General features: G+C 40.8%; 1 long non-coding RNA gene across 1 annotated transcript; it reads left to right on the plus strand.

Moving 5' to 3' along the window:
• Positions 1 to 22,703: 22,703 nt before the first annotated feature.
• Positions 22,704 to 57,402, plus strand: LOC119733197. Its single transcript, XR_005271692.1, has 4 exons — positions 22,704 to 22,756; positions 35,284 to 35,449; positions 44,934 to 45,099; positions 57,345 to 57,402. It is a non-coding gene; the product is annotated as an uncharacterized LOC119733197 (long non-coding RNA).
• The last annotated feature ends 6,738 nt before the right edge of the window (positions 57,403 to 64,140 follow it).

A 64,140-nucleotide genomic window follows, 5' to 3' on the forward strand; every position in this document is an offset into this window, starting at 1 on the left:
TTTTTTAAAGTTTTTTAAATTTTACTTATACATGCAGTTTTTATTGTTGTTTTTTTGGAATATAGGGAGTTTGAGTGTGATTGGCCATTTCCACTCCCCTTAAAGTTTAGGCGCTCCATTATAATATTATAGCCTAGAAGCCATCCTTTGCAAATGTAAGTTCTGTGCAAAATTCAATTTCTTTATACAAGTTCCCTAGCTTGACTGGAAGTTGAGCATCAAATAAGGCCTTTGAATGTGCAATCTTTTTCTCTTGTTTTTTTCTATCTCCAGACAGTAGGGTTTATGTGTTTATTGCAAGTATTCTGTGCATGTTGAATCTCTCCCCCTTTTTTTTTTTATATATACATGTCCCTCCAAATTGCCTTTTTTTATAGCTTTGTCCCCCTCCAGATGGTGGAATTTTCCCCTTTTTACCTTGCCAGGCCCTTTCAGGGTTCCCCCCCCCTGTTCCTACGCCTGAGTCCTAGGTTCCCCCCTTCTTCCATTTTTTTTTTTTTACTGCTACATTGGTGAATGTACATTTGTGAATTTGTCCATGTCTGACGTTTTCTGTGTGATAATGAACAAAATGTAGATGTTTTTATTTATAAATAAATGTAATTTCTTAATGTTCTTATTGTATCACTGATGTGAATAACAATAAAGGTATTTCAATATAAATTTGTGCAAAGTCAAGATGGCAGACAACGGCCGCGGAAGTTAAAGGTCATTTTTTCGCGTGAAAATACTATATTTTTAACAACTACAATGTACATGTAAATGGAAACTCAATCCAATGGAAATTCTCTTTTATTCTATGCTTTGCCATTCTATACCTTTTTTGGTCAATTCAGAATGTGTTTTGGATGTGTTGACAGTGTGTTGACGCTTCTGTCATGTGTTGACACTGTGTTGACGCTGTGTTGACGCTGTGTTGGCGCTTTTTAGTGCGACCTGTCTGTGAGATCTAAACCCTCATAAACTCAAGCTAGACACTACCTTCTGCATGATTAATGCCCGGTCAATTCGGAACAAGACAACAGAACTTCTTGATTTTGTTTCTGAAAATCATCTTGATATCATTGGTATCTGTGAGACATGGTTATCCATCGCAATCTCCACAGCATTGATTTGAATCTCTTGTGCGCTGAGATTGAAGGCAACCATCTGTCAGCCCGATGCAGTGTTGCCAGTGTTGTAGTCGAGTACTTTTTTCTAAGTACCGAGTACTGCCGAGTACTCAGGGATGTGATTTCTCCATTTTTTTTCCAGAAATCCGGTTTTTGGGGGTTCAAAAGTCCACCAACGTGAATCATGTGAACCCGTTGAGAAAATAGGGGGGTAGAATGTGCTAATTAATTATTCATAATGAGTTTTGCTTGCCGAAATATCCAAATTTACTAACGGACATTACTTCGTTAATCAATACGCACGCACATATTGAATAACCAATGCGAGAACGAGGTTGAAGACCATGCGTTGCTGTTAGCGCAATCATGTGATTTTTCGCTCGGGTCCGAGCTTGTGATTATTTAGGTCTAGTTCCTGTGTCGGTACCCAAGATGCACGTGTTGCGCTGGTCAGGTGTACAGACTAATATTGCTCAGCGTGCACAACGGCATACAGTACAGTGCAATCGTGTGGATTATGCACGTTGTTTCATGTGCATCGAGTGTTTGTGTACGCGGCGTGTACGGATGCTTCCAACATGGCTGCACCCAACAAGTCGATATTGTCGCACGGAGATAAATCAGTGCGAGAGCTTGATAAAAAAGTGAAAAATAAGTTCCGGTGGGAATGGTTTCGGGACTCCGTTATTATTGACGGGCATCAGCATGAATTTCAAGAGTGTTTCGATAAAATAGCAACCGCTGGCAAGGTTTTTTGCAATGTTTGCAACGACACTATCAACTACGCGTCGAGTGGAAAGAAATTGCTCGTATCCCATGTGAAACACCCGAAGCACATCATCATAGAGACTGATTAGTCTGGTGCTTCCAAAGATGGTATGTTCCATTCAGTTGTGGATGAAGCAAAACAAATATTTGTGTAGAATAATCTTGTTTTATTTATTTCTTCATGCTTTTACAATGGTTATTATTAATCACCATGGAGTACTTATAATTACAAATAAGTGACAAATCAATGATGATGGTGATGAACTGAAACAAAATGCAACAAAAGTGAAAAAAGAAATAACAAAATTGGCAAAATATTTTGGCTCAAATGATGGCCCAGAAAAGTTTAGGTTGCACCACAGAGCATCTAAAATCCCAAATTTTTAAGCGGGCCCCGGACCCCACGCCGTAATGGCTTCGCGCTTGCCAGAGTTTGTACTCGTGCATAACATTTTCAGGGATTTTTGTCACATCCCAATCACATCTCTGAGTACTTAAGTAACCGAGTACGAGTACTTGTACCTCCGAGTACAAGAACAGGTCTCCGAGTATGAATACTTATACTTCCGAGTACGAGTACTTTACTTCCGAGTACGAGTACAAGTAGTTGTATTCCGAATACAGCCATATTGCAAATGGTTGATTGTGCGTGATAATTGGCCCAGACCCAGTCAGACCGATATGCAGACCCAATCACGGCTAGCTGTTGTGTTTGTCTGGACGTGCACAGAGGAAAATCAGGAAACTTCCATTTCTGCACAAGCCAGTCAACCATTTCAACTGAAAGTATTGATAAAATAAGGCCATGGTGTATAAAGTCAAGCTATACCATTTCCCCCGAGTACTGCTATTTGAGTACGAGTACTTTGCTGCCTGAGTACGAGTTCATTTATTTTCGGCCCGACACCGGTTGGTTCACTGATGAGGTGTTCCAAGCTAAGCACAGATGAAGACAGCTTGAGCACAGGTGGCATGCATCCTCACTCGAGATTGACCGCCAACTACATCACCAACAATGCCAGCATGTGATCTCGCTGATCCGTAAGGCCAAAAGAACCCATTACTCAGAAATAGTCTCCAAGTGTTCCTGTGATCAAAAACAACTGTTTCGTGTCGCCAACAAGCTTCTCCATAGGAATAAGGAATCTTCTTTACCACAAGTACGATTCCAACAAGTCACTGGCTGACCATTTCAGCATTTTTTTTTCACGTCCAAGATTTCTTCGATTCGTGATGCACTACCTCTCCTTGTACCAGATACAGATACTTCTACCCCCACCCCGCCAACACAAACTACACTGACCAGTCTCCGTTCTGCCTCTCAAGATGAGACACTGCATGACCAGTCTCTGTTCCGCCTCTCAGGATGAGGTTTGCACTGTCATCTTCAAATCCCCAGCCAAATCATGTGACTTGAACCCTATACCAACCTGGCTCCTTAAGCAATGTTCTGAATCCATCGTTCCTGCCATCACCACGATTATCAACCGCAGCCTGCAATGCAGTGTTGTTCCTTCTGTTTTCAAAGTTGCCCACGTGTGTCCAGCATTGTTAAAGAACTCCAAAACTACCGCCCACTTTCCAACTTGCCGTACATCTCAAAGTTACTTGAGCGTGTTGCTATCTCCAGGCTGTCGATGCATTTACGGAATAATGATCTATTGGATAGTTGCCAATCTGCAAATAGTCAGAACCATAATGTAGAAACATTACTTGTTCATCTGTCCGCGACCACATCCTACGACAGATGGATGTTGGCAAAGTAATGGCGCTTGTGCTTCTCGATCTGTCATCAGCATTTGACACCATAGATCACGCCATCCTGATCAGTCGCTTGCACTCTTTGGGAGTGCACGATGCAGCCTTGCAGTGGTTTGACTCATACCTTGCAGACCGGCAACAGTCTGTTAACTTCAATGGAGTATTATCTGCCCCTACCTCCCTTGACTGTGGTGTTCCTCAGGGATCTGTTGGCCGGTCCCATGTTATTCACCATCTACATTTTACCACTCGGCCAGATCATCCAGAAACACAACCTTCAATATCACTGCTATGCTGATGACATACAGCTGTATCAATCCTTCAATCCATCTCAAACCAATGCTGTGTCTGCCCCGGAGAATCTTGAGGCTTGCATTGATGAGATCAAGACATGGATGATGACAAACAGTCTCAAATTGAATGACAACAAGTCTGAATTTATCCTGTGTGGCTCAAAATAATAACTCGCCAAGTTCAATATCACCAGCATAAGGACTGGAGATTGCCACATCCATCCTTCCACCAAGTGTCGCAACCTAGGTGTCACTTTTGACCCCCACATCGCTTTCAAGTCACTACAAGGAACTTCACCGGACTATATAACGGACATTATCTCGAAATATCAGCCGTCACGTAGTCTTCGTTCGGCTGGAGCGCTAAAGCTTACTGTTTCCCGCACCAATCACTCTTGGGGAGACCGGTCTTTCTCAAGCGCCGCTCCCAAACTCTGGAACAATCTACCCCTTGAAATTCGCCAGTCATCATCATTATCTGTATTTAAATCTTCTGTGAAAACTCATATGTTTACCTCACGTTTTTGTGTTTAATGAGTTGATGTTTATTACTCCTGTCACTAATTTCTGTTATTCAAATTTAACTTAATTTATACTGTAATTGTTTTGTATGTATTGTGGGCCATGAGAGTCTTGCTTGGTGGATGTCGGCGCTTTATAAATGTTCATTATTATTATTATTATTACTAATTCCAAACATGTGTCAAGTGACACATTTTTGGAAATGTCTGTGAATTGGTCCCCCCCCCCCATGCATTGCTATTTGTACTTGGTTTGCAATAGGGCTTGCTCAATGACGTCCAAATCTGTAGGAGAGCTGCCACTTCGTATTTTACGCAATATATCATGCATTGCGCAGTGTTGAAAATGTTCCAAACATGTGCGCTTATTGCTTGAAATGTTTTTCGAATGTCGACGCGGCCGATGCCCGTTATGCAATTGGATGCTCAGTATGTTGATGCACGCGGCTGGTCTGTAGGAAATGACGTCATTTTACAAGACCTATTGGGGAATGCACAAATGGGTGACAACCTTCTCGCATGCTGCCAATTTCCAAACGTTTGTCAAGTGACACATTTTTGGAAATTTCTGTAAATCCGCCCCTCCCCCATGCATTCTAATTTGTAATTGGTTTGCAATTGGGGGATCCATGATTGAGTGACAACCTTGCATGATGTCAATTTCCAAACATGTGTCAAGAGGCACATTTGTGGAAAGTTCTGTTTATCTGCCCCCCCCCCCCATGTGTTCTAATCCCCCCCCCCCATGTGTTCTAATTCCCCCCCCCCCAAATGTGTCGAGCGACACATTTTTGGAAATTTCTTTAAATCCTCCCATGTGCTCTAATTTGTACTCGGTTTGCATTCGGGGGATTTACAAATGAGTGACAACCTTGTCGCATGCTATCAGTTTCCAAACGTGTGTCAAGTGACACATTTTTGGAAATTTCTGTGAATCCTCCTACTCCCCTATGTGTTCTAATTTGTACTTAATTCACGAATGGTTGACAACCTTCTGGCATGCTGTCAATTTTCAGAAAACAAAATAAGATCATTTCCAAAGATTTGTCATGTCACACAGTTTTGGAAATTTTTGTAAATCCCCCAATGCGTTGTTACAATTTGGGAAGCCACAAATGAACCTTCTCGCATACCTTCTTGTGTGACAAATGACACATTTTTGAAAATTTCTGTGAATTGGCTCCTCCCCCTTGCTTCTAGTTTGTACTTGGTTTGCAATTTGGGAATCCATGAATGGGTCCAAACCTTGCATGCTGTTAATTTCCATAGATGTTCATAGGAGTTATTAAGGAAAATTCTGTGAATCTGGCCCCCACGGCAGTTCCACATGCATAGCGCGCACACACACAAAGGTTCTGTAATGCGTTAGTTCTGTATTTGTGAACTCCAATGATGCCGGTGACGTCACACAACATGGCGCTGTCCACATACAGAAAAAAAACATCGATGTTTCGTCCCAAATAATGTCAAAATTAGACACTTTAGAAATACGTTTTATTATCATAAATGACAGGCAATGACGGGATATGATGTTTTCTTTGGGAAATAAATGAGAAAGGGGTATAATTTATATGCCAAGGTGTGTTTTGGGGGAATTTTCGCCAACATTTTTGCAATGTGGGATGAATTTATTCGCATATCGAAGACTTTTAAAAGCCCTCCAAGAAAAGCGAAATGCAGTTTTTCAGAAGAAATCTTTATGTTGATACCATTATTCAGTTATGAAAATAGCCAAATCATACTTTTTCTTGGTCGGGTCGACATTTTAAAATAAAATATAGACGTTGAAAGTCAGCCTACAATTCCAAAGCTTCGCTGAGAATTCGGGCTGCTGCATCGCTGGTTCATGATCTAGTATCCCACTAATACATGCAAACTGGCGCGCGGGTACCAACTGGCCTAGCGCCGCGTGTGTTGTGTACACAAAAGCGCCGTACAACGTGTACACATGTACATATGTGTACGTAAAACCATCGCATTTTACGGACAATCGCAAGACATTGAATACAATTTAAAAATACATAAAATGCAAAACAGATTACATAGAAATAAAGAACCATCTGTCTTTAGATGAAAACACTCACTGTGGACAAAATAAACACACAATCGGAAATTCACAAATGTTTAGTGTTGTACAGTGAGTGAGTGAGTGAGTGTTGTACAGCATATGAAAGCAGCACAATCCAAAACCAAGCATGAATTTGCCATCAGTATGAGACACTCTATCCTCTTAATATTCTGGGGGAAGTTGCTGACAATTAATTGGATCTATAGCTTAAACAAAACAATAACAAATAGGTTTTTGTTTGGCAATAAACGCATTCTTTATTTCACAACCAATCCATATTATTTAAAAAAAAAAGTTTCATTTACAGAAGTGAAACTTCACAACAGCCATATTTTACAAGTAAATAAAGTGCACATGTAATGCAGGCATGAACTGAACCAGTGAAATCAGGTTTGGCAAGTGATAAAACTATGAAAAGTCTGAAAAATTAAATAGGGTAGTTGCAGTTGATTCAAGAAAGTGATTCAAAAATTCAACTTTATGAAAGGGCAAACGGATTTAAGCATACCCTCACACCTGAAGACAGTAAAGGCTTTTTTTTATATTTATTTATTATTAATATTTTGTTGGAGAATGGAGCTTGCAGTTCAACTGCACTATTTCATGAGTGGTGGTGATGGCAATTTCAGGTTTCAAATTTTCGCTTCATTAAAATTTCACATACGTACGTGTACACGTACCTGGATGACCTGCACCAGATTTACAAAGCACATCACTTCACAATTTGATGCAAACACAGTCCACTGTGAAGTTCTTTTCCAGTGTGAATGCATCATACATCGTCAATTTTGTTCAATATTTTAGAAAAGTTTTCACAAGTACAATCGACGACTCTTTGTTGACTTTTCGACGACTATTTACTGTTCTTTGAATAAATACATAACATGAAAATACATGTACATGTACATGTAGTCACCTTTTGTCCTTTGAATACACTACGACGTGTCGCACTTACAGCATATTTTGTGACATGAATCACAGGATGCGTCATCCTAGGGATACAACGATGCATCGTAGGTTACAATAAGTGTCGTGAAATCAGGTACAGATTGTCACCGTCACTACGAACGACACTCTCGCATCCGTGTGTGCACTGTACGCGCGCGTGTTTACAGAACCGGGATATTTTGGGTTTTACGAACTGACATCCGCCACAGTGCGGCACTTTTAGAGCGCACCCCGTACATTTTTGTTTTCACGAACTGACACCCAAGCATGATGCGGCAATACATCTATCCGTGTACTTGTGCGATTATACATGTACAAATTTTTCATTAAAAAGCGATTTAATTGGTAAAATTAAGATCAGTGTCAGTTCGTGAAACCGAAAATGCATGGGTGCGCTCTAAAAGTGTCGCACTGTGGGGGATGTTTCACCACAATATCTTTATTTACTGGTGTTATTGGTTTGTCCTGGGATAAATGAGGTCTGTCCCCTTCCTGTTCTGCTTTTAGGCTGTGTATAGGCCTCCTCTTAACAGGAACAATCAAGTCACAGAACAAATTTAAATGGGCGATCTGACTCTGCTATTATGTTCGTGCACAAATGAGTTCTGGTAGCAGGGCTTTGCTTTGTGGAGTTAATTCAATGCTTTCTTTCCCCTTTTGAGCCCTGGCACGAATACAGCTCAATAATTCAAATTTTTCGTTTCTTTATTTGAATCCTTTCAGCAAAGTGAGGACCAATGACTGATGAGGGAATTGCTCTACTGAGATGAGGATGAGCCTGCCTCAAGACATCGTCAGGGCTCCGACAGCCTCATCAAACAGAAACCCGAGGAACCGGAAGCAGGGAGGAGGACCGACAGATAAACGGATGACCTGCTTGCTGGGCTACCCATTACTGATTCTTGAGGTTAGTTTTTAGTTACATGTACCTAAAGAATAAGCAGAAACAAGTAATCAAACTGGGTGATCTGGCGCTCTTCTATGTTCTGCCACAAATAAAGAGTGCTGGTAGTGGGGCACTGCTTTGTGGGGTTAATTCGAACATTTCTTCCCCCCCCCCCCCACCTCTTGCTCTACCTTTCAGATATTTCTTAATAATGATAACCCAGTCAAAACCTAGAAAACTCAGAGTCATTGTGAAGATGTAATTGGAAGAATGCTATCAGTCAAAACCTAGAAAACTCAGAGTCATTGTGAAGAATTATTTGATATTTTATGATGAGGATTTAAACGTACATACAGACTGGACATTTGTCACAAAATGTCTCTCCCTGTTTATACATTACCCTAATCACATCATAAATTTGAAGCCATTTTGAAATCTGATTTTCTCGTTTGACAACAATGTAAAATGGCTTAATAATGTAACTGGAAGTGCCTATTAGAAACTGAATTTGTCCTAAGCACCCTTTTCCTAGCAGTGAAAAAAAGAGAAAAAAATACTAGCTCATCTTTTACCTTTATATGCAACATCCATAAACTTATGTAATTGGCCCATAAGAACCCTCTGATGCAAACATGCATACTCAGCCATGCTGTTACTCGGGTCAAAATCAGTCAGGTGACCGTTTTTTGACCCGATGGAATTCTATGCATAGAACTACATTTTTGACCCGTTTTGACTGCTTAAGTAACTGGCCATGAGAATGACTTGACCAACTGTGACCCGTAGAACACTTGTTGATAGTGAATATTTGCTGACTGTTATTGACTCGTTAAAGTACTGTCATAGTCAGTAAGTTGCTGGTATTGACTGTTTGAAACATGATCCCTGTCAAAACAGCTGTGGGTGCTAAATTGCTGTTGACTGTTTTTGACTTGACAGTCCTTCTGATTTGAAAATCACAGGCTTGTGTAAAAAGGCACACCTGGACTTTTCTAGGTGTGTATTTTTTCTAGGTGTGTGATTTTCTAGGTGTGTGATCTGTGGTCCAGGGAAATTCAGGCATGCAATTGTTCACACTTCACGGGAAGCTTTTAGGTGTGCAATGGTGTGGGGGTGTGATCGCATGCCCCAAATCAGAAGGACTGACTGGACAAAGTGCTGTCCACAGTTGGTGTTTGGTATTGACTGAAACATGATCCCTGTCAAAAAATCCCCCCCCCCTCCAAAAAAAAAAAACCCTACCTATTACCCTGTTTTCAAATGCCATGTAATTGAAAGCAGAACTTTTTGGGAGGGGGCCTATTGGTATTGTCAGCAATTGGTAAGTGGCTGGTATTATCAAACAGCTGTGGCTACTGTGTGGCTGTTGATTGTTGTATTGACCTAATAAAGTCTTGTATGCAAGTGGCTGGTATTGTCAAACAGCTGTGGCTACTGTGTGGCTGTTAATTGTTGTTTTGAACTGATAAAGTATTGTCTGCAAGTGGCTGGTATTGTCAAACAGCTGTGGCTACTGTGTGGCTGTTGATTGTTGTATTGAACTTATAAAGTATTGTCTGCAAGTGGCAGGCATTGTCAAACAACTGTGGCTACTGTGTGGCTGTTGATTGTTGTATTGACCTGATAAAGTATTGTCTGCAAGTGGCTGGCATTGTCAAACAGCTGTGGCTACTGTGTGGCTGTTGATTGTTGTATTGACCTGATAAAGTATTGTCTGCAAGTGGCTGGTATTGTAAAACAGCTGTGGCTACTGTGTGGCTGTTGATTGTTGTATTGACCTGGTAAAGTATTGTATGCAAGTGGCTGGTATTGTCAAACAGCTGTGGCTACTGTGTGGCTGTTGATTGTTGTTTTGAACTGATAAAGTATTGTCTGCAAGTGGCTGGTATTGTCAAACAGCTGTGGCTACTGTGTGGCTGTTGATTGTTGTATTGACCTGATAAAGTATTGTCTGCAAGTGGCTGGCATTGTCAAACAGCTACTGTGTGGCTGTTGATTGTTGTATTGACCTGATAAAGTATTGTCTGCAAGTGGCTGGTATTGTAAAACAGCTGTGGCTACTGTGTGGCTGTTGATTGTTGTATTGACCTGATAAAGTATTGTCTGCAAGTGGCAGGCATTGTCAAACAACTGTGGCTACTGTGTGGCTGTTGATTGTTGTATTGACCTGATAAAGTATTGTCTGCAAGTGGCTGGCATTGTCAAACAGCTACTGTGTGGTTGTTGATTGTTGTATTGACCTGATAAAGTATTGTATGCAAGTGGCTGGTATTGTCAAACAGCTGTGGCTACTGTGTGGCTGTTGATTGTTGTATTGATCTGATAAAGTATTGTCTGCAAGTGGCTGGTATTGTCAAACACCTGTGGCTACTGTGTGGCTGTTGATTGTTGTATTGATCTGATAAAGTATTGTCTGCAAGTGGCTGGTATTGTCAAACAGCTGTGGCTACTGTGTGGCTGTTGATTGTTGTATTGACCTGATAAAGTATTGTCTGCAAGTGGCAGGCATTGTCAAACAGCTGTGGCTACTGTGTGGTTGTTGATTGTTGTATTGACCTGAGTAATGTTATAGAGTGCAGCTCTACTAACTGGCGGCTCCTCGTCATGTACCAATGTACTGATTTCCTCTTTCTTAGCGGTGTTTCCAGTCATGTCTTCATGTCAAGTTGAACTTTAGCGCAAACTGATCAACATGGTGAGCCTGAATATATGTAACATCATCTGTTTTGGGAGCATATTAAGGGAGTTTCTCCTTCCTTTCCTGTGCATTTGGGGCTTTAGCAGTTTTTCTGCGCACCAAGACGTCATGTATCTTTTGTGACTAGTAGATCACACCTTCTGCTGGTAACAATTGGATATGCACTTGATATGCTAATGAACCAATGTTGTCTCCCATTTTATTCAACAATGCCACTGCATCTGCCAATGGACTCCTCAATGGCTCCTGCTTCATCCCAGCGAGGCAGATATTCGCCAATACACCTGCACTCCTTCAATAATGGACCCGATCTTTGCCGTCCATGTCCTCTTGCTGCTGAAATCTGCAGTGATATTGGACCCAGAACATGTCCAATCCATCCACCATCCAAATCTTCTGGACCGATCACTGGCACCTGTTGTTTTTGGCGCACTCTTTGTGGATGCAAGGCTGGGATACGTAGGCTCCGATCGACTTACTTCAACTTTGACATGCCCATTGTAATTGGAAATCGCACATCAAGTCAAGACGGACCCCATCACCCTGATTACTTCAATCAAAATTCACCAGCCCGGTATGTAAATGCACACAAAACTTGGTTTATCCACATCAGTCCGTGACGGTCATACTAAAGCGTCAACATAACGTCAACACAGCGTCAACACATCCAAAATGCATTAAAAGTGACAAAAGCAGTATGTAACCCATACAGTATGGACAGAAACAAGATTTTGGCATAAAATCAATAGGTTAAACGTCTGAAAATTGCAATTTTCAGTTCAAGAAAATTACCTCTCCGTGCCGCTCCGAGATCGGCTGCAATGTTGCCTCAGTGGCAGCACGAACCATTCCATTATGCTAAAGGGTGAGAGCGTCGTTCAATAAACCTCAGTCCCTCAGTCTCTCACAGATCAGAGTGCATCCTTCTGCATCAAGGCGCCCTCTGTTGTAATGTCATAACCTACACACCACTACTTGAAATGGTATAATCAAAGCTTTGTGCAAAGTCAAGCTGGCGGACAACGGCCGTGCAAGTTAAAGGTCATTTTTTTGCGTGAAAATACTATATTTTTAACAACTAAATGGAAACTTAATCCAATGGAAATGCTGTTTTATTCTATGCTTTGCCATTCTGTACCTTTCTTGGTCAATTCAGAATGTGTTTTGGATGTGTTGACAGTGTGTTGACGCTTCTGTCATGTGTTGACACTGTGTTGACGCTGTGTTGACGCTTTTTAGTGCGACCTGTCTGTGAGAACCCTCATAAACTCAAGCTAGACACTACCGTCTGCATGATTAATGCCCGGTCAATTCGGAACAAGACAACAGAACTTCTTGATTTTGTTTCTGAAAATCATCTTGATATCATTGATATCTGTGAGACATGGTTATTCATCGCATCCTCCACAGCATTGATTTGAATCTCTTGTGTGCTGAGATTGAAGGCAACCATCTGTCGGCCCGATGCAGTGTTGCCATGTCAACGAGGCAGCCGACAGTTACAACTTCATACTGTCTCAACTCTTGGATACATTTGCACCAGTCAAGTCCCGGTGTGTCACTATTCGGCCCGACACCGGTTGGTACACTGATGAGGTGTTGCAAGCTAAGCACAGACGAAGACAGCTTGAGCACAGGTGGCATGCATCTTCACTCAAGATTGACCGCCAACTACATCACCAACAATGCCAGCATGTGATCTCGCTGATCCGTAAGGCCAAAAGAACCCATTACTCAGAAATAGTCTCCTAGTGTTCCGGTGATCAAAAACAACTGTTTCCTGCCACCAACAAGCTTCTCCATAGGAATAAGGAAACTTTTTTACCGACAAGTCACTGGCTGACCATTTCAGCCGTTTTTTTCACGTCCAAGATTTCTTCGATTCGTGATGCACTACCTCCCCTTGTGCCAGATACAGATACTTCTACCCCCACGTACCCGCCAACACAAACTACACTGACCTGTCTCCGTTTCGCCTCTCAAGATGAGATTCGCACTGTCATCTTCAAATCCCCAGCCAAATCGTGTGACTTGGACCCTATACCATATCGTCAGAACCATAGTGTAGAAACATTACTTGTTCATCTGTCCGCGATCACATCCTACGACAGATGGATGTTGGCAAAGTAAGGGCGCTTGTCCTTATTGATCTGTCATCAGCATTTGACACCATAGATCACGCCATCCTGATCAGTCGCTTGCACTCTTTGGGAGTGCACGATGCAGCCTTGCAGTGGTTTGACTCATACCTTGCAGACCGGCAACAGTCTGTTAACTTCAATGGAGTATTATCTGCCCTTACCTCCCTTGACTGTGGTGTTCCTCAGGGATCTGTTGGCGGTCCCATGTTATTCACCATCTACATTTTACCACTCGGCCAGATCATCCAGAAACACAACCTTCAATATCACTGCTATGCTGATGACATACAGCTGTATCAATCCTTCAATCCATCTCAACCCAATGCTGTGTCTGCCCTGGAGAATCTTGAGGCTTGCATTGATGAGATCAAGACATGGATGATGACAAACAGTCTCAAATTGAATGACAACAAGTCTGAATTTATCCTGTGTGGCTCAAAATAACAACTCGCCAAATTCAATATCACCAGCATTAGGACTGGAGATTGCCACATCCATCCTTCCACCAAGTGTCGCAACCTAGGTGTCACTTTTGACCCCCACATCGCTTTCAAGTCACTACAAGGAACTTCACCGGACTATATAACGGACATTATCTCGAAATATCAGCCGTCACTTAGTCTTCGTTCGGCCGGAGCGCTAAAGCTTACTGTTCCCCGCACCAATCACTCTTGGGGAGACCGGTCTTTCTCAAGCGCCGCTCCCAAACTCTGGAACAATCTACCCCTTGAAATTCGCCAGTCATCATCATTGTCTGTATTTAAATCTTCTGTGAAAACTCATATGTTTACCTCACGTTTTTGTGTTTAATGAGTTGATGTTTATTACTCCTGTCACTAATTTCTGTTATTCAAATTTAACTTAATTTATACTGTAATTGTTTTGTATGTATTGTGGGCCATGAGCGTCTTGCTTGGCGGATATTGGCGCCTTATAAATGTTCATTATTATTATTATTATTACTATTTTTAAACATGTGTCAAGTGACACATTTTTGGAAATGTCTGTGAATTGGTTCCCCCATGCATTGCTATTTGTACTTGGTTTGCAATAGGGCTTGCTCAATGACGTCCAAATCTGTAGGAGAGCTGCAACTGCGTATTTTACGCAATATATCATGCATTGCGCAGTGTTGAAAATGTTCCAAACATGTGACAACCTTCTCGCATGCTGCCAATTTCCAAACGTTTGTCAAGTGACACATTTTTGGAAATTTCTGTAAATCCGCCCTTCCCCCATACATTCTAATTTGTAATTGGTTTGCAATTGGGGGATCCACGAATGAGTGACAACCTTGCATGATGTCAATTTCCAAACATGTGTCAAGAGGCACATTTGTGGAAATTTCTGTTTATCTGCCCCCCCCCCCCATGTGTTCTAATTCCCCCCCTCCTTTTTCTTCTAATTCCCCCCCCCCCCAAATGTGTCGAGCGACACATTTTTGGAAATTTCTTTAAATCCCCCCATGTGCTCTAATTTGTACTCGGTTTGCATTCAGGGGATGTACAAATGAGTGACAACCATGTCGCATGCTATCAGTTTCCAAACGTGTGTCAAGTGACACATTTTTGGAAATTTCTGTGAATCCTCCTACTCCCCTATGTGTTCTAATTTGTACTTAATTCACGAATGGTTGACAACCTTCTGGCATGCTGTCAATTTGCAGAAAACAAAATAAGATCCTTTCCAAAGATGTGTCAAGTGACACATTTTTGGAAATTTCTGTGAATCTGCCACCTCCCGAATGCGTTCCAATTGGTACCGGTACTTAGTGTGCAATTGGGGAATCCTCGGAATTTTTGACAACTTTCTGCCATGCTCTCAATTTGAAGAAAACAAAGAAGATCATTTCCAAAGATTTGTCATGTGACACAGTTTTGGAAATTTTTGTAAATCCCCCAATGCGTTGTTACAATTTGGGAAGCCACAAATGAATGACAACCTTCTTGCATACCTTCTTGCGTGTCAAGTGACACACTTTTGAAAATTTCTGTGAATTGGCTCCTCTCCCATGCTTCTAATTTGTACTTGGTTTGCAATTTGGGAATCCATGAATGGGTCCAAACCTTGCATGCTGTTAATTTCCATAGATGTTCATAGGAGTTATTAAGGAAAATTCTGTGAATCTGGCCCCCACGGCAGTTCCACATGCATAGCGCGCGCACACACACAAAGGTTCTGTAATGCGTTAGTTCTGTATTTGTGAACTCCAATGATGCCGGTGACGTCACACAACATGGCGCTGTCCACATTACAGAAAAAACACATCGATGTTTCGTCCCAAATAATGTCAAAAGTAGACACTTCACAAATACATTTTATTATCATAAATGACAGGCAATGAATGGATATGATGTTTTCTTTAGGAAATAAATGAGAAAGGGGTATAATTTATATGCCAAGTTGTGTTTTAGGGGAATTTTCACCAACATTTTTGCAATGCAGGATGAATTTATTTGCGTATCGAAGACTTTTAAAAGCCCTTCAAGAAAAGCGAAACGAGTTTTTCAAAAGAAATCTTTATGTTGATACCATTATTCAGTTATGAAAATAGCCAAATCATACTTTTTGTTGGTCGGGTCGACATTTTAAAATAAAATATAGACGTTGAAAGTCAGCCTACCATTCCAAAGCTTCGCTGAGAATTCGGGCTGCTGCATCGCTGGTTCATGATCTAGTATCCCACTAATACATGCAAACTGGCGCGCGGGTACCAACTGGCCTAGCGCCGCGTGTGTTGTGTACACAAAAGCGCCGTACAACGTGTACACATGTACATATGTGTACGTAAAACCATCGCATTGTACGGACAATTGCAAGACATTGAATAAAATTTAAAAGGGGAAGTTGCTGACAATTAATTGGATCTATAGCTTAAACAAAACAATAACAAATAGGTTTTTGTTTGGCAATAAACGCATTCTTTATTTCACAACCAATCAATATCATTTAAAAAAAAGGTTTCATTTACAGAAGTGAAACTTCACAACAGCCATATTTTACAAGTAAATAAAGTGCACATGTAATGCAGGCATGAACTCAACCAGTGAAATCAGGTTTGGCAAGTGATAAAACTATAAAAAGTCTGAAAAATTAAATAGGGTAGTTGCAGTTGATTCAAGAAAGTGATTCAAAAATTCAACTTTATGAAAGGGCAAATGTATTTAAGCATACCCTCACACCTGAAGACGGTAAAGGCTTTGTTTTATATTTATTTATTATTAATATTTTGTTGGAGAATGGAGCTTGCAGTTCAACTGCACTATTTCATGAGTGGTGGTGATGGCAATTTCAGGTTTCATATTTTCGCTTCATTAAAATTTCACATACGTACGTGTACACGTACCTGGATCGGACCTGCACCAGATTTACAAAGCACATCACTTCACAATTTGATGCAAACACAGTCCACTGTGAAGTTCTTTTCCAGTGTGAATGCATCATACATCGTCAACTTTGTTCAATATTTTAGAAAAGTTTTCACAAGTACAATCGACGACTCTTTGTTAACTTTTCGACGACTATTTACTGTTCTTTGAATAAATACATAACATGAAAATACATGTACATGTACATGTAGTCACCTTTTGTCCTTTGAATACACTACGACGTGTCGCACTTACAGCATATTTTGTGAAATGAATCACAGGATGCGTCATCCTAGGGATACAACGATGCATTGTAGGTTACAATAAGTGTCGTGAAATCAGGTACAGATTGTCACCGTCACTACGAACGACACTCTCCCATCCGTGTGTGCACTGTACGCGCGCGTGTTTACAGAACCGGGATATTTTGGGTTTTTACCCCTCAGCCGAGAGGCTAGAGGGGTATTGTCAACGCCTAGGGCGTCTGTCCGTCCGTCCGTATGTCAGTCCTGACCATACCACCCTTGTGGGGTGATGTTCCTTTCAGGACACATCACCCCACTTTTTACACAATAGAAAAACATCACCCCAGAAGGGAATCTTTAGAAAAAGGGATAATGGGAACACAATGCTATCACCCCACAATTCCGTCTGGCTGGAACGGACGGGCGCCCGTCCGTCCGTCCGTCCGGGTAGCTTAGTTTCCGGATGATAACTTGAGTTAGAAATGTTATTTGGGGTTGTAACTTCAGTAGGGGGTTGCCCTTAGGAGTAGGCAAGTTGGGATTGGTTTTGAGGTCAAAAGGTCAAAGGTCAAGGTCACCGTGGTGAGTTAAAGGTAAATGGTTTCCGGATGATAACTTGAGTTGAAAATGAGATTTTGGTGTCTAACTTTGGTAGAGGGTTGCCCTTGGGAGTAGGCAAGTTGGGATTGGTTTTGGGGTCAAAGGTCAAGGTCACCATGGTGAGTTAAAGGTAAATGGTTTCCGGATGATAACTTCAGTTAGAAATGAGATTTTGGTGTCTAACTTTGGTAGAGTGTTGCCCTTGGGTACAGGCAAGTTGGGATTGGTTTTGGGGTCAAAAGGTCAAAGGTCAAGGTCACCGTGGTGAGTTAAATGTAAATGGTTCCGAATGATAACTTGAGTTAGAAATGAAATTTTCGTGTTTATCTTCAGTAGGGGGTTTCCCATTGGTACAGGCATGTTGGGACTGGTTCTGGGGTCAAAGGCCAAAGGTCAAGGTCACCATGTTGAGTTAATGGTTTCCGGATGATAACTTGACTCTGGCTGAGGGGTTTCAACAGCAACGCTGTTATTTTACGAACTGACATTCGCCACACTGCAGCACTTTTAGAGCGCACCCCGTACATTTTTGTTTTCACGAACTGACACCCAAGCATGATGCGGCATTACATCTATCCGTGTACTTGTGCGATTATACATGTACAAATTTTTTTTTAAAAAGCGATTTAATTGGTAAAATTAAGATCAGTGTCAGTTCGTGAAACCGAAAATGCATGGGTGCGCTCTAAAAGTGTCGCACTGTGGGGGATGTCAGTTATCTCCTAAATTCCCAAACTATCTCAAATAGGAAGAAACTCTCCAAAACCTGAAAGCACAACAAGAATATAACAAATGGAACAAAGTTAATGGGATACTTTGAGATGCATGGTGGCAGCAAATACACCAGTCCTTTTCTGGTGTTGACGTCAATTTGAACATGTGCACATTAGGTTAAATGTGACGTAAAAAAAATGAAAAGGACAGGTAAAAGGAAGCGTCTCAAAAGTCTCTGTTGAAAATTATTGCCAGGTTATTTTCAAGATTTTTGTCTGTGCCTTATCTTAAACAACTTTGCTGGAATTTTTCTTGCATTGAATTTGAGTGTTAAAAACTATAGAAGATAAGAAAGTTTCATATTTTATCTTTTTCTATAGGCACAGACATACATGTAAACATGTACTTGTACATGTACATGATGTATGTACATGCATGTACATACATGCATGTACATACATGCCATGATCAATTTCTAAGTAAAATAATATCAAGATGCTCACCGATGAAAGTTGTCAAATTTTCTGAAGGTATCCTTCGTCAGGGCAGGGTACGTCATCTGCGTGTCATGGTGGAATGCCGTACACTCCGCATAAGAAGAAATGTAGGCCAACCTCCTCCACAGCGTCCGAGAGACAACCAATAGGTCTAGATGGCAAATTAAAGTACACATTTAAGTTCTTGTACAGTTACGTGACTTTTGTGTTTGTACACAACAAGAACAAGAGCATGCATTACATGGGTTTGGAGTAAACTCGGTACCCAACAACCACAAGACTGTTAACGACTTGGTCCCTAACTGACGGGGTCTGACCGTCTGAGACAGCATGGCCAACTCAGTTCCAGGTCAACTTGGTCCCAGGTACAAATGTATAAAGTCGGTCCAATGTCAACTAAGTCTCAAGTCATTTTAGTCCCAGGTCAAAATTGAAATTAATGGACAAAATACTCTACAATTATATGACTGAGGGCGAAAAAGAAAAGCCTAATGACGGCCCTGGCAATGTAACCTACATGTAGGGCCTACATGTCAAATCCTTTGTTTACGCATTTAGAACATACAGTACACAGTTTCCTTGAGAAGTTTTCAAGAACATTAATTAAATGAGCAATGTCAGGCTCCTGCCTGCAAAGAATGACCTCCATTCCTCCATCATCATGTTTCTGCATGATGCATGCCAGCAAATCCTGACCACACTGACTATACATGAAATGTAAAAATCATATTGAAATTGGAGGATTCAGGACTGTTAGGATTAAGGAATGCATTGTGATTATTTGTTACGAATACGATTTTCTGAGTAATTGCAACTAGCAAGGCACACTGGGCAGAAATATTTCTGAGATGAAAGTCTTCTGCATACACGAGTCGTTGCGTCGTCCAAAAGTGCGTGCTGTGGGATAGCTCAAGGCGCCTACGCTACGACTGTTTCATGTACGACATTACTGTAATGACTTCCTGTCATGGCGCGGCGTACGTACACAAAATCCTTGTGTCGCAGGCTAAAAACAAGGAGAAACTACAAAAACTACATCTTCTGAGCAGAGTAAATACATAATCTGTAGGCTTACCTTTGAGATTTCCATCTGAATCTCTGAAATCATGCCAAAACATGGCCTCGAAGGTCCCCACTCGTCACGCCATGACACTGCATGTACACTTCGTACATCGCGACTTGACAAATTCCTGTTTTATTCACCCTCAGTATTGGCTAAAATCTCACGAAAGCATGTCGACCCAAACCTTTCGTCCATATCAATGTGAACCTAGATAACCCATTTATTGATAGATTGACCAAGTATGCGTCACAAAACTGTATTTTACTTTAAAAATGATGTTTTCTCGAAGTGGAAATGACGGCACGAAAACGCTAAATCGTACCAGGTCACAAGTCACACGCTGCATAAAAAACACACATTATCAGAATTTGTGCACGCTATATGGCAACTGTCGACCGTACATAGCTTCATTGATGGTTTGTAGAGCCTTATTTGGTAATCTGTTGCATATTCATTTTAATAAACCAATCAATCTTTATATCTTTCGCGGGGTATTTAAATCCACCAACGAAACGAAGGGATTGCTGCGCGTAATGTTTATTTACATCGCGCTAGATTGTCACGTGGTATTACCACTAACTCCATCTCGCCAACAGAGGGCGTACTTTTTTATGCGTGAAACTGCCGTGTTCTTGATGCATCCTGTTCATATGCATTGCAACCGTTAACTGACTTAAATTGTGTTCCAGATGAATTTTGTTCGTTCCGTTCTTCTTTTAACTCAAACATATTCTGAATCCACACCGCCCCCCATTAATGGATCTTTTTCTCACTCTTCAACAGTGAACAACTTTATTTACCGTGTGGAACGTCATCCCACCTCATGAATGGACTCCACCGTGACTACGCTTCTTGAGAGGTTGATATTAGCAGTGTTTTCAGCAGACTCTAAGGCCTGGATCTCGATTGGATTGAGCGCTTGAACACTTGACCCGAGTTGACGACCCCAAGGCCTTGACCCAATGGTGCGGACCCACGGAATTGGCCTGAGTCTTTGGCCCACGGCCATGCTCCGAGTATGTGGCGGTTGACGGTTGTCGTCACACGGACTGGCCCGAGTCATTGACCATGCCTTGACCCGAGGTGCCAAGCTGAGGACTTGACCAGAGCCGTCAACCCACGGCCTTGTGCAACGGCCATGCTCCGAGTAAGTGGCGGCCCACGGCCTTGTGCCGGGGTGTCGTCCTACGGACTGGACCGAGTCATCGACGATGCCTTGACCCGAGGTGCCAAGCTACGGACTTGACCAGAGCCGTCAACCCGCGGCCTTGTGCAACTTGAACACTTGAACACTTGACCCGAGTTGATGACCCCAAGGCCTTGACCCAATGGTGCGGACCGACGGAATTGGCCTGAGTCTTCAGCCAACGGCCATGCTCCGAGTAAGTGGCGGCCCACGGAATTGGCCCAAGTCGGCGGCCCACGGCAAACTCCCGAGGTGCCGGCCCTCGGAACGGGCCCGAGTCGTCCATCGGCTCTCGGCCTTTCGCCGGGGTGTCGTCCCACGGACTTGCTCGAGTCGTCGGCCCACGGCCTTGCGCCGGGGTGTCGTCCTACGGACTGGCCCGAGTCATCGACCATGCCTTGACCCGAGGTGCCGAGCTACGGACTTGACCAGAGCCGTCAACCCGCGGCCTTGTGACCACTACCGTGAATGCTCTTTGGAATTCTTGTGGTGAGTTTTATTTTAGAAACAAAAAGAGACCTGTATATGAAGAAATATGATTCCTCGGGTGGTATTTTAACACCCCCCGCATGCAAAATATACAGTGCTTGATTTCCTATCAAAATATGTATTCAAAGTTTGCATTAAACTCGTTCTCAAATGCTATACTTTTCATTTCGAAAAATTTCAGTAAAAACTGATTGTGTATGTCTTTGAAATGTCAGTATGAAATGGTGTACATAATAGATTTTGATAATTTTAACGATGGCTTTTTGTAATTTGTCCGGCGGTAACCGCGCGGCCATTGCCACTGTATTGTATCTTGTTCGATCCTGGCAAATGTTAGCCAGGTTGTAGGCCCTTCAGTTTTCTCTGGTGAAAGGGGAATACCCAGCTTATTACTCAGTGTTTGAAATCCGACCAAATCATGCACACCCTGTTGATGAGATGTTGAAATGATTAGAAAATCATCCAGAATATGGACTATTCCAGAATAAATGGTTAACACTTTATATCTAGTTTAGATGGCACACATCCTGGGCCCACTTTCTTCAACATTTGTATTGCGTCCTCCGTTGACGCATACTTGACTGTTGTGTTGCAATCTGGTATTCCATCGTTTACGGAACCATGTTTAGGATGAGACAAATGATGAATTATTCAAAATGAACCAGGCTGTTTTTTAGGAACTAAACCAATCGAGCTAACGCAAAAATTATCAAGTGGCAAGTCTTGAAACGGCCCTGCGAGCCTACCTTGTCTAAGTTCTAACCCTAGTTTTTCAGAAACCACTTTTGGATTTTGAAGAGCAGATTTTAAATTTGTTGATGTCCTAAATTTTTGATTGCCTGTAAAACCTAAAAACCAATTGTAAAACCGTGAATTAAGAATTTGTACTTAATGCCATCATAGCCTTGTAACATAGTTTGAAGCACATCTTTATTAACTGGTGTTATTGGTTTGTCCTGGGATAAATGAGGTCTGTCCCCTTCCTGTTCTGCTTTTAGGCTGTGTATAGGCCTCCTCTTAACAGGAACAATCAAGTCACAGAACAAATTTAAATGGGCGATCTGACTCTGTTATTATGTTCGTGCACAAATGAGTTCTGGTAGCAGGGCTTTGCTTTGTGGAGTTAATTCAATGCTTTCTTTCCCCTTTTGAGCCCTGGCACGAATACAGCTCAATAATTCAAATTTTTCCTTTCGTTATTTGAATCCTTTCAGCAAAGTGAGGACCACTGACTGATGAGGGAATTGCTCTACTGAGATGAGGTTGAGCCTGCCTCAAGACATCGTCAGGGCTCCGACAGCCTCATCAAACAGAAACCCGAGGAACCGGAAGCAGGGAGGAGGACCGACAGATGAACGGATGACCTGCTTGCTGGGCTACCCATTACTGATTCTTGAGGTTAGTTTTTAGTTACATGTACCTAAAGAATAAGCAGAAACAAGTAATCAAAATGGGTGATCTGGCGCTCTTCTATGTTCTCCCACAAATAAAGAGTGCTGGTAGTGGGGCACTGCTTTGTGGGGTTAATTCGAACATTTCTCCCCCCCCCCCCCCCCACCTCTTGCTCTACCTTTCAGATATTTCTTAATAATGATAACCCAGTCAAAACCTAGAAAACTCAGAGTCATTTTGAAGATGTACCCTGGAGGAATGCTATCAGTCAAAACCTAGAAAACTCAGAGTCATTGTGAAGAATTATTTGATATTTTATAATGAGGATTTAAACGTACATACAGGCTGGACATTTGTCACAAAATGTCTCTCCCTGTTTATACATTACCCTAATCACATCATAAATTTGAAGCCATTTTGAAAACTGATATTCTCGTTTGACAACAATGTAAAATGGCTTAATAATGTAACTGGAAGTGCCTATTAGAAACTGAATTTGTCCTTAGCACCCTTTTCCTTGCAGTGAAAAAAAGAGAAAAAATACTAGCTCATCTTTTACCTTTATATGCAACATCCATAAACTTATGTACTTGGCCCATTAGAACCCTCCGATGCAAACATGCATACTCAAAATCAGTCAGGTGACCGTTTTTTGACCCGATGGAATTCTATGCATAGAACTAAATTATTGACCCGTTTTGACTGCTTAAGTAACTGGCCATGAGAATGACTTGACCAACTGTGACCCGTTGAACAGTTGTTGATAATGAATATTTGCTGACTGTTATTGTCTCGTTAAAGTACTGTCATAGTCAGTAAGTTGCTGGTATTGACTGTTTGAAACATGATCCCTGTCAAAACAGCTGTGGGTGCTAAATTGCTGTTGACTGTTTTTGACTTGACAGTCCTTCTGATTTGAAAATCACAGGCGTGTGGAAAAAAGCTCATCTGGACTTTTCGAGGTGTGTATTTTTTCTAGGTGTGTGATTTTCTAGGTGTGTGATCTGTGGTCCAGGGAAATTCAGACATGCAATTGTTCACACTTCGCGGGAAGCTTTTAGGTGTGCGATGGTGTGGGGGTGTGATCGCACACCTCAAATCAGAAGGACTGACTTGACAAAGTGCTGTCCACAGTTGGTGTTTGGTATTGACTGAAACATGATCCCTGTCAAAAAATACCCCCTCCAAAAAAAAAAACCTTACCTATTACCCTGTTTTCAAATGCCATGTAATTGGAAGCAGAACTTTTTGGATGGGGGCCTATTGGTATTGTCAGCAATTAGTAAGTGGCTGGTATTATCAAACAGCTGTGGCTACTGTGTGGCTGTTGATTGTTGTATTGACCTGATAAAGAATTGTATGCAAGTGGCAGGTATTATCAAACAGCTGTGGCTACTGTGTGGCTGTTGATTGTTGTATTGACCTGATAAAGTATTGTCTGCAAGTGGCAGGCATTGTCAAACAGCTGTGGCTACTGTGTGGCTGTTGATTGTTGTATTGACCTGATAAAGTATTGTCTGTAAGTGGCAGGCATTGTCAAACAGCTGTGGCTACTGTGTGGCTGTTGATTGTTGTATTGACCTGATAAATTGTCTGTAAGTGGCAGGCATTGTCAAACAGCTGTGGCTACTGTGTGGCTGTTGATTGTTGCATTGACCTTATAAAGTATTGTATGCAAGTGGCAGGCATTGTCAAACAGCTGTGGCTACTGTGTGGCTGTTGATTGTTGTATTGACCAGATAAAGTATTGTATGCAAGTGGCAGGCATTGTCAAACAGCTGTGGCTACTGTGTGGCTGTTGATTGTTGTATTGACCAGATAAAGTATTGTATGCAAGTGGCAGGCATTGTCAAACAGCTGTGGCTACTGTGTGGCTGTTGATTGTTGTATTGACATGAGTGATGTTATAGAGTGCAGTGCTACTAACTGGTGGCTCCTCATCATGCTCTCCACCAATGTACTGATTTCCTCTTTCTTAGCGGTGTTTCCAGTCATGTCTTCATGTCAAGTTGAACTTTAGCGCAAACTGATTAATATGGTGAGCCAGAATATATGTAACATCTGGTTTGGGAGCATTTTAAGGGAGTTTTTCCTTCCTTTCCTGTGCATTTGGGGCTTTAGCAGTTTTTCTGCGCACCAAGACGTCAGGTATCTTTTGTGACTAGTAGATCACACCTTCTGCTGGTAACAATTGGATGTTCCTCCAGCACCAGTGCAGCACTTGATATGCTAATGAACCAATGTTGTCTCCCATTGAATTCAACAATGCCACTGCATCTGCCAATGGACTCCTCAATGGCTCCTGCTTCATCCCAGTGAGGCAGATATTCGCCAATACACCTGCACTCCTTCAATAATGGACCCGATCTTTGCCGTCCATGTCCTCTTCCTGCTGAAATCTGCAGTGATATTGGACCCAGAACATGTCCAATCCATCCACCATCCAAATCTTCTGGACTGATCACTGGCACCTGTTGTTTTTGGCGCACTCGTTGTGGATGCAAGGCTGGGATACGTAGGCGCCGATCCACTTACTTCAACTTCGACATACCCATTGTAATTGGAAATCGCACATCAAGTCAAGACGGACCCCATCACCCTGATTACTTCAATCAAAATTCACCAGCCCGCTATGTAAATGCACACAAAACTTGGTTTATCCACATCAGTCTGTGACTGTCATACTAAAGCGTCAACACAGCCTCAACACAGCGTCAACACATCCAAAATGCATTAAAAGTGACAAAAGCAGTATGTAACCCATACGGTATGGACAGAAGCAAGATTTTGGCTTAAAATCAATAGGTTAAACGTCTGAAAATTGCAATTTTCAGTTCAAGAAAATTAGCTCTCCGTGCCGCTCCGAGATCGGCTGCAATGTTGCCTCAGTGGCAGCACGAACCATTCCATTATGCTAAAGGGTGAGAGCGTCTTTCAATAAACCTCAGTCCCTCAGTCTCTCACAGATCAGAGTGCATCCTTCTGCATTGTAATGTCATAACCTACACACCCCTACTCAAAAGACGCAGAGGGCGCTTCATCATGAATTGACGTGTTAAAAAAGTGCTCCGGAAAAATCAACTATTATTTTGCAATAAAGCTCCTCCATCTCAGTCACCATCCACCTTGTGAGTATACACTATTTAGTCATCATATTCCCGACCCACCCAAGTTCAACGCAAGCAATATGCCTCCCAAAAAGGACAAAAAAGGATCAGTATCAACAGAGCCAGCTCTCGCGCCAATCCCGTCAGGTGACCAACCCCGATCGCCTGATGCGTCATCATCGGACAATGCAATAGCCAGCCTGCGGCGGGAAATTCAATCACTGGCATCTGATCTTCATGGCAAACTGGACAAGGTGATCTCAAACCAGGAATCTCTCTTAACGAGGATCCATGGACTGGAAACCGAACAACACGAGATGGAGGAGGCAATCAAGTTCTCGTCTAAGACCATCGACGAAATTCAAGACAAAAATAAGATCAAGTCGGATGGCGTCTCCAATCTGAAAGCACAGCTAAACGCATCCATTAACAGAATAAATCAACTGGAGGAAGCTACCCTGAACTTGGAACGACACTCCCGCAGCTTCAACCTGAGATTTGGGGGAATTCCTAAAAACCCAACAGAGCCCACCACCTACCCGTACGACACGGTCAAGAAAATCCTGACCGAGAGGTTCGGCATGCTGGACGTAGAAATCGAGGCAGCACATCGCACCGGTCGAGCACCGACATCACCATCGGACAAGTCCCGGCACATCATTGCCAGATTTCTGTACCGCTATGAGCGCCAGACTGTCCTGATGGGGTCCAAGTCCAAGCTTGCCAGCACGGGAATCTTCATCCTCCCAGACCTACCAGCTGCTGATGTCGCCAAGAAAAGGTCCCTCCAAGATGTCATGAAACGAGCCTATGACGCCGGTCAACGTGTCATATTCCGAAGTGGCCAGCTCTACATCCAGGGTAGAAAGTATACCGGCACAGCCTCCTAATCACAATCTAATAAAACCTGAATACCCTGTGCCATCCAATTAATTTATACATGTATTAGTCTTCAGTATAATTTGTTGGTTTTTCCCGGTCCACGTCAATTCCTCAATCTAAATCTTACATTAGTTCATCCACTTGTTGGTTTTTTCCCCCCCCTGTTTGTGTATATTTTGTTGTGTTTTGATGTTTGTATGTTTCTAAGCTTCATGCATACCTACCTCTTGGCTTGTTTACAATCACCCTGGCTACACAATTCGAATTCCACACCTCGCCTAAACGACCTGTTAGTAAAGACGGCTGGACGCATTTACATACTTATTGTACCCTTTACTGCCCGGCTGGCTCTAGAAATGCATTACTTAACCTATTGCATAATATGTAATGGCGAACGTAACTGATAAATGCAGCATATGTTGTAAATCAATTGATAAGCATGACTGGTACGATTTTTGTGGAACTTGTAAAAACTGCTTTCCTCAAATATTACCGTTTAATCATCTTTTATCTCAGGACTTTGATTTGGTAATTGTTGAATTTAAAACTAATACTAAAATCGATGCCGACCGACTAAAAAACCTAAAATTTAATCCATTTATTTGTAATGAGAAACTTGCTGGCAATAGTGATATCGATCCAGACATGAATTACTATGCTACAAATTATACCACATCAGAGTACCTCTTGTCGGACCAGTTTGTTGAAAAATACAAACTGACTAATTGTCGAAATACTTTTTCATGTCTTCACCAGAATGTTCGAAGCCTCGCTAAAAATTTTGACCAAATGATTGATTTCATAAATATTCTTAACTTCCAATTCCATGTGCTTGGTTTTAGTGAAACATGGTTAAATGATCAGAGTCCTGATATGCACATAAAAGATTACTCATGCGTTAAGAAAAATAGACAAAATAGGACAGGTGGCGGTGTTGCACTGTACGTGCACAATTCCCTTGACTTTTTTCTACGTAATGACCTATACTGAATTGTTCAGAATGTGACTCATTATTTATTGAAATTCCTTGCACTGAGGGTAAACATATTATTGTTGGAATAGTTTACAAACCGCCTTGTTTTAATACAAATGAATTTGTTAATTTTTTTGACACTATCCTGGCAAACATAAACAAGGAAAATAAAATTTCCTTCATCATGGGCGACTTTAACATTGATTTGTTGAACTACAATAGCCATAATCCAACTCAGAATTTTGTTAATTCTCTTTTTAGCAATTCATATTTACCGCTGATAGACAGACCAGCTCGCATAACGTCAACAACTGCTACCTTAATAGATAATATTATATCAAACAGTACTGGACGTACAGAAAGCGGCATCCTGTTCAATGACGTTTCTGACCACTTACCAATTTATCAGATATCTTCCTTTAATATTAGAGGAACTGATAAACAAAATGCAGCTCGATTATGCAGACACATTACAGCAGATAGATTGGAAAGGTTCAAAATCGATTTAAACAACGCAAATTGGAATACGGATAATTGTACGGATAATCCTAATCATATAATCCTAATGATAATTTTCATTCGGACTTTTTAAAGATATTTCAAGATAACTTTTCCCTAAAGAAAACCAAGCCCTCTAAGAAACTCAAATTATGGATGACGGATGGAATCTTGAATTCAATTAATCATAAAAATAAACTATACAAAAAATATTTAAAAAACCAACTAGTAACTATTTTGACAAATACAAGATTTTCCGTAACAAGTTAAATGCCATCATCAAGATTACCAAAGCAAAATTTTATAAAGATAAGTTTGAAAAAGTAAAAAGTAATGCTAAAAAAACATGGTGTATAATTAACTCATTATTAAACAAAAATAATCATAAAAAGTACCCTTCTGAATTCAATATACGTGGAAACCATACAAATAACACCAAAGATATTTCAAATGCTTTTAATGACTACTTTACTCAAATAGGCCCTTCTCTCAATCGAAATCTTCCTCAAGCAAATGCTGGTTATGAGAATTACTTGACTGATCCTAACGAAAATTCCATTTTCTTTAATCCAATAACAAAAACAGAAATTCATGAAATTGTTTCCAAATTTAAAAACAATAAGTCTCCTGGCTTGGATGGTGTCAAACCAGGGTTAATCAAATCTGTCATAACCAATATAAGTGATCCCCTGTGTCACATTTTTAATTTATCTCTATCTAAAGGGGTTTTCCCAGATAAATTGAAAATTGCCAAAGTCACTCCTATATTTAAAAAAGAAAACCCCGCTGAGCTTGGTAACTATAGACCAATTTCGGTACTATCATGTTTTTCCAAGATTCTTGAAAGACTTGTGTACAATAGGACAGTAGCATTTCTAGACAAATATAACATCATTTCTGATAACCAATATGGTTTTCGATCTAATTTCTCCACTTCAATGGCACTTATTGACCTAGCAGATAAAGTAGTCCAAAAGTTTGAGGAGAATGCTTTTTCAATCGGTATATTCTTAGATTTATCAAAAGCATTTGATACTATAAACCATGATATTCTTCTTCATAAATTAAATTTCTATGGTATCCGTGGGGTTGCCCATGATTGGTTTGCGAGTTATTTGAATAATCGTAAACAGTGTACAACTTTTAATAGCTGCCTCTCTGATTTTACAGGCATCTCATGCGGAGTACCCCAGGGCTCTCTGTTGGGACCTTTGTTATTTCTACTCTATATTAATGACATTTCAAAGACATCTAACTTATTATCCTTTATATTATATGCTGATGACACTAGTTTATTCTATTGTAACAAAGATCTTATTACCCTGTATAATATTGTCAATAATGAACTGGTCAGTATCTGTGATTGGTTAAAAGCTAACCGCTTAACTCTTAATTCATCTAAATGTAATTATATGATCTTCAGTAACAGGAAAAAACAGAATAACTCATCAAACTTAAATATTTTAATGGATAGCAAAACTATCAAGAAAGTAGACAAGTTTAGATTTTTAGGTGTAATCATCGATGAAAAATTGACTTGGAAATATCACATCGATGAGATTGTAAGTAAAGTTTCTAAGAGTATTCGGAACAAGACAACAGAACTTCTTGATTTTGTTTCTGAAAATCATCTTGATATCATTGGTATCTGTGAGACATGGTTATCCATCGCATCCTCCACAGCATTGATTTGAATCTCTTGTGCGCTGAGATTGAAGGCAACCATCTGTCAGCCCGATGCAGTGTTGCCGTGTCAACGAGGCAGCCGACAGTTACAACTTCATAATGTCTCAAATCTTGGATACATTTGCTGCAGTCAAGTCCCGATGTGTCACTATTCAGCCTGACACCAGTTGGTACACTGATTGTTCCAAGCTAAGCACCGATGAAGACAGCTTTAGCACAGGTGGCATGCATCCTCACTCGAGATTGATCGCCAACTACATCACCAACAATGCCAGCATGTGATCTCGCTGAAAACAACTGTTTCGTGTCGCCAACAAGCTTCTCCATAGGAATAAGGAATCTTCTTTACCTAAGTTCAATTCCGACAAGTCACTTGCTGACCATTTCAGCGTTTTTTCACGTCCAAGATTTCTTTGATTCGTGATGCACTACCTCCCCTTGTGCCAGATACAGATACTTCTACCCCCACCCCGCCAACACAAACTACACTGACCAGTCTCCGTTTCGCCTCTCAAGATGAGATTTGCACTGTCATCTTCAAATCCCCAGCCAAATCATGTGACTTGGACCCTATACCATATCGTCAGAACCATAGTGTAGAAACATTACTTGTTCATCTGTCCGCGACCACATCCTACGACAGATGGATGTTGGCAAAGTAACGGCCCTTGTGCTTCTTGATCTGTCATCAGCATTTGACACCATAGATCACGCCATCCTGATCAGTCGCTTGCACTCTTTGGGAGTGCACGATGCAGCCTTGCAGTGGTTTGCATTTATAACTTCGCGCTTAGATTTGTGTAATTCCCTCATGTATAACCTGCCACAACACCAAATCAACAAACTTCAATGCCTCCAAAATGCCACTGCTCGCCTCATCACCTTATCCAGACGCACCACTCATATCACCCCCGTCTTAAAGTCCCTTCACTGGCTCCCCATCGCTGATCACATTGCCTTCAAGATCCTCCTTCTCGATTTCAAGTCACTACAAGAAACCTCACCGGACTATATAACAGACATTATCTCTAAATATCAGCCATCAAGTAGACTTCGTTCGGCCGGAATCTACCCCTTGTGATTCGCCAGTCATCATCATTGTCTGTATTTAAATCTTCTGTGAAAACTCATATGTTTACCTCACGTTTTTGTGTTTTAAACAAGTTGATGTTTATTACTGCGTATTTTACGCAATATATCATGCATTGCGCAGTGTTGAAAATGTTCCAAACATGTGCTCTTATTGCTTGAAATGTTTTTCGAATTTCGACGCGGCCGATACGCATTATGCAATTGGATGCTCAGTATGTTGATGCATGAGGCTGGTCTGTAGGAAATGACTTCATTTTACAAGACCTATTGGGGAATGTAAAAATGGGTGACAACCTTCTCACATGCTGCCAATTTCCAAATGTTTGTCAAGTGACACATTTTTGGAAATTTCTGTGAAACCGCCCTTCCCCCATGCATTCTAATTTGTAATTGGTTGCAATTGGGGGATCCACGAAGGAGTGACAACCTTGCATGATGTCAATTTCCAAACATGTGTCAAGAGGCACATTTGTGGACATTTCTGTTTATCTGCCCCCCCCCATGTGTTCTAATCCCCCCCCCCCAAATAATATGTCAAGTGACACATTTTTGGAAATTTCTGTAAATCCCCCATGTGCTCTAATTTGTACTTGGTTTGCATTCGGGGGATTTACAAATGAGTGACAACCTTCTCGCATGCTATCAGCTTCCAAACGTGTGTCAAGTGACACATTTTTGGAAATTTCTGTGAATCCTCCTACTCCTCTATGTGTTCTAATTTGTACTTAATTCACGAATGGTTGACAACCTTCTGGCATGCTGTCAATTTGCAGAAAACAAAATAAGATCCTTTCCAAAGATGTGTCAAGTTACACCTTTTTGGAAATTTCTGTGAATCTGCCACCTCCCGAATGCGTTCCAATTTGTACTTAGTTTGCAATTGGGGAATCCTCGAATGGTTGACAACTTTCTGCCATGCTTTCAAGAAAACAAAAGAAGATCATTTCCAAAGATTTGTCATGTGACACAGTTTTGGAAATTTTTGTAAATCTCCCAATGCGTTGTTACAATTTGGGAAGCCACAAATGAATGACAACCTTCTTGCATACCTTCTTGCGTGTCAAGTGACACATTTTTGAAAATTTCTGTGAATTGGCTCCTCCCCCATGCTTCTAATTTGTACTTGGTTTGCAATTTGGGAATCCACAAATGGGTCCGAACCTTGCATGCTGTTAATTTCCATAGATGTTCATAGGAGTTATTAAGGAAAATTCTGTGAATCTGGCCCCCTTCCCCATTGTGTCAATGGAAGTTTCTGTAAATCCCCCCATATGTTCTAATTTTTGTATTTAGTTTGTTATCCATGAATGGTTGACAACTTTCTGACATGATGTCAATTTGAAGAAAAGAAAATATCATTTCCAAAGATGTGTCATGTGACACATTTTTGGAAATTTCTGTAAATCCCCCCTCCCCATGCACTCTAATTGCACTTGGTTTGCAACTTGGGAATGCACAAATGGGTGACAACCTTTTCGCATTCTATCAATTTCCAAACATGTGTCAAGTGATACATTTTTTTTAATTTCTGTGATTCCCCCCCCCCCCCCTCAAATGTGTTCTAATTGAGTGATCGGGCAATAAAATCTAATAGGCCCCAGACCTCTCTTGATATTCCTTGATGAAATCCGACTCAGCAGCCTGACTCCAAATATATCTCAAGATCCCCTGACTCCTGTCAGAGTCTTAATAATTAAAGATATCAGCTACAACTGATGTAAATCACAGTTACTAACTGTCTAGATATCCGCTCTCCGACTCTGGCTCCACAAAAGTTTTTCTCCCCAAAACTTTGCTCCCCAAAACTTTGCTCCCCAGCTCAGCTCAGCTCCCCAATTTAATCAAGTTGGCTCCCCCAACTCAAGTTGTAAAGATCTCAGCTCCCCAAACTGGCCAAAGCACTATGTGTAACTACAGTTAGAGATCAGCAGTAGAGTTCGCAGCTAGCAGTAGACCAACACCCATCAAAGAACCGTACCCAGAATGAACAAAATCTGCCCTATTTATACCCTATTGGCCCAGCGCGAAAATCAAAAGTACACGCTAGTAAATAGGCCATGCCCATTTTGTAAAAATCACAGTATACTGAATTCACATAGCGATAGTTTCCCCTCAATTTCTCCAAAATTATACAGCAAAATATCACACAAAAAGGCTTAAATTAATCTTCAAGACATTCCTTAAAGTAAATCTGTTGTAAAAGTGTGAATAAATTATACAGAATCCCCCAAATGCTCACTTTTACAAGTAGTGAATGAATGTAAACAAACCTTAAGTTCATTGAAGAAAATTCAGTGATGTCACAGATATGAATATTCATGAGACAATCACTGACTTACCCAACCTTGTTCCCATGGGTACGAGATCTTTCTGCGCCATGTTGCTTCCCATCATGCCTTGCGCGATCTTAACCCCTGGAATTGTGTAATTTAAATGTATCAAAATGTGGCACATAATTAGGCAGCAGTTTTACGTGCCGACGCCATCTTTAAAATGTTAAAAGTTGTGATTTTGAAGAATCCATCCTTTTAAACATAAGGTTTGGACATTGCGTTATTTAGCGAAGATTTGTATTAAATGTATCAATCTTGGAAAGGTGTGCGCAGTACGCTCTGAAAAGCCAGTCAGCATCGTTTACGTGTACATCACGGCTTGCAAATTGCTTCAAATTAGACAACTTTACATCTAAAGAAGCTTCATAATTATTTAGTAAAATGTTCTAATAATATAAATTACTTTTTAGAAGTCTCAGTTTGCTAGAAATAATTTTAGAACTTTCAGCCAATCAGAAACATTTTAAGCGCCGCTCAAATGGCAGCCATGTTGGATTTTACCATCACGCTATTTATAGCACAGCTGACATGTGTAAACAAACACGTGAGTGTACACACTAAATTTCGGCAGGAAAATACTCAAAACTACCTAGAAATAATACTAAAAAGACAACAGGAATTTTCTAGACAAAAATGCCAGATCTCTAGGAGGATATAGGTAAGATTTAGAGTAATAAAACTTACGTAAAAAGTGGGATTTGGGTGCATTTTCCAGAAATTGTGAACTTGTACCATGTTACGAAGATGTCCTAAATTTTGTTACGTCATCATGACGTCATCAAGTATCAAATTACAAGCAATTTCATGGAAAATTCTGACAAAATAGATGGCACTGTATCTTTTGAACTAAATAGAGTATCGTGTTCGTTTTTTAGTGAGGTTGTAGACTATGCTGTGAAAAACGGTTCCTGTTCCCGGACACAAAACCGCATGACCTTCACTTCCGGTGTTACCGGAAGTGCAATAAAAACCAAATATAACTCAAAAGCGGAAGCATTTTACTACACACATATTATGAAAGTGAGGAATGCCAGACACAAAAAAGTGTGATGACGTCATCATGCGAAAGGGCGCCCCCTAGCGGCACATCAAATAGAGTTTGCTTTCTTAAATTTTAGAATTTGAAAAGGATCATATTTTCAATTTAATTCTATCATTTGATCCCTGTCATATCTTCGTAGTCCAAGTAATGATATCCATTACAATGTTCATGTATGGATAACTCTAATGCTGTGACGTCATCAAACCGGAAGTTAGGTGTTATTAATACAAACAATTATATTTCCCATATATTCATACGTTATTTTCACTTCACAATGAAAAGGTATCCTCTCTGAACTTTATCAGTATTCACTAACCGCTTTTGAACGATGATGTCATCAAATCAGAAATAACTTTTTTGCGCACATAGAATGTTTACTGAAATTTATCACACTATTAAAGATACATTTTTTTAACATAATCATTGATTGTACTGGAAGGGAGTTAATTTCGTGAACCTTTGTTCTACATAGACATATATTCCTAACTTAACTGGGCAGTGTATAACAGTTCAGTTTGTTCTTGGTTTTCAATTGGAGCATCCACAAATGGGTGAAACCGGCTGAATGAGAATCATGTCCCAATGCTGATTTGGGAATGTGTCATGAGAGAGCGCAATTCAAAATATGACTCGGCAACTTTGGCATTTGAGATTCAGAATATTGTGGTTATGTTTGTTCAGTTTTCTCGAAATATAGAGCATCCATAGAGCCAAAACTTCATCAGGTTAGTTATTAAGCATCCTTGTTGCAACTCGATGTAACTGATTTTCAACTGTTGCCGTAGCTTCCACTGTAGAAACACAATGTAGAAAACAGAATACAATTTATTGCCTTCAAGAGAGAACTGCACAAAGATAGAAAATGTTTCATTTCCTTATGATTAACTGTTATTCCTGTTTTGTTATTTTTGTTCAAACAGCTGATTGAAATCAACCAGTCTGAGTTAGTTCTCTTGGTTGGGGAGTTATTTGGGTGGTAACGAAGCAGTGGACCAGGCAATCAATCGAGCACACCATTGAGACATGGATCAACCTCCACTGATTGACGGAGTTGTGCTGACTAAGATTGACACCATTGATGATAAAGTAAGTAGCAAGTTTATGTTCTGCATAGGCTTTGACCTTGGTTTGATTCCTCTTTTGTTCCATGTTGTAGCCTTAGTTATCCTTGAATGAATTGAACAGTTTTTGGTTCATATCCTCTGCTTGATCCTCTGTTCTATTGACCCTGAGTCTTTGTACCCCCAGGTGACGATAACGCGACGCCATGTCCAGTCATGCAATGTCAATTCAGTTTGAGAGGTAGTCTGGTAAAAAAGGATGGTTGAATCGTGACATTCACAAATTTAAGAATGTGATGACAGAATTTCAGAAAGTTGACTGGATATCGCTGCTAGGCATCATCATGCAGTTTGACTTCACGCCGGTGCCGTGCAAGTGTGAAATTAAGGTTGTGATGAAAGATGTTTTTCCTAGGGATATCTTAAATTGGGATGATGATGTTTGATGAATAAGATCATTTGGGAGCTCGTTTCAGTCTTCAATCGTCTTTGGGAACAAACTTTTGTGGTACACTTGTGTGCGGCATTGCAAGGAAGCGTAGCACTGATTATGTCTATTTCTTTGTGGTCGTTCTACTGGGGTGATGTAATAAGGGATGTTAAGGGCAATTTCTTCATGGATGGAGCGGTAAAGCATAGTGACCCTGCTGACTGTTCTGCAGTGTTGGAGGCATAGGCTCACAAAACCAAGTGTTGTATTAGCTCTGCTTGCTATTTGATTGATGTGAAGAGACCATGACAAATCTTTTTGAATTTCAACTCCAAGGTATGGATGGTTGGGTACAACAGAAAGGTTGCCATTCATCAATCTGTAGATATTATCATGATGATTTTTGCTTCTTGTCATATGCAGGGTGTGACATTTCTGTGGCTTAAATGACATCTGCCATTGATGAGACCAGCTTACAAGGCTATCCAGATCTTTTTGGAGTTGTTGTTGGTCATTGAAGTTAGCAATGCGTCGGAATAGTAGGCAGTCATCAGCAAATAACTTGATTTTGGTGTCTTTGCTAATGTTGTCACCAATGTCATTGGGGGACTCCTGATGTAACTGATGTAGGGTCTGATGTTTCTCCATCTACAACTACTTGTTGGGTTCTGTTGGTTAACCATGTTCTGATCCATGTCAAGGTGTTACCTCTAATCCCGTAGTGTTCTATTTTATGAAGTAATCTCTCATGGGCTACAGTGTCGAATGCTTTGCTGAAGTCAAGCACCTGCACATCTATCTGAGCTTTGTTATTTTGATCTCGGTGTCGATGGATTTCTTCCATGGTGTTTATGAGTTGGGTTTCACACAAGTGATTAAAGATATGTTCCAGTAATTTGCAGGCTACCCACGTGAGGGAAACTGGTCCGTAGTTGCTTGGTGATGATTGGCCCCTCTTTTTGTATCCAAGGATTTGATGACTGTCACAAACCAGGTTCGACTTAAGAAAAAGTTTTGGTTTCTGGGACACGTCACTTTTTAATGAATATTAATTATAAAGAAACAAAATTGCGCCCTCTTGCGACAATGACAGTTTTGTTTGGATCAAAGTTGGTAAGTGGCAGGCATTGTCAAACAGCTGTTGCTACTGTGTGGCTGTTGATTGTTGTATTGACCTGATAAAGTATTGTCTGTAAGTGGCAGGCATTGTCAAACAGCTGTGGCTGCTGTGTGGCTGTTGATTGTTAATATAAAGTACTTTTTAGAAGTCTCAGTTTGCTAGAAATAATTTTAGAACTTTCAGCCAATCAAAAACATTTTAAGCGCCGCTCAAATGGCAGCCATGTTGGATTTTACCATCAGTAAAACAAGTATTGTCTGCAAGTGGCAGGCATTGTCAAACAGCTGTTGCTACTGTGTGGCTGTTGATTGTTGTATTGACCTTATAAAGTATTGTCTGCAAGTGGCAGGCATTGTCAAACAGCTGTTGCTACTGTGTGGCTGTTGATTGTTGTATTGACCTGAGTAATGTAATAGAGTGCAACGCTACTAACTGGCGGCTCCTCATCATGCTCTCCACCAATGTACTGATTTCCTCTTTCTTAGCTGTGTTTCCAGTCATGTCTTCATGTCAAGTTGAACTTTAGCACAAACTGATCAACATGGTGAGCCAGAATATATGTAACATCATCTGGTTTGGGAGCATTTTAAGGGAGTTTTTCCTGCCTTTCCTGTGCATTTGGGGCTTTAGCAGGTTTTCTGCGCACCAAGACGTCAGGTATCTTTTGTGACTAGTAGATCACACCTTCTGCTGGTAACAATTGGATGTTCCTCCAGCACCAGTGGTATCTGTGAGACATGGTTATCCATCGCATCCTCCACAGCATTGATTTGAATCTCTTGTGCGCTGAGATTGAAGGCAACCATCTGTCAGCCCGATGCAGTGTTGCCAGTGTTGTAGTCGAGTACTTTTTTCTGAGTACCGAGTACTGCCGAGTACTCAGGCATGTGATTTCTCCGGGTTTTTTCCGGAAATCCATTTTTTGCGGTTCAAAAGTCCACCAACGTGAATCGTGAGAACGAGGTTGAAGACCATGCGTTGCCGTTAGCGCGATCATGTGATTTTTCGCTCGGGTCCGAGGTTGTGATTATTTAGGTCTAGTTCCTGTGTCGGTACCCAAGATGCACATGTTGCGCTGTTTCAGGTGTACAGACTAATATTGCTCAGCGTGCACAACAGCATACAGTACAGGGCAATCGTGTGGATTATGCACGTTGTTTCATGTGCGTCGAGTGTTTGTGTACGCGACGTGTACGGATGCTTCCAACATGGCTGCACCCAACAAGTCAATATTGTCGAAAGGAGATAAATCAGTGCGAGAGCTTGATAAAAAAGTGAAAAATAAGTTCCGGTGGGAATGGTTTCGGGACTCCGTTATTATTGACGGGCATCAGCATGAATTTCAAGAGTGTTTTCGATAAAATAGCAACCGCTGGCAAGGTTTTTTGCAATGTTTGCAACGACACTATCAACTACGCGTCGAGTGGAAAGAAATTGCTCGTATCCCATGTGAAACACCCGAAGCACATCATCATTGAGACTGATTAGTCTGGTGCTTCCAAAGATGGTATGTTCCATTCAGTTGTGGATGAAGCAAAACAAATATTTGTGTAGAATAATCTTGTTTTATTTATTTCTTCATGATTTTACAATGGTTATTATTAATCACCATGGAGTATTTATAATAAAAAATAAATGACAAATCATTGATGATGGTGATGAACTGAAACAAAATGCAACAAAAGTGAAAAAAGAAATAACAAAATTGACAAAATATTTTGGCTCAAATGTTATTCACCATCTACATTTTACCACTCGGCCAGATCATCCAGAAACACAACCTATATCATTGCTATGCTGATGACATACAGCTGTATCAATCCTTCAATCCATCTCAACCCAATGCTGTGTCTGCCCCGGAGAATCTTGAGGCTTGCATTGATGAGATCAAGACATGGATGATGACAAACAGTCTCAAATTGAATGACAACAAGTCTGAATTTATCCTGTGTGGCTCAAAACAACAACTCGCCAAGTTCAATATCACCAGCATTAGCACTGGAGATTGTCACATCCACCCTTCCAGCAAGTGTCGCAACCTAGGTGTCACTTTCGACCCCCACATGTCCCACATTGATCAGATATCAGCAGTGTCAAAATCAGTCAGATTTCATCTCCGTTATCTTGGCTTTATTTGGAAGTATCTAAATCGTACAGCCACTGAGCAACTCGTCCATGTATTTATAACTTCGCGCTTAGATTTTTGTAATTCCCTCATGTATAACCTGCCACAACACCAAATCAACAAACTTCAACGCCTCCAAAATGCCACTGCTCGCCTCATCACCTTATCCAGACGCACCACTCATATCACCCCTGTCTTAAAGTCCCTTCACTGGCTCCCCATCACTGATCACATTGCCTTCAAGATCCTCCTTCTCGCTTTGAAGTCACTACAAGGAACTTCACCGGACTATATAACGGACATTATCTCGAAATATCAGCCGTCAAGTAGACTTCGTTCGGCCGGAGCACTACAGCTTACTGTTCCCCGCACCAATCACTCTTGGGGAGACCGGTCTTTCTCAATCACCGCTCCCGAACTCTGGAACAATCTACCCCTTGAAATTCGCCAGTCATCATCATTGTCTGTATTTAAATCTTCTGTGAAAACTCATATGTTTACCTCACGTTTTTGTGTTTAATGAGTTGATGTTTATTACTTCTGTCACTACTTTCTGTTATTCAAATTTAACTTAATTTATACTGTAATTGTTTTGTATGTATTGTGCACCATGAGCATCTTGCTTGGCGGATATCGGCGCCTTATAAATGTTCATTATTATGATTATTATTACTATTTCCAAACATGTGTCAAGAGACACATTTTTGGAAATGTCTGTGAATTGGTCCCCCCCCCCCTATGCATTGCTATTTGTACTTGGTTTGCAATAGGGCTTGCTCAATGACGTCCAAATCTGTAGGAGAGCTGCAACTGCGTATTTTACGCAATATATCATGCATTGCGCAGTGTTGAAAATGTTCCAAACGTGCGCTTATTGCTTGAAATGTTTTTTGAATTTCGACGCGGCCGAAAGTCGTTATGCAGTTGGATGCTCAGCATGTTGATGCACGCGGCTGGTCTGTAGGAAATGATGTCATTTTACAAGACCTATTTGGGAATGCACAAATGGGTGACAACCTTCTCGCATGCTGCCAATTTCCAAACGTATGTCAAGTGACGCATTTTATGGAAATTTCTGTAAATCCGCCCCTCCCCCATGCATTCTAATTTGTAATTGGTTTGCAATTGGGGGATCCACGAATGAGTGACAACCTTGCATGACGTCAATTTCCAAACATGCGTCAAGAGGCACATTTGTGGAAATTTCTGTTTATCTGCCCCCCCCCCCCATGTGTTCTAATTCCCCCCCCCCCAAAGATGTGTCAAGCGACACATTTTTGGAAATTTCTGTTAATCCCCCCATGTGCTCTAATTTGTACTCTGTTTGCATTCGGGGGATTTACAAATGAGTGACAACCTTCTCGCATGCTATCAGTTTCCAAATGTGTGTCAAGTGACACATTTTTGGAAATTTCTGTGAATCCTTCTACTCCCCTATGTGTTCTAATTTGTACTTAATTCACGAATGGTTGACAACCTTCTGGCATGCGGTCAATTTGCAGAAAACAAAATAAGATCCTTTCCAAAGATGTGTCAAGTGACACTTTTTTGGAAATTTCTGTGAATCTGCCACCTACCGAATGCGTTCCAATTTGTACTTAGTTCGTAATTGGGGAATCCTGGAATGGTTGACAACTTTCTGCGATGCGCTCAATTTGAAGAAAACAAAAGAAGAACATTTCCAAAGATTTGTCAAGTGACACATTTTTGAAAATTTCTGTGAATTGGCTCCTCCCCCATGCTTCTAATTTGTACTTGGTTTGCAATTGGGGAATCCACGAATGGGTCCAAACCTTGCATGCTGTTAATTTCCATAGATGTTCATAGGAGTTATTAAGGAAAATTCTGTGAATCTGGCCCCCTTCCCCATTGTGTCAATGGACATTTCTGTAAATCCCGCCATATGTTCTAATTTTTGTATTTAGTTTGTTATCCACGAATAGTTGACAACTTTCTGAGATGCTGTCAATTTGAAGAAAAGAAAAGATCATTTCCAAAGATGTGTCATGTGACACATTTTTGGAAATTTCTGTAAATTCCCCCCCCCCCCCTCCCAATGCACTCTAATTGCACTTGGTTTGCAATTTGGGAATGCACAAATGGGTGACAACCTTCTCGCATTCTATCAATTTGCAAACATTTGCAAGTGATACATTTTTTTAAATTTCTGTGATTCCCCCCCCCCATGTGTTCTAATTGAGTGGTCGGGCAATAAAATCTTCTCAACAAAATACACTTAGGCCCCAGGCCTCTCTTGATATTCCTCGATGAAATCCGACTCAGCAGCCTGACTCCAAATATATCTCAAGATCCCCTGACTCCTGTCAGAGTCTTAATAATTAAAGATATCAGCTACAACTAATGTAAATCACAGTTACTAACTGTCTAGATATCCGCTCTCCGACTCTGGCTCCCCAAAGTTTTTCTCCCCAAAACTTTGCTGCCCAGCTCAGCTCAGCTCCCCAATTTCATCAAGTTGGCTCCCCCAACTCAAGTTGTAAAGATGACATATTCTCTAAGTATCTCAGCTCCCCAAACTGGCCAAAGCACTATGTGTAAAGTACAGTTAGAGATCAGCAGTAGAGTTCGCAGCTAGCAGTAGACCAACACCCATCAAAGAACCGTGCCCAGAATGAACAAAATCTGCCCTATTTATACCCTATTGGCTCAGCGCGAAAATCAAAACTACGCGCTAGTAAATAGGCCACGCCCATTTTGTAAAAATCACAGTATACTGAATTCACACAGCGATAGTTTCCCCTAAATTTCCCCAAAATTATACAGCAAAATATCACACACAAAGGCTTAAATTAATCTTCAAGACATTCCTTACAGTAAATCTGTTGTAAACATGTGAACAAATTATACAGAATCCCCCAAATGCTCACTTTTACAAGTAGTGAATGAATGTAAACAAACCTTAAAGGGAATATACAACATTTGCAAACATCAAAAAATAAAACTACCAAATCATTTTGAAATACCTTGCTGGACTGTTAGTGAATGACAGTGTAAAGCATCCTGTAAAATCATGGCACCTGGTATACTGTCATTTTCAAGAAAAGTGGTATTCTTGTATCAATTTCCAACGCTGGTCGGCCGACCAGCGTTGGAAAAAACTGGCTTTTTTCCAAATACTGGCCCCAATTGACCATCGCACTTGTTTGCAATCAATTACAAACCTATGAACGGGTACAAGCCAGCTAGACTGGTTCTCTGACCTTACAATTCCCCAATGTATGTAAACTGCTCTCTTTCTTCTTATATGGAGTCAGGGAACCAGACTACAGGAAAACGATTTTTTTCTTGGTTTTTATAGCATTTTTTAACCCAAAACCTCAAAAGGTCAGTGTAACTATATTTGCTATATATTTCCAAACCCCCCAATTCCATTCATTTCTGAAAATTACAGCAAAAGCAAATGATGTATATTCCCTTTAAGTTCATTGAAGAAAATTCAGTGATGTCACAGATATGAATAATCATGAGACAGTCACTGACTTACCCAACCTTGTTCCCATGGGTACGAGATCTTTCTGCGCCATGTTGCTTCCCATCATGCCTTGTGCGATCTTAACCCCTGGAATTGTGTAATTTAAATGTATCAAAATGTGGCACATTATACGGTAATTAGGCAGAAGTTTATCCGTTTGACGTGCCGACGCCATCTTTAAAATGTTAAACATTGGACATTGCGTTATTTAGCAAAGATTTGTATTAAATGTATCAATCTTCGTATTGCATGCGCAGTACGCTCTGAAAAGCCAATCAGCATCATTTATGTGTACATCACGTCCAGGGGTTAGTGAAGGAATGTGCAGGCGCCCATGGAGTCGAGGCTGTGACTTACCAGACGAAATCTGACAGAAAAGTCATCAAAACTTGCCCAACTTTCAAAGTTGATTCAAATTAGACAACTTCACATCTAAAGAAGCTTCGTAATTATTTAGTAAAACGTTCTAATAATATAAATTACATATTAGAAGTCTCAGTTTGCTAGAAATAATTTTAGAACTTTCAGCCAATCACAAACGTTTTAAGCGCTGCTCAAATGGCAGCCATGTTGGATTTTACCATCACACTATTTATAGCACAGCTGACATGTGTAAACAAACACGTGAGTGTACACACAGAATTTCAGCAGGAAAATACTCAAAAATACCTGTAAAGACAACAGGAATTTTCTAGACAAAAATGCCAGATCTCTAGGAGGACATATGTAAGACTTAGAGTAATAAAACTTAAGTAAAAAGTGGGATTTGGGGGCATTTTCGTCACAGTATGATCCAGAAACCTAGTGTGAACTTATACCATGTTACGAAGATGTTCTAAATTTTGTTACGTCATCATGACGTCATCAAGTATCAAGTTACAAGCAATTTCAGGGCAAATTCTGACAAAATAGTTTGCGCTGTATCTTTTGAACTACATATAGTATCATGTGCGTTTTTTGTGAGGTTGTAGACTATGCCGTGAGAAACATTTCTTGTTCCAGACACAAAACCGCTTGACCTTCACTTCCGCTGTTACCGGAAGTGCAATAAAAACTGAATGCAAGTCAGAAGTGGAAGTATTTTACTATACACATATTATGAAAGTGAGGAATACCAGACACAAAAAAAGTGTGATGACATCATCATCCGAAAGGGCGCCCCCTAGCGGCACATCAAATAGAGTTTTCTTTCTTTAATTTTAGAATTTGAAAAGGATCATATATTTAATTTAATTCTATCATTTGATCCCTGTTGTTCTAAACAGAACAAAAAACTACTTAGCAAAGTTGATAATAAGCAGGACAAGTTCTTCTCAGAACTAGTATCTTCTAAGCAGTAGTTATTACCACATGGTGTTACCGCAAACCGAAACGATACCGATACCCCACCATGCAAAGCCTCAAATCTTATATCATTTGATCCCTGTCATGTCTTCGTAGTCCAAGTAATGATATCCATTACAATGTTCACGTTTGGATAACTCTAATGCTGTGACGTCATCAAACCGGAAGTTAGGTGTTATTAATACAAACAATTATATTTCCCATATTTTCATACGTTATTTTCACTTCACAATGAAATGTATCCTCTCTGAACTTTATCAGTATTCACTTAATACCGCTTTTGACTGATGATGTCATCAAATCAGAAATAACTTTTTTGCGCACATAGAATGTTTACTGAAATTTATCACACTATTAAAGATACATTTTTTAACATAATCGTTGATTGTACTGGAAGGGAATTAATTTTGTGAACCTTTGTTCTACATAGACATATATTCCTAACTTAACTGGGCAGTGTTTAACAGTTCAGTTTGTTCTTGGTTTTCAATTGGAGCATCCACAAATATGTGAAACCGGCTGAATGAGAATCATGTCCCAAATGCTGAGTTGGGGAATGTGTCATGAGAGGGCGCAATTCAAAATATGACTCGACAACTTTGGCATTTGAGATTCAAAATATATTGTGGTTATGTTTGTTCAGTTTTCTCGAAATATAGAGCATTCATAGAGCCAAAACTTCATCAGGTTAGTTATTAAGCATCCTTGTTTAGATTTTGAGCACTAGTTTGCTGGTTGAAATGAAATTAAAAAAAATCACAAATTACACGTTTTAATTGCCAAACACGCTTTCAAGAACACGCTGCAAGAAACAGCTGTCGTATTGCAACTCGTTGTAACTGATTTTCAACTGTTGCCGTAGCTTCCACTGTAGAAACATGATGTAAAAAACAGAATTCAATTTATTGCCTTCAAGAGAGAACTGCACAAAGATAGAAAATGTTTCATTTCCTTATGATTACTGTTATTCCTGTTTTGTTATTTTTGCTCAAAACAGCTGATCGAAAATAACCAGTCTGAGTTAGTTCTCTTGGTTGGGGAGTTATTTGGGTGGTAACGAAGCAGTGGACCAGGCAATCAATCGAGCACACCATTGAGACATGGATCAACCTCCACTGATTGACGGAGTAGTGCTGACTAAGATTGACACCATTGATGATAAAGTAAGTAGCAAGTTTATGTTCTGCATAGGCTTTGACCTTGGTTTGATTCCTCTTTTGTTCCATGGTGAAGCCTTAGTTATCCTTGAATGAATTGAACAGTTTTTGGTTCATATCCTCTGCTTGATTTCTGTTCTATTGACCCTGAGTCTTTGTACCCCCAGGTGACGATAACACGACGCCATGTCCAGTCATGCAATGTCAATTCAGTTCGAGAGGTAGTCTGGTAAAAAAGGATGGTTGAATCATGACATTACACTTTTTAACAAATTTAAGAATGTGATGACAGAATTTCAGAAAGTTGACTGGATATCGCCGCTAGGCATCATCATGCAGTTTGACTTCACGCCGGTGCCGTGCAAGCGTGAAATTAAGGTTGTGATGCAAGATGTTTTTCCTAGGGATATCTTAAATTGGGACGATGATGTTTGATGAATAAGATCATTTGGGAGCCCGTTTCAGTCTTCAGTCGTGTTTGGGAACAAACTTTTGTGGTACGCTTGTGTGCGGCATTGCAAGGAAGCGTAGCACTGATTATGGCTATTTCTTTGTGGTCGTTCTACTGGGGTGATGTAATAAGGGATGTTAAGGGCAATTTCTTCATGGATGGAGCGGTAAAGCATAGTGAGCCTGCTGACTGTTCTGCAGTGTTGGAGGCATGGGCTCACAAAACCAAGTGTTGTATTAGCTCTGCTTGCTATTTGATTGATGTGAAGAGACCATGACAAATCTTTTTGAATTTCAACTCCAAGGTATGGATGGTTGGGTACAACAGAAAGGTTGGCATTCATCAATCTGTAGATATTATCATGATGATTTTTGCTTCTTGTCATATGTAGGGTGTGACATTTCTGTGGCTTAAATGACATCTGCCATTGATGAGACCAGCTCACAAGGCTATCCAGATCTTTTTGGAGTTGTTGTTGGTCATTGAAGTTAGCAATGTGTCGGAATAGTAGGCAGTCATCAGCAAATAACTTGATTTTGGTGTCTTTGCTAATGTTGTCACCAATGTCATTTGGGTACTCCTGATGTAATTGATGTAGGGCTGATGTTTCTCCATCTACAACTACTTGTTGGGTTCTGTTGGTTAACCATGTTCTGATCTATGTCAAGGTGTTACCTCTAATCTCGTAGTGTTCTATTTTATGAAGTAATCTCTCATGGGCTACAGTGTCAAATGCTTTGCTGAAGTCAAGCACCTGCACATCTTTGTTATTTTGATCTCGGTGTCGATGGATTTCTTCCATGGTGTTTATGAGTTGGGTTTCACACAAGTGATTAAAGATATGTTCCAGTAATTTGCAGGCTACCCACGTGAGGGAAACTGGTCCGTAGTTGCTTGGTGATGATTGGCCCCTCTTTTTGTATCCAAGGATTTGATGACTGTCACAAACCAGGTTCGACTTAAGAAATAGTTTTGGTTTCTGGGACACGTCACTGACAAACAAAAATTTATAATGAATATTAAATATAAAGAAACAAAATTGCGCCCTCTTGCAACAAGGACAGTTTTGTTTGGATCCAAGTTGGTAAGTGGCTGATATTAAACAGCTGTGGCTACTGTGAGGCTGTTGATTGTTGTATTGACCTGATAAAATAATGTCTGCAAGTGGCTGGCATTGTCAAACAGCTGTGGCTACTGTGTGGCTGTTGATTGTTGTATTGACCTGATAAAGTATTGTCTGCAAGTGGCAGGCATTGTCAAACAGCTGTGGCTACTGTGTGGCTGTTGATTGTTGTATTGACCTGATAAAGTATTGTCTGCAAGTGGCAGGCATTGTCAAACAGCTGTGGCTACTGTGTGGCTGTTGATTGTTGTATTGACCTGATGAATGTATTGTCTGAAAGTGGTAGGCATTGTCAAACAGCTGTGGCTACTGTGTGGCTGTTGATTGTTGTATTGACTTGATAAAGTATTGTCTGCAAGTGGCTGGCATTGTCAAACAGCTGTGGCTACTGTGTGGCTGTTGATTGTTGTATTGACCTGATAAAGTATTGTCTGCAAGTGGCTGGTATTGTCAAACAGCTGTGGCTACTGTGTGGCTGTTGATTGTTGTATTAACCTGATAAAGTATTGTCTGCAAGGTGGCTGGTATTATCAAACAGCTGTGGCTACTGTGTGGCTGTTGATTGTTGTATTGACCTGATAAAGTATTGTCTGCAAGTGGCTGGTATTGTCAAACAGCTGTGGCTACTGTGTGGCTGTTGATTGTTGTATTGACCTGATAAAGTATTGTCTGCAAGTGGCAGGCATTGTCAAACAGCTGTGGCTACTGTGTGGCTGTTGATTGTTGTATTGACCTGATGAAGTATTGTCTGCAAGTGGCTGGTATTGTCAAACAGCTGTGGCTACTGTGTGGCTGTTGATTGTTGTATTGACCTGATGAAGTATTGTCTGCAAGTGGCAGACATTGTCAAACAGCTGTGGCTAATGTGTGGCTGTTGGTTGTTGTATTGACTTGATAAAGTATTGTATGCAAGTGGCAGGCATTGTCAAACAGCTGTGGCTACTGTGTGGCTGTTGATTGTTGTATTGACCTGAGTAATGTTATAGAGTGCAGCGCTACTAACTGGCGGCTCCTCATCATGCTCTCCACCAATGTACTGATTTCCTCTTTCTTAGCGGTGTTTCCAGTCATGTCTTCATGTCAAGTTGAACTTTAGCGCAAACTGATCAACATGGTGAGCCAGAATATATGTAACATCATCTGGTTTGGGAGCATTTTAAGGGAGTTTTTCCTTCCTTTCCTGTGCATTTGGGGCTTTAGCAGTTTTTCTGCGCACCAAGACGTCAGGTATCTTTTGTGACTAGTAGATCACACCTTCTGCTGGTAACAATTGGATGTTCCTCCAGCACCAGTGGAGCACTTGATATGCTAATGAACCAATGTTGTCTCCCATTTAATTCAACAATGCCACTGCATCTGCCAATGGACTCCTCAATGGCTCCTGCTTCATCCCAGCGAGGCAGATATTCGCCAATACACCTGTACTCCTTCAATAATGGACCCGATCTTTGCCGTCCATGTCCTCTTGCTGCTGAAATCTGCAGTGATATTGGACCCAGAACATGTCCAATCCATCCACCATCCAAATCTTCTGGACTGATCACTGGCACCTGTTGTTTTTGGCGCACTCATTGTGGATGCAAGGCTGGGATACGTAGGCGCCGATCGACTTACTTCAACTTTGACATGCCCATTGTAATTGGAAATCGCACATCAAGTCAAGACGGACCCCATCACCCTGAATACTTCAATCAAAATTCACCAGCCCAGTATGTAAATGCACACAAAACTTGGTTTATCCACATCAGTCTGTGACTGTCATACTATAGCGTCAACATAGCGTCAACACAGCGTCAACACATCCTAAATGCATTAAAAGTGACAAAAGCAGTATGTAACCCATACAGTATGGACAGAAACAAGATTTTAGCTTAACAATCAATAGGTTAAACGTCTGAAAATTGCAATTTTCAGTTCAAGTAAATTACCTCTCCGTGCCACTCCGAGATCGGCTGCCATGTTGCCTCAGTGGCAGCACGAACCATTCCATTATGCTAAAGGGTGAGAGCGTCGTTCAATAAACCTCAGTCCCTCAGTCCCTCACAGATCAGAGTGCATCCTTCTGCATCAAGGCGCCCTCTGTTGTAATGTCATAACGTACACACCCCTACTTGAAATGGTATAATCAAAGCTTTGTGCAAAGTCAAGATGGCGGACAATGGCTGCGCAAGTTAAAGGTAATTTTTTCGCGTGAAAACACTATATTTTTAACAACTAAATCGAAACTCAATCCAGTTGAAATTCTGTTTTATTCTATGCTTTGCCATTCTATACCTTTTTTGGTCAATTCAGAATGTGTTTTGGATGTGTTGACAGTGTGTTGACGCTTCTGTCATGTGTTGATGCTGTGTTGACGCTGTGTTGACGCTTTTTAGTGCGACCTGTCTGTGAGATCTAAACCCTCATAAACTCAAGCTAGACACTACCTTCTGCATGATTAATGCCCGGTCAATTCGGAACAAGACAACAGAACTTCTTGATTTAGTTTCTGAAAATCATCTTGATATCATTGGTATCTGTGAGACATGGTTATCCATCGCAATCTCAACAGCATTGATTTGAATCTCTTGTGCACTGAGATTGAAGGCAACCATCTGTCGGCCCAATGCAGTGTTGCCATGTCAACGAGGCAGCCGACAGTTACAACTTCATACTGTCTCAACTCTTGGATACATTTGCACCAGTCAAGTCCCGATGTGTCACTATTCGGCCCGACACTGGTTGGTACACTGATTGTTCCAAGCTAAGCACAGATGAAGACAGCTTGAGCACAGGTGGCATGCATCCTCACTCGAGATTGACCGCCAACTACATCACCAACAATGCCAGCATGTGATCTCGCTGATCCGTAAGGCCAAAAGAACCCATTACTCAGAAATAGTCACCTAGTGTTCCGGTGATCAAAAACAACTGTTTCCTGCCTCCAACAAGCTTCTCCATAGGAATAAGGAATCTTCTTTACCTAAGTATAATTCCGACAAGTCACTGGCTGACCATTTCAGCGTTTTTTTCACGTCTAAGATTTCTTTGATTCGTGATGCACTACCTCCCCTTGTGCCAGATACAGATACTTCTACCCCCACGTACCCACCAACACAAACTACACTGACCAGTCTCCGTTTCGCCTCTCAAGATGAGATTCGCACTGTCATCTTCAAATCCCCATCCAAATCATGTGACTTGGACCCTATACCATATCGTCAGAACCATAGTGTAGGAACATTACTTGTTCATCTGTCCGCGATCACATCCTACGACAGATGGATGTTGGCAAAGTAATGGCGCTAATTGTGCTTCTCGATCCGTCATCAGCATTTGACACCATAGATCACAGCATCCTGATCAGTCGCTTGCACTCTTTGGGAGTGCACGATGCAGCCTTGCAGTGGTTTCACTCATACCTTGCAGACCGGCAACAGTCTGTTAACTTCAATGGAGTATTATCTGCCCCTACCTCCCTTGACTGTGGTGTTCCTCAGGGATCTGTTGGCGGTCCCATGTTATTCACCATCTACATTTTACCACTCGGCCAGATCATCCAGAAACACAACCTATATCACTGCTATGCTGATGACATACAGCTGTATCAATTCTTCAATCCATCTCAACCCAATGCTGTGTCTGCCCTGGAGAATCTTGAGGCTTGCATTGATGAGATCAAGACATGGATGATGACAAACAGTCTCAAATTGAATGACAACAAGTCCGAATTTATCCTGTGTGGCTCAAAACAACAACTCGCTAAGTTCAATATCACCAGCATTAGGACTGGAGATTGCCACATCCACCCTTCCAGCAAGTGTCGCAACCTAGGTGTCACTTTCGACCCCCACATGTCCCACATTGATCAGATATCAGCAGTGTCAAAATCAGTCAGATTTTATCTTCCTAAAGCAAATTATTGTGTATTCTGACTGTTTGGAACAACAAAGAAAATGACAAAGAATAATTATTTCAACAACTATAAGATTTGAGCCTTTGCATGGTGGGGTATCGGTATCGTTTCGGTTTGCAGTAACCCCATGTGGTAATAACTACTGCTTAGAAGATATTAGTTCTGAAAAGAACTTGTCCTGCTCTTTATCAACTTTGCTAAGTAGTTTTTTGTTCACAGTCTCCTGACGATGACTAGAGCAGGCTAGTCCAAACGTTGAGACCAAAGACAAGTTTGTTTAGAACTTACAGCAGGACTGTTCTTAACAGAACAAAAAACTACTTAGCAAAGTTGATAATAAGCAGGACAAGTTCTTTTCAGAACTAATATCTTCTAAGCAGTAGTTATTACCACATGGTGTTACCGCAAACCGAAATGATATTTCAACAACTGTAGTACACAATATCTTTATTAACAACCCTGGTTAGGTAAACAATACGATTTATAAAATCCCCCTTTTTTTAAAGACAGGCCTTTAAAATGACTATGTCGATTATTTTTAACTTTTAAACTGAGGTTTTATCGCTAGTGAAGTTTGAAGACAATTGTGACGACGATTCTTGAAATCGCATTTTTGGACAAAATAGGTCTTAGGGTCATTGTATTTAAATGGTGATTATTCTTTGGACAGATTGAGCAATTTCAGTAATTTTTTCATCTAAAAGTAGCTTTTAAAATTGGCTTTCCAGTCATTATTATTTTTGGTGATACATATTTTTTTAAATATCAAATAAATGCTGAACACGCCACTAGAGGTCCAGAGCAAAATAACACAAATTGATTTGTTCAATTTTGTTCAATTTTAGTGAAGGGCTGTAGAGCTAGGGTGTGCACCCCCCCCCTCCCATTATCCAGCAGTACAAAACTGCATCTAAATATGGCATATGTCATACCCTGAGGAGGGACAATGGAACAAAACAATCTGGGTGTTGTTCCTTAAAAGCTGCCGTGAATTTAAATTAAAGGACAGCGCAACAACTACGGAAACTACGTTCAAAATGATCATTATTATGTTTGTTGATTAAGAAATTAACACTAAAACAACTGGATGCAGGGTTTTTGTTTAAGCAACGCGCACCAGCATCTGAAAACGGGAAATAGATACTAGAAATAAAATGGACCAAACTTCAAAATGAACATGCAGATTGATAACCCACAACAGGTAAAAAATATTACTTTTACGGACATAAAAATACATTTTTCCATACAAACCTACTGGAAAAAGGTGCGCGTCTCGCAACTTTTGCCCCATGCGCTAAAATATGGCGCCGCCCATGGCAGAACGTGCGTCTGCACGCACTGCCAATCTAGTGTTTGTAGTCTATATTAATGATGTGCAAACCCGACCAGAAACCAAAACTGATCGACCCAAAACCGACTTTGGGTTGGGTCAGGTCGGTTTGACCATCTTTTCAGTCGGGTCCGGTCCGTTTCAGTTTTGCATTTTCATTTTTGGGTCGGGTCGGGTCGGGTCGGTTTAGCCATCTTTTGAAAAACCCAAAATAAACCGAAATAAACCGAAATAAACCGAAACAGTTGAGAAATTTAGGTGATGCAATATTATTCACAGTCACTGTGACCGCAGCCCATTGTGTGGTGTGGCCACCGAGCGCACTATCAAGTTGCCACTGTATTAATTTCTCCAGTCGAATGGGACTGACAGTGAAATAGATACATTGTAACAGTTTTCATGATACCGCGTGATGATACCATGGGACTTTGTTCAGTAAGCGAAGTTACTCTCGATCAACCCACTGAGTGTGACAGAGAGATACGATGGTTTTGCAAAAGAATTCATGCCACGTGGGTAAGGGCAGGCACAAAAAAGTGATCATTTTGTCAAAGCAAAAAGGTATTTGTTGTTGTTTTTTTTTGGTTTTTATCGGGTTGGGTCGGTTCGGGTTGGTTTTACTTCATTTTTCGGCTTGGGTCAGTTTGAGGGAGTTAAGATCTGTTTCGGTTCGGATTCGGTTTATATCTTTAATGTTTCGGGTCAGTTTGGCCTGGTCAACCCGACCCGATGCACATCATTAGTCTATATCTATGTTGACAACCTTCACGCATGCTATCAATTTCCAAATACAGTCGGCTCCCGTTATAACGAGGTCCGATGGACTTTCACAATACTGTCATTATAGCCGGAACCTCGCTAAAACCGGAGCGCATTTTTCCCCATTCGTTGTGCACAAGGTACGGTACATGTGCGTGCATGTTTTAATCATGTAACGCACGTCCGAAGACATGAAATGATGGTCATTTGTTGGTATGTACGTCTGTTATTAATGTATATTTAATATTTAACTGATGGTGATGAATAAATGAAATAAATAAAATACCTTTAAGGGAACATTGTTCAATATTTGAGGACCTGAATCTGGAGGAAAAGGCATCATCGCTGAGAAGAATCAGGCAAGTAGGTCACTCGCACAAATCGTGCCGAGTGACATTTTGCTTTCATTTTGCATTTGCTGGAATCGGGCAAGAGAGGGCGCCAATACATGCATTACTTCCGGGTTTTAATGACTCCTGATCCTTAGATGCCTTTTGGTTGTTGACTTTTTGGAACAGTTGGGTGTTATTGTTTCTGAAGGGATTCTTTGAAATTGTAATTATTTCGGTTAACTATAGCGCACATTCGTGCCAAGTGACATTTTGCTTTCGTTTTGCATTTGCTGGAATCGGGCAAGAGAGGGCGCTAATATTACTTCTGGGTTTAAGTGTCTCCATGTGTAATTTCACAGCAATTGGTGATTATTGTTTGTCGGGAGGGATTCTTTTAAGATAATAATAATAAATAAACAAAAGTAATAATTTCGGATTAACATTTGTACAATGTATATGTGGTGGGGCGTTTGAAGATCTTGGAAAACTGTTTTCATTGGGATTGTTTTTTCGGCGGGGCCGGAGGGGTTCTTAATTTGTTTAAGATTTTAATTTTTTTATTCTTCGGATTAACCTTTTTTTGGGGCGGGAACCACGGTATGTTTTAAACTTTATTTTTTCAAGACAGACTGAATTATCTCTTTTTGGAAGTTGTGGTGGCTCTGAAAAGAGCTGTTTGTTTTGTGATGCTGTGTACTTTACTACGTATTTTTTTTTATAGCCACAAGCCAACAATAGGGAGCAATTAAGCACCCGATGTTCGGGCGGTAGTACTAAAGGCTATTCCTTACAATGTTAACACTTAACTCCTGAGCACCCACTATCGTTAGTTTGTAATAATCTAGAAACGTGGTACCGCAGTCGTAAGCAAACTTCAAACCTGTTCACGCTAAAGGGAAACCGCAGCGGGGGATTAGCGACTAGACCAGCGGTCCACTGCGCCGATTATCACAGTCCCATTGAATTTATTTGAAAAGATCGGCGAGATGAAATAACGTTGGGTTGAAGTCTTTACAAAGGTACATTGATGGGTGAAGCTTAAGTGTGTTGCTTGAATTGGAAGACGGGAGCATGATACCCGTTTCGGGACAAAAGGTCTGTCGTTGACAAGCTGCAATGCCCGTAGTTTTGAAAAGATGTCGTCGTAAATGGGTTGAGAACAATGCTTTTCCTCGCATTGGGTCAGCCAAAATCGTCGTAATAGCCGAAGTCTCGTTATGTCCGTGCACGTAATAACCAAATATTTCCCCATAGTAATGTACACAAATTGATCGGGACTGGGAGAATGTGCTCGTTATGACCGAGCTCGTTATAACGGGAGTCGACTGTACGTGTCAAGTGACACATTTTTGAAAATGTCTGTGAATCCGGCCCTCCCTCTATGCATTCTTATTTGTACTTGGTTTGCAATTGGGGGATTCAGGAACCGGTGACAACCTTGCATGATGTCATTTTCCAAAGATGTGTCAAGTGACACAAATTTGTAACCATTCGAGTGTTTAAAACAACGGAACATAATCTTTCAACCTTGGCCATCCATTCCAACCTGAACGCAATCTACTTTTAGCATATTCTCTGTGTTCCTATTGGATACTGTAATTTCACCAATGCGTAGAAACGCTGCAAACACCAACAAATATAAGCTCTTATACAACGCTATTTGATAGAATGATTGTGAACAATGTTCTAATGCATCTACCATCTTATGCAATATGTTAAAGGCAATGTACATCATTGGTTTTTGCTGTAATTTTCAGAAATGAACTATTTGAGGGGTATGATAGATAAAATATTGTTACACTAACATGTTTGAAGTTTTTGTGTTCGAAAATGGTGGAAAATGGTGGAAAAACGAAGAAAAACACACATGGTGGAGTAGTCTGGTTCCCCTGACTTCACTAAAGATAAAATGGATCAAATTATAGATGCCGGAAATTTGTGAGGTAAGGGAACCAGTTTAGCTGGCCTGCACTCATTCATGAACATGTAACCAATAGCAAACAAAATTTTGACTGAAAAAAATGGTGAATTTAGAGCAGTAGTTGAAAAATAGTTAGGTTTTTCCAACGGTGGTCAACCGACCACTGTTGGAAATTTATACAAAATACAAATTTCTTGAAAATGACTTCACACCAGGTGCCATAATTTTACAGGATGCTTTTGACTGTCATTTACCAACATCCTAGAAATGTATTTCATAAAAACTTGGTAGTTTTATTTGTCGATGTTTGCAAATGTTGTTTATTCCCTTTTAATAGGCAATCTTACATCTAACTTGGGTTTGGCCAGTTGTACAACTTGGATCACTTTTTGTACCATAAACGCATGACCTGGCTCTGTCATTATAAAGTTTGTGAATTAAATTAATTGTTGACACTAATAGCACTAGCTGCATAGTTAGCCTCGAATAAGTGGGTTACAAATAGCGCTACCAGGATTGGTGGCAGTGGCAATGAGGCGCTTAAGCCGTACTTATTGATAAACTGAATCAACATTTGTGCTCTTTGGTACGTTCTCCATGTGCAAACAGCCATTGATTTTGAAAGTAGGTTGAATAATCCTGGAACTAACTCTGAGGTTGTATTTCCACTGGTAGTAACAATGGATGTTCCATCGCTTGTGGGGCTGCTTTTTGGAATGCTTCCACCTGTAGACCAGAAAGTTTATCAGTTAGTGTATTTATGCATCCAGGGACATGTACAGCTCGAAACTGAATATTAAACAACATTCTTTGTACTACTAGGCTACACACCAGAACCATAACTTTCACTTCTTTAGCTGTATTGGAGTTAATAATGTGCACTAACGCCTCATTGTCTGTATGGATTAGGATTCTTTTATACCTGTGATTTCCCCAGACACAAACCGCAGCTACAATTGATAACATTCTTTAAGTGTGATATTTTCTTAAGACTATATATGATGCTGGCCATTGCCCATAAAACCAACGTCTACCGAAAATTGCACCATATCCTAATGAATCAGAGGCATCTGTGTACAAATGTAAGGTTTGGTTTGTTAGCCACTGATCTGACAGAAAGAATGCCTTGCCATTAAATTGCCGTAAAAACAATAGCCAGGCCTGTAAATCCAACTTCACTTGAGTTGTTAACCTTATAAAGTGCCAGGGGCATCTGACACCTATGGTCAAATTTATTAACCTCCTGAAAAATGTAAGACTCGGGACAACAACTTTGCAAGCAAAATTTAAAAAAACAAACAATCGACTGCATTTCCTTTAAAGTTACTTTGGTTTTGTCTAATTCTTGACTGGTTTTAAGATGGCTTTTGCAATTTGTCCGGCGGTAACCGCGCAGCCATTGCTACCGTATTGTATCTAGTTCGATCCTGGCAAATGTTAGCCGGGTTGTAGGCCCTTCAGTTTTCTCTGGTGCAAGGGGAATACCCAGCCTATTACTCAGTGTTTGAAATCCTACCAAATCATCGACACCCTGTTGATGAGATGTTGAAATGATTAGAAAATCATCCAGAATATGGACTAAGCCAGCTGGCTTCAATTCCTTATTTGTTATCCATTCTATCGCTGTGCTAAATTCCTTGAATATAGCACAACTTGATCGGCAACCCATTGGCAGAGTTTTATCATAAAAAAGTTGGTTATCCCATGAAAACCCTAGCAGATTGTGGTCACTTGGATGAATCGGTATAATCTTGAATGCAGACTTTATGTCCAGCTTAGATAGAACACGTCCTGGGCCCACTTTCTTCACAATTTTTATTGTGTCCTCCGTTGACGCATACTTGACTGTTGTGTTGCAATCTGGTATTCCATCGTTTACGGAACCATGTTTAGGATGAGACAAATGATGAATTATTCAAAATGAACCAGGCTGTTTTTTAGAAACTAAACCAATCCTGCTAATGCAAAAGTTATTAAGTGGCAAGTCTTGGAATGGCCCTGCGAGCCTAGCTTGTCTAATTTCTAACCCTAGTTTTTCAGAAACCACTTTTGGATTTTGAAGAGCAGATTTTAAATTTGTTGATGTCCTAAATTTTTGATTGCCTGTAAAACCTAAAAACCAATTGTAAATCCATGAATTAAGAATTTGTACTTAATGCCATCATAGCCTTGTAACATGGTTTGAAGCACATCTTAATTTACTGGTGTTATTGGTTTGTCCTGGGATAAATGAGGTCTGTCCCCTTCCTGTTCTGCTATTAGGCTGTGTATAGGCCTATAGGGCGATCTGACTCTGTTATTATGTTCGTCCACAAATGAGTTCTGGTAGCAGGGCTTTGCTTTGTTGGGTTAATTCAATATTTTCTTTCCCCTTTCGAGCCCTGGCACAAATACAGCTCAATAATTCAAATGTTTCCTTTTGTTATTTGAATCCTTTCAGCAAAGTGAGGACCACTGACTGATGAGGGAATTGCTCTACTGAGATGAGGATGAGCCTGCCTCAAGACATCGTCAGGGCTCCGACAGCCTCATCAAACAGAAACCTGAGGAACCGGAAGCAGGGAGGAGGACCGACAGATGAACGGATGACCTGCTTGCTGGGCTACCCATTACTGATTCTTGAGGTTAGTTTTTAGTTACATGTACCTAAAGAATAAGCCGAAACAAGTAATCAAAATGGGTGATCTGGCGCTCTTCTATGTTCTCCCACAAATAAAGAGTGCTGGTAGTGGGGCACTGCTTTGTGGGGTTAATTCGAACATTTCCTCCCCCCCCCCCACCTCTTGCTCTACCTGTCAGATATTTCTTAATAATGATAACCCAGTCAAAACCTAGAAAACTCAGAGTCATTGTGAAGATGTACCCTGGAGGAATGCTATCAGTCAAAACCTAGAAAACTCAGAGTCATTGTGAAGAATTATTTGATATTTTATAATGAGGATTTAAATGTACATACAGACTGGACATTTGTCACAAAATGTCTCTCCCTGTTTATACATTACCCTAATCACATCATAAATTTGAAGCCATTTTGAAAACTGATATTCTCGTTTGACAACAATGTAAAATGGCTTAATAATGTAACTGGAAGTGCCTATTAGAAACTTAATTTGTCCTAAGCACCCTTTTCCTAGCAGTGAAAAAAAGAGAAAAAATACTAGCTCATCTTTTACCTTTAAATGCAACATCCATAAACTTATGTAATTGGCCCATTAGAACCCTCCGATGCAAACATGCATACTCAGCCATGCTGTTACTCGGGTCCAAATCAGTCAGGTGACTGTTTTTTTACCCGATGGAATTCTATGCATAGAACTACATTATTGACTCGTTTTGACTGCTTAAGTAACTGGCCATGAGAATGACTTGACCAACTGTGACCTGTAGAACAGTTGTTGATAATGAATATTTGCTGACTGTTATTGACTCGTTAAAGTACTGTCATAGTCAGTAAGTTGCTGGTATTGACTGTTTGAAACATGATCCCTGTCAAAACAGCTGTGGGTGCTAAATTGCTGTTGACTGTTTTTGACTTGGCAGTCCTTCAGATATGAAAATCACAGGCGTGTGGAAAAAGGCACACCAGGACTTTTCTAGGTGTGTATTTTTCTAGGTGTGTGATTTTTTAGGTGTGTGATCTGTGGTCCAGGGAAATTCAGGCATGCAATTGTTCACACTTCCCGGGAAGCTTTTAGGTGTGCGATGGTGTGGGGGTGTGATCGCACACCTCAAATCAGAAGGACTGACTTGACAAAGTGCTGTCCACAGTTGGTGTTTGGTATTGACTGAACGTGATCCCTGTCAAAAAATCCACCCCCCCCAAAAAAAAAAACCCCTACCTATTACCCTGATTTCAAATGCCATGTAATTGGAAGCAGAACTTTTTGGGTGGGGGCCTATTGGTATTGTCAGCAATTGGTAAGTGGCTGGTATTATCAAACAGCTGTGGCTACTGTGTGGCTGTTGATTGTTGTATTGACCTTATAAAGTATTGTCTGCAAGTGGCTGGCATTGTCAAACAGCTGTGGCTACTGTGTGGCTACTGTGCAGCTGTTGATTGTTGTATTGACCTGATAAAGCATTGTCTGCAAGTGGCAGGCATTGTCAAACAGCTGTGGCTACTGTGTGGCTACTGTGTGGCTGTTGATTGTTGTATTGACCTGATAAAGCATTGTCTGCAAGTGGCAGTTATTTTCAAACAGCTGTGGCTACTGTGTGGCTGTTGATTGTTGTATTGACCTGAGTAATGTTATAGAGTGCAGCGCTACTAACTGGCGGCTCCTCGTCATGCTCTCCACCAATGTACTGATTTCCTCTTTCTTAGCGGTGTTTCCAGTCATGTCTTCATGTCAAGTTGAACTTTAGCGCAAACTGATCAACATGGTGAACATAGAGTTCTACATAGAGTTCTTTTTCACAGCCTCCCCTTCACCCACTCCCGGGGGCATTGCTTGGGGTTGAGGGTGGGGTGCGGGTGTGACCACCCACCAATAACTTAGCATTGTCGATACAATCATTGTCACATTGGCAAAACTTATGTGATTGCAAGCCGCAATGAATAATAATGGCCATATCCATTGTCCTCTGATTGAAGTACACCATTATTCCAATGATGTCCAGTCCTTCCCCTTCCAGCTAGGCCCCGGCCTTCCTTTGCCACCAAATTCAGATTTTGATTTCTGCATGTATTTGCCTAAAATTAAATTGTAAATACTAGATATCAATTTGAAAGTGAACTTTTTACGATCTACACCAACAGCCGTCTCACAGATAGCCCCTTCCCCTTCCACCCCCACTCCTAAAGCTCAAAGAGAACCACGCCCTCCCCAACAAGTCAACAAGTACAATTTTGTTGAGATTACATACATGCATATGGCCTTGTGGAAAGTCTGAATTATGTAAGGTGGCTTTTTTACAACACGGGGCAGCTTGAAATATCCGAAAAGCGAGGAGGAGAAGGGGTGTGTCGTGGGGGTGGGTGGGGGTGGGAAGGGTGATCTGGACACATGCATGTGTGTGTACACATTTGTTCATATTGCAAGCTACTTTGGAATTACAGTAAAAGGTGCAGTGAACAAAATGACGTTTATTTTATAATTTTTAAAACGGAAAAGATCTGTCGATTTAGAGAGCAACTAACTTTTATTTGTTTATATTGAAATACATGTACTTTAAAACAACGATCACTCCAGTGAAAGCTCCGAGAGAACACAGCATCAATTTGATTGCATGAATTTCACTCTGACTTGACTTGGCTATATACATGTAGTTCGGGTCAGAAGAATTTTTTAGTGGAATTGTCCTCCAAATTTGTATTTGCCTGATCAACATGAAGTTTTGTGGCACCAAATACACTTCTGTAGTGTGCTTATTATTACCATGGCAACCGTTGTAAAGACATCGGTGCTCATAAACTTAAGTCAAAAATACTTCCATTTTCAAAGCCTATCACGGAAGTATTATCCTATGACTGAAATTCATGGCTATATAATTAACAACAATACATGCTCAGTATGTAACGTGGCCGCCATTGGTGCGAGAAGCGCATGTTATTTTCACCTTTCACTCTGTACCATTTTGTTTGTTTTGATGTACGTTTCTTATAGTTATTACATGAATGAATTGCAGAGCATTAAATAACATCACCACAATTGTGTATATTTACTTTAGTTTTGCCAATTCGGGTTGAAAACCCACACATTTTTGGAATGAAATCAGTAATTATAAGTCCCTATGGCAGTGACAATGAATGCATACAATTGCTTGAATGGGATGAATGTTTACACAAAAATACAGAAATTATGCCCAAAATGTTATCTAGACAAGAGTTTTGAAAAATTTATAAAAAACACCTCTAGTGGTAACAGCAATAGAACCCAGAATGTCATATTATAGAGTATATGGTCAACCAATATTTTCCTGCCAAAATCGGTTGTAGGAAAATTGGTCAGAGTACATGTTTGGCCCTAGAGAGGACGAGAGAGAGCACACGGACATGGATATATGTGGTCAGCTTCGGCTAACCTTCGCCGAGCGTTTATTGCTCTTGATGATACAGTCCCATGTATCTTACATGTATTAACCAATACAATATTACCGTGTTTGCATTGTCTACTATTACACTGTATGTTGAGGCCCCGCAATGCAATAATTTGGTAATCAAATAACGATGACAATGAGTGTTGTAAACCACCAAACCATGCAATTAAGCATAAAGTTACAGGTATACTAAGCGCGGCAAGTTACACCAAATAAATTACACTGAGTCTTAATACAATGGTTATCAAGCTACAATAAACCACATATATGAACAACACTTACAGTTATATAAAATATATAGCAAAAGTGAACGGTGGCAATGAAAACTTTAGGATCAAGGGTTATAATCAAGATATAGAGTAATCAGAATATTAGGTGATTAGCTAGAATTAAGATTCTGGTGATTGGTTTTATACAAAATTAGTCGTTCTGATTTTCTAACCCCCCTAGTTCCACCTTGGGCGTGTCCCTGCCCCCCTCATTTCTGCCCCCTCCCCCGTCCTTCCAAAATACAGAAGGAGGCCAAGGGGAAGAATCCCCAAGTTGGGGAGAGGCAAGTTGTATTTAGAATGCAGGGATTGGCGGCCACAGGCCCAGAGAGGCCATCCCGGCGCACTAGTGAGTTTGCCTTTTATGTGGTCAGAGCTGAGATATGGGTCCCCGAGAGCAGGCCAAGCCCGCGAGTAATGTGGGGGTCCCAGAGCAGCAGTATACGTGTACTGTGAGAACTGGGGAGGGGTCTACTTAGCGGCATGCTAGAGATGTTGGGAGTACAAATGCCCCCTGGCGAGAAACAGATTGCAAAGCAATATCTGCATAAAAATATGCCTGGCATTAAAGCCTGCAGAAAAACTGTCGACCAGGAGGACTTCAGACAGTCCACGAGAAAACATGGCTGAACAAAATCCAGCCTCCACGAGGGAGGTGTGTACATGTCGGGATTACCAAATCCCACCTCACGTCACCTGAGGTATAAATTATGCCCAACAGACCCAGCCCAGAAGAAATGCGACAACTGACGCCCAGTCTGGACCTGTCTACATCTGCCCCATCCCCTTCTTACTTGTCAATGACATTCATGTAAGATGTGCTCCAGCTCTAACTCTAGCCTCAAAGGGGTTACCTCCAACGTTCAGTGGCTACTCCCAAACATGGGGCTAACTAAAATTGTGTAAGCCCAGTACTAACTGGTTAAATGGTGGAGGGAGGGAAGGGTTTTATTTTGTCGTATGTGAAGCTCGGCGAAAGAAAGCGGAAAAGGGAGAAAAACGCGCGAAACATTGCCAGCCTGCCTAGTTCCCCATCAGGGATTGGTTGAAAGTATGCTGGCTGCAGCAAACGGACCAATCAGATATCCCATACGATTTCTTGCCTACAAGAAGGCTGTTAGAATGTCCACTCACGCCCCCCTGTGCCAAAGGGGTTCTCCGGAGACGAGCACCGGAAAACCATATTATGCAAATCAACATGGGATCACAGTGTGCTGTACCCCTCCCTTTCAGAAAAAAAAACCCAAGTACCCGCCAGAAAGGGTTCAAATCTGTAAGCACTTGTGGTTCGGTGGGGAAGTTGATTTTTTTTAATTAACACATTAACAAAACATTCCCTGCTTGTATACAAAACCCCCCTGTAATTTATAAGCACCAATACATTTAGATTGCTTGCCATGTAACAAAGGATGCACCACAGAAGTGGAAGAGACTCTAAATGTCATGCTAATGACAAAATTACGATTTTGGAGGGCATAGCAGCACTATATTCAACTTTTATGTGCTTGATCTGACCATATTTACACGTTCAATTCAATCAATCAATATAGAGGCCATTTTGAGTTTTCACTAGAGTGATAGTTGTTTTAAAGTACATGTATTTTAATATAAAAATATGAGTTATTTGCTCTCGTAATCGCCATATCACTTCTCTGTATTGAAAATAATAAAATAAATGCAATTTTGTTAAAACAAATTTCAGCATTATGTACATGTATGATGTACATGTATCCATATTACACCCCCCTGCGCTTTCCAGATATTCCAAACCACTCCCACGTTGACAAAAAAAATAGCGAAACCTACATACTGTATGTAAATATGTGGACTTTCCGCAAGGCAATATGTAACCTTAACAATAATACATATTCTGTACAATTCTTTGGAAGGGGGAGGGGTAGTTGCTCATAATGATCACCGGAGTAGGAAGAGGGATGGCAGGGGGTGGGCTGTGAGACGGGTACGCCTGTTGGTGTAGATTATGAAAGCTTCACTTGCAAATTGACATCTATTTACAATATTAATTTAGGCAAATACATGCAGAAATCAAAATCTGAATTTGGTGGCAAGGGAAGGGGCGGGGCCTAGCTGGGAGGGGAGGACTGGACATCATTGGAATGATGGTGCACTTCAATCAGAGGACAGTGGATATGGCCATTATTATTCATTGCAGCTTGCAATCACATGAGTTTTGCCCATGTGACAATGATTGTACCAACAATGCCAAGTTATTGGTGGGTGGTCACACCCCACCCTCAACCCCAAGCAATGCCCACGGGGTGGGGGAAGGGGAGGCTGTGAAAAGGAATTCTATGTTATTTCTAATGTGTTCACTTGCATATTTACATTTGTTCCGTTATGCAACATACAAGTTCAAAATTCGGTGGCACAGGGGGAGTGGGCGGGGCCTAACCAGGTGTGGGGGGAAGTACACGACCTACTATTCACCCAATGGTCTAAAAATGATACACAGTCTGATTCTGTTTGTAAAAATGTGCTAGATTCATGAACAATACCAATTATACAAGTTATTACTCAAAACAAAGGAAAACACTGAAAATACACTTTTTAAGGTTTTTGTGAAATTTACCATATTTGGAGCGCTACTGCACAAAGGCTATACAATAACCCAAAATTTTCTCACCAGATATGAAAAAACCAATGTCTGAACTAACCATAACCGAAGGGAAATTATTCTGAGTGCCCTGGCAAGTGCCATATTGGAGGGTTAAAAATGGGGTAAAAAATGCAGTTTTGCTAGTTGTAAAAACATGCTGTATTATAGGGCCTAAAAATAATATAAAGGAGATTTTCAGAAGTGTTTCTATTTTTTTCTAGTAAGGGTAAGGATGATACTTTGTCATGATATAGTTACTTTTGTGACATTACTTTGCAATTTGGCTGGATGACCTTTGAAAATAACGCGAA

Source organism: Patiria miniata, unplaced genomic scaffold (genome assembly GCF_015706575.1).
Source record: "Patiria miniata isolate m_02_andy unplaced genomic scaffold, ASM1570657v1 HiC_scaffold_25, whole genome shotgun sequence".
NCBI lineage: Eukaryota > Metazoa > Echinodermata > Asteroidea > Valvatida > Asterinidae > Patiria > Patiria miniata.